We start from the raw sequence: 72,089 nt of genomic DNA on the forward strand, positions 1-72,089 counted from the left end.
AAGATGTTAAAAATTATATTACGAGAAAAGTTCGGAATGTTTCTGTTGCACAAGAATATAGCAGTAAAGAGAAATCAATGTAAAATTTGATTAAAAGAGAAGAAGAATGGTGTATTAATTCTGAAATGTAGATATACGTCACAATTCCCTGCCTTTGAGTTCAGAGAGAATAAACTCCACCCGTAACAGACTTAATCTTTTTTTCTGCCTCCCACTATACCTCACCTCCCACTATATTCTCCTGGTGTTCTAACAAACACTCCATCCTACTTCTATTGTGCACCCACACTCACTTTTCCATTTGATAGTCCCTGGCCCAATATGGGGCCTTTCTCACCCTCCTATTTCTAATTGGACTTGCTGCTTCTCGCCCCTCTTCGGCAGGTACATCAGCTGGGTTTTCAATTGGACCTTCCATTGAGTTAGTTTGCTGACCCGAATCAGAGTTCATGTTCGCATCAACTATCCCCTGTCCGACAGGGACCTTGTCCTCAAGGTCAACATCTGGGAACAATTGTTGGAGTTCATCCTTGTCTACCCAAGCTGACTCTTCGTGAGGAGACCCTGCCCAATCCACCAGCACCTGTTCGAAGGGCACTCCCCCCCGCATGACAATGCGACGTCCGAAAATCGCAGTTGGGAGGGGCTGGAAGGTCGTGGGCGTCGCTGCCAACGTCGGGATTCCCGTTGGGGGTTCCCCATGATATTCTTTCAACATAGAGACATGGAAGACCGGGTGGATAGTGCTCCCCTCCGGCAACTCCAATCGGTATGCGAGCTTCCCAATTCGCCGCTGCACACGGTAAGGGCCGACGAATCGCCATCCTAACTTCGGGTGCTCCTTGAGGAAGAGTGAAATCTGCTGGTACAGTTTAAGCTTCAATAAAACCCAATCACCCTCCTTGAACTCCTTATCTCTGCAATTTTTATCTGCTTGTTTTTTCATTCTTTGCTTTGCTTAATGCAGATAAAATCCCAATTCATCGTTAAGGATCTCTCGAGTGCGCAAAAACTGATCCACTTCCAGTACTGGAGAAGCCCCTGAGATATAACCCGGAGGAAGGTTCATTGGAAATCCGTGCAATGCTTCATGGGGTGTCATTTGGATTGCAGAATGAAAGGAACTATTGTAGCAGAATTCAGCCCAAGGCAGGAAGGCAACCCAACTATGTGGTCGCGAATGGGTGAATGCCCATAAATACTGCTCCAAGGAACGATTTGTGACTTCCGTTTGACCATCGCTCTGAGGATGATAAGCTGTACTATAGTGTAGTTTAGTTCCGCTATGCTCCAACAAGCTCCGCCAAAATCGGCTGAGAAAAATGGGATCGCGGTCTGAGACAATGACAGCAGGAAATCCATGTAGCTTGACCACGGAAGCAATGAAGACCTTAGCAACAGATGCAGCAGTAAAGCCAGGACGCAGAGCTTCAAAGTGGGCTATCTTGCTAAAGCAGTCCACTACCACCATGATGGCTGAATAGACGGCAGATTTAGGAAGATGAACAATGAAGTCCATGGAGAGCTCCATCCATGGTCCTTTTGGTGCCGGTAACGGTTGAAGAAGTCCTTGAGTCTTGGATGGGCAATATTTGGTTGTTTGACAAGTGTTGCACTCCCTGATGAATTTGTGAATGTCCCGGCGCATTCCTGGCCAGAAAAAGACACTGCCCAATGCTTTAAATGTCTTGAGTTCTCCCTGGTGGCCAGCCATAGGAGTAAGGTGGAACTCTTGGAGCAATTTAACCCATAGACCTTCAAAATCAGGGACCCAAATCCTCCCACAATAAACCAAAAGCCTTCTTGAAGGATGAAATCAGCAGGTAAGGTGCCCTGATTATATTGCGCAATTAGCAGCTGAGATTCTTGGTCCTCGCCAGTAGCACGTAGCAAGGTCGGAATCAATGAAGATTGAACTGTGGAGAAAGCCTGGAACTCTGCATCAGTGTTAAGAAGTTCCTCCTCATCCTGTCTTGAAAGAGCATCTGCGGCCAAGTTGGTCTTGCCAGAACGATACACCACCTCAAAATCATACCCCAACAACTTAGTGAGGTAAAATTGTTGGTCAGGGGTCAACACCACCTGGTTCATTAGTTCTCACAAACCCTGATGATCTGTGTTAATGCAAAAACGACGCCCCAATAAGTAATGCCACCACTTGGCCACAGCTTGAGTAATAGCGTAGAGCTCCCTCACATACGCGGAAGCCATCTTTAATCTACTATTTAATTTCTTACTAAAGTATGCAATTGGGTGACCTTGCTGTGACAAAACAGCACCTATTCCATGAGCAGAAGCATCAGTCTCAACTGTGAATGGTAACGAAAAATCTGGCAAGGTCAGGACAGGGGTATGAGTGAGAGCTTTTTTCAAGGTTTCGAAAGCAACTTCAGCCTCCCTTGTCCAAGCGAAACTGTTTTTCTTTAACAACTCTGTAAGGGGTGCTGCGAGGTGTGCATACTTAGCTACAAACCGCCTGTAGTACCCGGTAAGCCCCAGGAAGCCTCTGAGCTGCTTCAAGGTTGAGGGCCTGGGCCACTCCACAATTACTTTAATTTTGGAGGCATCAACTTGAACTCCTTCCCCATTCACTACATGACTAAGATACTCCACCTGCGGCTGGCAGAATGTGCACTTAGAGAGCTTGGCGAAAAATTCGTGTTGAAGTAAGACACCCAAGGCTGTCCGTAGGTGGTGGAGATGGTCCTCTCTTGTTCGGCTGTAAACAAGAATGTCATCAAAAAAGACAGCGATGAACTTCAGGAGGTAGGGGCCAAATACTCTATTCATTGTTGTTTGGAAGGTAGAGGGGGCATTTGTGAGATCGAAAGGCATGTCCAAGAATTCATAGTGTCCCAAGTGCGTACGAAACGCTGTCTTGTGTATATCTTCATCTCGCACCCTAATTTGGTGATAACCGGAGCGTAAGTCAATCTTGGAGAAATAAGCAGCACCATAAAGCTCATCTAGAATTTCATCAATGGTTGGAATAGGGAACTTATCTTTGATGGTGATGGCATTGAGAGCGCGATAGTCCACGCAAAAACGCTAGCTGCCGTCCTTCTTGCGCACCAATAACACTGGGCTAGAGAAGGCACTATGGCTTTCTCTGATCACTCCCGCTTGCAGCATTTTCTCAACCAACTTCTCAATCTCTTCCTTTTGGTAATGAGGGAAACGGTAGGGGCACACGTTAACCGGATTAGCTCCTGGCTGCAGATGTATTTGATGCTCAATGTCTCTTTGAAGAGGTAAATCTTCCGGCTCTTGGAACACCTCCTTAAATTCATGCAATAACAATTTTACATTCTCATCTTGCTCTGCCTGATTTGGTGCAAGTACAGGGGCAGGTTCAATCATCCGTAAGTGTAAGAAGGATGCGATGACATCTGCGGATACCATCTTATTAAGAGCCCGGGTGCCCACCACACCAGGATGAAACAACCTTTCTCCCTGCAGCTTGACCGTAAGTTCCCCAACCTTAAAGGACATAGTCAAATTCATATAATTTATAGTGACATCGCCCAATTGCATTAGCCACTGAGCCCCTAACACAATATCTGCTCCCTTGATATCTAGGATGAATGTCTCTAAGCGAAACCCATAGCCTTGCATGTGCAGTGGTACATCGCTACATTTTGAAGCACACCCAATGCACTCCCCCATTGCCTACATATACATTTAATTGATGCACCGGGGTCAAAGTTAATTGTAACTTCTTGGCAGTGGATTCCTTCATGAAATTATGGGTGCTTCCACCATCTATCAACACCATAACAGGCTGACCGCCACATGTTCCAGCTATTCTAATGGTCTCCGGATGATAAGTGCCAACCATAGCATTGAAGCTAATATCCACTGTCTCTCCTCCCTCTGGATCCGACAGCGCTGCGAAAGGATCAGTATCCTCACTCTCGTCTACCCCTGGTCGCTCCCTCGTCAATTCCTCCATCTCCTCTTCTCTGACCAGTAGTAGGAAGGTAGACTTGCACTTGTGCCCCATCGAATATCTCTCATCACAATAGTAACATAGGCCCTTATCTCATCTCTGTTTGATTTTTGCAGCCGAGAGACGCTTGTGGATTGGGGTGGTTGCTTTCTCCGTTGTGGTGCCGCTTCCCATGGCTGACGGAGTAATGCTTGGTGGGCGTATGGGCGCTGACTTTGGGGAACTGAGATGGCTGGTGGGGGCGCCTCCAAGGTTGCGGTACCCTTGTGGTCTCAAATTCACGGAGCAGGCCAAGTTCTTCTGCTCATGGAGTTTAGCCAATGAGATAGCATCAACATATGATCTAAGCTTGGCTAACATCAATTCGCATTTCAACGGTTCCGATAAACCGGCCACAAACAACGAGATCACCCACTCCTCGCTTAACCCCGTCACCTTGTTCGAGAGCTCCTCGAACTTATGCTGATATGCAGCCACCGTTGTTGTCTGTTTAAGCTCCTTCAAGGCCGCCTTGGGATCATGGAACAAGCTCTTGCCGAACCTGGTACAAAGAGCTTCCAAAAAACTCTCTCATGTGTGGTTAATGGCATTGTTCACACACCAACGATACCAAGTATAGGCAGCTCTAGTCAAATGAAATGAAAGCATTCTTACCCTCCACGCTTCAGGCACCGCATATAGCTCGAAGTACTCACGAGCTTGGAACGTCCACTCTTCTACACCTTCACCGTCAAACATAGGCATCTCCGTCTTCACTCTTTTCGGTTAGTAGCTTGATTGGGATTCACTCGTGAAGTCAGAAAAACTATTGTTGGTCCCCTGCTCTAGGACTGCCTGCTTCAGCTTCAGAGTCTCACGCAACATCTTCTCAATGTTTTTCATGGAGGACTCAACCGATCTGATCCGTTCTTGAGTGCCGGAGAGTTGCGACATCGTCTCTATATAGTTTCGCTGCAACGCGGCGATCTCAGATTGATTTTGCTTGCATACTTCTTCCAATCGGGAGAGGGAAGTTCCAGTGTCCATCGCAACACCTCTCAATGAAAGCACCAATATGTTGCACAAGAATATAGCAGTAAAGAGAAATCAATGTAAAATTTGATTAAAAGAGAAGAAGAATGGTGTATTAATTCTGAAATGTAGATATACGTCACAATTCCATGCCTTTGAGTTCAGGGAGAATAAACTCCACCCGTAACAGACTTAATCCTTTTTTCTGCCTCCCACTATACCTCACCTCCCACTATATTCTCCTGGTGTTCTAACTAACTCTCCATCCTACTTCTATTGTGCACCCACACTCACTTTCCCATTTGATAGTCCCTGGCCCAATATGGGGCCTTTCTCACCCTCCTATTTCTAATTGAACTTGCTGCTTCTCGCTCCTTTTCGGCAGGTACATCAGCTGGGTTTTCAATTGGACCTTCCATTGAGTTAGTTTGCTGACCTAAATCAGAGTTCATGTTCGCATCAGTTTCTGATCAAGATTATGTCAAAAAATGTAGGAAATATTTATTGATAGGAAAAAAGAAGAACCAAAATTTCTTTTGTGAGCTTAAACTTGAGACTAATCACTCAACAAAATTCTTTTTGAGCTGATGCAAGAAATTGGATTGCTTTTAAGTATTTTTGAGATGTTGTTTCATTTTATATCACTTATAATACAAATAAATAATTTGTTATGCTGGTCTAAAACAGTTTTGGTGTCAATTGAAAATAGTTTCTATACTTTTTGAAATACATTTTGGTGCAAATCTGATCTTTTTGTTGCTATGTGGTTGACTTTTGATATAGTTAGTTTTTTTATTCTTTTGTTAATATGAATCACCATGGTCATTGTACATTACTATTAGATGTATTTTTATGAAAAATAAGGATATTCAATCATTCAAATGATTATTTGAGTGTTGACTTCACTGCATGGGAAGAAATGCTTCAAAAGACATTCTTACCAAATCAATATGAGTCGACGAAAAGGGATATTGAGATTTGTATGCCAACAATAATTCATAGATGGTTTATTTGACATATTATGAAGAAGATTCTACAAAAATTAAATGGCTACAAGAGACATGAAGAAATTGAACAAGAGATGAGTGACGGAGGAAGAATGTCGGTAAAGAATTTTTCCATAAAATTGCGTTGTAAGTATAGATCTAAACCGACAATTAAACCTCAATCAATGTTTAATATGTTTGTCACTTAAGCAAACCCAATAAAATTAACCGAAGTATTTAAACCTCGGATCGTCTCTCAAAAGAATTGCAGGGAAGTGTAGTTTATTATTGGCTATGAGGTATATTTCGGGGTTTTTTGTAATAAGAAACAAGAAAGTAAAATAGCAAGAAAATAAACTAATAACTAAGGAAACTCTTAGCAAGAAAAGAGAATTAGAAGTCCTATTCTCATTATCGTCGTAAATTGTGATGGTAAATGTAAATTGCCTTCACTTAGTTAACCTATAACCAATGAAGGAAAGTCAAGTGCATACAATCAACTTGAGTTCATAAGTCCTAGTCAATTCATAGTAAGGGACCAGATTTAGTGAAGTTCAAACTCATCGGCAATCTTCAATTACCAATCAACAAGAGACTTTGACAATTCAAGAGTATCCAAATCATCAACCTAAGCCAAGAACACAAAATTCTATTTTAAAATTCGACCAAATATTTTATCAAACACTTGGAAGGTACAAAATAAAAACATGGAAAACTAACAAGAAATAGTAAAATCTACGACTAACAATTGTCAGGAATCAATAACCAACAATCAAAGAGAGAAGCTATAAACATGAAACACTTCAAATTGCATTAAAAGAGAATTAAATCTAACAAGAAGAGTTCATAAACTAAATTGGAAAAATAAAGAAATCAACAAGAGGAGATAAACTAAGATACTAGAACAATAAAAAGTAGAGGAGAAACTAAATTAAAGTAAGATGGAAACCTGACTTTGAGAAGAAATAAAACTAAAAGAAACCCTAAAACCTAGAGAGAGGAGAAAGCCTCTCTCCCTAGAATTCTACATCTAAATCCTAATCTAAAATGTGTGAATGAATGAATTATCCCCCTATCTAGCTCCACTCTGCAGCCTCTTGTCTTCTTTTCAGGCCTGAAACTGGGTCAAGAGTAGCCCAGAAATCGCCCCCAGCGAATTCCACTTATTGCAGCACGTGACGCTCGTCATACGTACGCGTCAGCCACGCGTACGTGTCATGTGGACGATGCTCCTGTCACGCGCACGCTTCAGTCACGCGTACGCGTCGCTACCAGCTTCTGAAATCCTTAATTTTTTTGTGTTCCTTCCACTTTTGCATACCTCTTTTCCATCCTCTAAGTCATTCCTGCCCTATAACCTCTACAAACACTTAACACACATATCATGGGATCGAATGGTAATAAGAGAGGATTAAAAATTAGCAATTTTAAGGCCTAAGAAGCATGTTTTCAATCATAGCATAAAATTAAGAAGGAAACTTAAAAACATGCAATTTACATGAATAAGTGGGGGAATAATTGACAAAATTCACTCAATTCAATCCAAAATATACCATAAAATAGTGGTTTATCAATGAGTCATGTTGTTTGGAACTCTCTTACAAAAGATATATTTGATAGAAATTGAAATGTTTTTCTTATGAAGTATGGTGTTGGAGACAATAAGTGACTTTCAGGTAATGGTGGCTTTATTAGAATTAATTCATATTGTTATTTTTAGTGTTTTTTCTTTGTAATAACGGTGCAAAACTGTATATCTTTTGGTGTTGTGGTTTCTGATTTACTCTTTTGATGCTTTTTTAGAACTTTTTGAAAATCTTCGTTTATGAATCCTAGTATATATTGATAAGCATTTTCGGACTAGAATAAGAAGAACACAAAAAAATGAGATCATGCATACTTTTTTTAACAAATTTATTATAAGAAATAGCTCATTGATTTGATTTGTAAAACAATATGATCATTGCGTAGCAAGTATTGAGCAAAAAGTGAGAGAATCTGATACTACATATTTTCATACTATTATGCTTTGTGCAACAAAATCATCAATAGAAGCTCAATTTCGGCCTGTGTATACTCAAGAGAAGTTCAGAGAAGTTCAAGCACAATTTAGAGAAAAGATGAATTGTACCACAAGATCGACGAAGTCCGCTCTAGATTTTATGTAAAATCCGTAAAATTAATAAGTAATTAGCCAATAAATTAATAATTAATTAGAAAAATTAAAAATATGAATTTTATAGTTTAATAAGATAGAACTAATTAAAATAAAAATTCTGACACTAATTTTAGAGAATTTAACCCAAAATTAGGCCGAACGGATCGAACTGGGCCCGTATTGGGTCCAAGGCCCAACTCAATCCATAAAACTAAATGAGCTTCAGCTCATTCCCTCCCCCTTCATTCACAACTCACGTTCCAAAACAGAAGGGAGGAAGAAGGAACATTCCAAAACCCTTGGTTCCACTTCAAATCACTATATCTTCTCACTCCGAGCTCTGATCGCCGCACCGTTTGCGGCCACGCGTTCGCGGCATTGAGCTTTACAAAGCCCGGTGACTAATTTTGGTAAAGAACCTCAATTTCATCCCAGATTTTCTTTTTCCCCTAATTTTTGAAAACCTTGAAGTTGGGTTTGTTGAAACTTGATATCTTGGTGTTTAGGCTCAACTTAAACTCGATGGATTAGCGGGTTTTGCTCATTTGAGGCACGGATATGGTAAGGTCTCTCTAAACCATGTGGATTCTTGGATTATTGTGTGTTAGACATTGAAAATTGGTATATAGATGTGGTAATGTGTAATTATGTTTTTGGAGCACCATTGAGGAGATGGAAACTTGATTTGGGTCATTGGATTGCTGAATTTGGTGGTGAAGCTTGATACTTTGCCTAATTGTGTTGCCTTAGGTTATACGAGTAAATCGGCCAATGTATGGTTTAGGTTTCTCATTTTTAATATATAATGTCTTGTGAAAATTTAGGGTAGGTAACCATAGGATATGTGTGAATGTATGAGTATGTTAATTATTTAGTACCTTTGATGATATGTGTTGATATGGATTGAGCATTTTTTATATTTATTGATTATGATGGAAATAGAATGATAAATGATGGTTTGATGATGATTGATAAGTTGGTAATATATATATATATATATATATATATATATATATATATATATATATATATATATATATATATATATATATATATATGATGGCATGTTGATGGTTGTGGGCATAATTGTGAAGTCTATGAAAGGGGATTTTGTGAAAGTAAGGTAAGGTGGGTGATAGAAAGGTATGATTTTTTGTTGATATGATATGGTGTGTTGTGGTACTGATTATATGTATAGGATGTTGAGGTTTGAGTTTTGATTTTGAATGAAAATAGAGGATAAAGGTTTTTGTGTAACTTTAATTTTTGGCCAAACTTTGGTGAGCCATAACTTGGCTTCCAGACTCCCAAATTTCTTCAAACTAGTTTCATATGAAAATGTGGTCTGTGAAGTTTACACCATTTGAAGAATGGATGAAAAATGTTTTAAAACAAAAAAGTTATGGCCGTCAAAAGTTCGAAGTGCAAAACTGAAAATTCTACAGCATTCAGCATTTTTGCCATTCTGCAAAACTTGCGTACGCGACCACTGCACGTGACGCGACCAACCTATTCGGGTTGGGCATCTCGCGTACGCGAGCAAAGTGCTGGTGTACGCGACAACCCTATTTTCAGCAAATGAAATTTTGTATTTTAAAACTTAATTTTGAACCTCTAAACCTCTAATTTTACTCTTTTAGCCCCTACACCTTAGTGGTATGTCTAGTAATAAGATGAAGTTAGGAAAATGTAATAACTTGGAGATGAAAAAAGAATTTTAAAAGGTAATATGTGGCTGGAGAAGATGGTACTTGATTTGATAAAGATGATAAAAGTGGTATATGAGACAATTAAGAGAGTAATGTAATAAGAGAACGATGAGATAATTGATTATGTTAATTAATTTAGAACGATGAGATGAGCTATGAATTATTGTTCAGAATGAAAATGATATTTATGAGATATAATTGATTATTATTGAGACATTTGTTGACCCCCTGTACGTAAGATGTGACCAGGCACTTTAACTCCCAGATTCTCCAATGGGCATGCATATATGAATATTATTGAGTTTAGGGTATTGTCTCTCCCACGTCAACTTGGAATTCTTCCCATGAAATATTATTGAGTTTGGGGTGTTATCTCCCCCATGTCAGCTTAGAATTCTTTCCATAAAATATTATTGAGTTTGGGGTGTTGTCTCACCCATGTCAGCTTGGGTTTCGTCCCATGGTTTATTTTTGAGCTTGGGGATGCGCGTACAGAGGGACTGTCCACGGTTAGCTACCAGGGCAAGTCAGGCTGGCTGTGTAACCGACAGTTGATATCAACAACCATAGGACAGGCATACATCATATGCATATTGTTTGAATTGCTTGCTTGTGCATTAATTGGGATTGTCTAAGTGATTTTAACATGCTAATTGTTATACTTGCTATTTGTATTACTTGTATTCTTCTTGTGTCTGCTATTGCCTGTTTGTTTGTCTATGTAAAGTCATCGGAGTTGGAAGAACGGAGAAAAGGCAGAGAAGTTAGGAATTTAGTTAATCTTATGACTTGGTTAAGTTAGAAATCCTTAGAAAATCACCTTGACTTATGGTTTCTACTTAAGTTCTTTAAGTTTTATAATCTGAATGTTGGAGTTCTAGGATTGCCTCTGGCATTCCCAGGACCTTATATCTTATGTACGTGGCACCTTTACGATACTGAGAACTCCCGGTTCTCATCCCATACGATATTGTTGTTTTTCATATGCAGGTCGAGAGGCACCTCACTAGGTGTCTGGAGTTCTGCAGTGAAGTGGATATTTTGGGACTTTACTTTTGATCTTTTTTTATATATGTATAGACTCTCTCATGTGCATACTTGTTTTACTTTTGTACCTCTCAGAGGTGTATGGAGAACTAGGACTTTATGTATGTATTTTGGGATTGTGGGTTATGTATATATATATATATATATATATATGTAAATATTCTCTGGCCAACCTTAGCTTCACAGGTTGGGTTAAAAGCTTGTTATTTTGTACTCTTGACCCTCTGTTCTTACTCTCTCTCTCTCTCTCTCTCTCTCTCTCTCTCTCTCTCTATATATATATATATATATATATATATATATATATGTTTATAAACTTTAGCTTTCTTCGTACGTAATCCTTAATCTTGAGTGTTGCGCTTTTAATTTTACGATTTTGTCTTACCTACTCTTCAAGGCTCCTATTATACTATCTTCTTTCGACTATTATATGTGTATATGTTTTATTTTAGAGGTTGTAATATCACACCACCTCGAATTTATGACTTAAGCGTAAAGCTCTGTGTGGTAGGATGTTACATTTTATAACATATAAAATTTTAGAACAGATTTCAAACTCCATATTCAATAAGTTTATGGTTATATACGACACAAAAACACATCTAAATTCATTTTAAATCTAGAAAAGTAATCAATATGGTTTAAATGACACTAAAAGTAGTACAACTATCTTGCATCAACTAATTACACTAAATCTAAGTCAATGAGACCTAGTGCACCTCATTTAACGCAAAATGGCACCGAAATTACTTGACGATAACGACAACAAATTCAGTTCAAAATAAGCACATAAACAAGATTCAATCATCCACGAAAACATATGTATATAAATTTTAAATTTAAAAAAGTCATTAATATGTCTTAAATGATACTAGAAGCACTACAACTATCTTTCATGAATTAACTACATCAAATCTAATTCAATGAGACCAAGTGTACCTCATTTAACTCAGAATGGCACTGAAATTACTTAATAATGATGCACACAAACTCAGTTCAAAATAAGCATACAAAGAAGACTCAATCATCCTCAAAAATACATAAATATAAATTTTAAATCCAGAAAAGTCATCAATGAGTTAAATAACACCAACCAAGCACAGTCATCACAAAATCAATACTATAAAGAGAACTATTGTTCGTACTTTTTACTTTATCGCGAGAACACAAACTAGAATGGAAATATGAGTATCTAGTATTTTGCGAGAGAGAATTCGAGAGAGAAAGGAAAAACTAGAATGGAAATGGACGACTTAGATTTTGATTACCTTCAATAATGCTTCAATAGTGTTACGATATTTTTTGTTGAAAATTTAAACTTAGACCCGAGAGATTTCACAAGTTTTTGCAAAGATTTTGAGAGATTTTTGAGAGAGGGGTGGTTTGAAATAAATTTCTTATTGAAGTTATAATGAGTTTATAAACCGTTTTTCATATAAGAGAGCACGGCATGCGAAACGTTAATGAAGAGTTGGTACATGTATAACATGCTCTCACTAGTAAAACTGGTTTTTATTAGACTTGGACCAATTTATTAAAATTGATTGTCAAAAAATTTGGATGTGTAGCATAACTGTTTCAGCTAGATGTAACATTGCTTAGCATATAAAGGATTATTGGCTGCTATATATTATAATCATCCTTTTATAATGAAAAAACAAGTTTACTCCTGAAAAAAAATAATAAAAATACAAAAAAATATATATCCGACGGCAACATCAATAGCAGAGCAAATCAATGCAGTGCAAGCTGCAACAACAGTAGTGACGCAGTTGAGGATCCCCCAACGGTGCCACTTTTCCTACTACTTCCTCTCTTCTCCTTCTTTGGTTAATGATGCAGAAGCTGCAGCAACAACACCAATAGCAATGAGGAGCCAAGATTAACACCGTCTCTCTTTCTCTGCAATCTACTTTTCTCTCTTTTTCTCCCTTCTCTAGATCCATAAGTCTCTTCGTCTTTCTCTAAAAAATTGTCTCTTTTTTCAATTAAATAAATTAATTGTGTTGTTATTGTTGCTTTGAATGTATTGGCTTTTCACGTATAATTCTTCTCTGCTTCACTGCTTTTGATCTCTTTTCCCTCTCTTTCTCTTTCTTCTTCAAGGGTGTGAATGAATGAAGGTGACGGTGCAGTAGCTACGAAGGAGCTCGCTCGTTTGCGGTAGAGCTCACTGACAATAATGGCAGCATGGTGGCTACGAAGGAGCTCTCTCTCTCTCTCACTGACAATAATAGGATGAAAGTTTGTAGGTAATCGGATGCATGTGGTGGTGGGTGAATTTCATGGAGGTAGATGATGATGATGAAAATGAATGGAGGAGGAGGATAATGATAGATTTTTTTTTTCTTTTTTGTCTCTGTTGATGATTTTCAACAATGATAGTTTTTTTTGAAAAAAGAAAATGATAAAAGATGATTTTAATGAAGGATAAATATGTTCAAAAATTTTTTCTTTAATAAAAGGATGATTTTAATACTAAATGTAATGTAGAAGATGATTTTAAACCAGAAAATAGGTTAGGAACGATTTTGATTTTGACCTCAAATTTTAAGGACGAAAAAAATATTTATTCCTTCTTCTTCTTCTTCTTCTTCTTCTTATTATTATTATTATTATTATTATTATTATTATTATTATTATTATTATTATTATTATTATTATTATTATTAGTTGTAGTTAACTATCAATAGTTGTAGTTAATTATTATTACTGATTTTTTTAAGTTTCACTACCAAAAAAACAGTTTATATTTTTTTTAGTTGATTGATTAGAAATAATTAAAACATATGATTTTTTTTAGTGTAGTTATAGTAGTAATACTAATACTAGTGTTAGTGTTAGTTAGTTAGTTGTTGTTAGTGTATATTATTAATTTAATAGCTGTGAGTATATATTTTTTAGTGATTTAGTTTTAAAAATGTAATTAAATATATCAGTGTTGATGTTATTAATTATTAGGATTTATATTTAGAAATTTATTTATTTTACATAAAATAAAATATTAGAATTTTTAATCATTATTAATTTATAACTTTTGTTATTTTAGTTTCGTTTGAAATATTTAATAATAAAATTGAATTATTTTTAGTATTTTAATCATTTATTAAAAATCAGAATTAATATTGATTAAAAATATTAATCACCAGTGAATCGGATATAATTATCATAGTTATCATTAATTGTTTGTATTTTTTAATTGTAAAATTTAAAAAAGACAAAAATAGAAAAACGTGATATAACACGTGTCAAAAATTATATTATAAAATATCTTTGATATTCTGTATATGTAACTAATTTTTGAGATTATTGTAGTGGTTAATAATTAATAAATATTTTTGGTAATTAATTATTAGAATTTAATAATAATATAATAATTATTAAATATATTTGTTACTGAGCTGGGTATTAATTTATATTATTAGAAATAATAGTTATTGACTGGTTTTAGTTATTGACGGTTAATTATCATTTTTATTTTTAGAGTTCAAGAAACACCAGACATTTACACCAAATAGACTCATATACTATTAGGGTGGAGGCAGAATTGAGAGAGAGTGGCTTTTATCACATATCTCAAATTAGGAAGATCATGTCTCACAGCACGACTATAGACGCACTGGTTGAAAGGTAATGTCCTGAGACACACACGTTTCATCTTCCACACGGTGAGTGCATGATTACTTTGGAGGACGTCGCCATGATTTTTGGACTCCAAACTGATGGCTTGCCAGTGACTGAATCAATTGATCACAACACAAGTGGGTTAGAGAACGAGTGCATAACCCAATTTGGTAGTGCTCATAGGCTGAACGGCCATAGAAGAAGCAGAATCAACAAGCTGACATGGTTCCGTGCCCTAAAGCGGCGCCAACATTTGACTGATCAAGTAAATAAGAAAATTTATGTGAAATGTCATACGGTGTGCCTATTTGTTACGACGTTATTTGGTGACAAGTCTGAAATCATTGTACACTGGAAGTATTTGTCGTTGCTTCATGACTTTTCTCAGATTCATAAGTTTAGTTAGAGTTCTGCTTGCCTTGCACACACGTATTGATCCTTATGTCGGACATCGAGGTATGATTGTAAGGACATGGATGGTCCTTTGGCATTGCTCCTTGTGTTGGCCTGGATACGGATGCCGTCAATAGGCCTTTGTCAGTGGATACCAACTTTCCACTCGCTCGCAAGTAAAATTTAACTAAGCTGTGGGTTTAGTTATTTTTGCTATAGTAATTACTGTCTAATATGAACATGATATGCCAGGTGGAATGATTATCAACCCACCATCAAACAATATAAAATTAGAAACCTCTGACGTCAACAGAAGGTTGGACGATCTTTCTCTGGATGGATACGTGTTTTGTCATTTAACTTTTTCTTATATTAAATTAAATTGATGATAACATATTTATAGCTTTGAGATTTAATTTGTTTTTACAGTTTGTGTGGGACGCATATAATCCTAACCGTCAGAGCCGTTTTGACCAATTTTAACTTTTAAATTTGTATAACATGCAAAATTAGAGGTGGCAAACAGATCGAAACCTGTCAACTCAGCCCGTGTAACTTGCCAAAAAAGGCGGGTCGAACTGAAAATTTGAAACTGCCATGATTAAAAAGTCCGTCTACCCCTCACTGCTTAATCTGCGGGCTTTGTCGGGTTTCGGCGGGGTGGAGCGGGCTTTCCCGGTGGGCCCGACATTTTTTTCCGTAATTGAAGATGATAATTGAAGATGTTTTAAGTTATAATTTAGATTATGTTATGTTTGATTGCTTAGAGACTTGAAAATGTTTAATTATATGTTTTGGACAATGTTTGTTTTATTTTTTACAATGTTGATTTTATTATTTTATTTCAAAAAACTTGGTTAATGATTATGTATATTACATATTTAGAATTATAAAGACTTTAATTTTATAAATTTAAAAATTATAAATTTGTTAAAATAATTATGAAATTATATATATTATTTAATATTAATAATTTATTAATTAAAAAAAGAGAGAAAATCGGAATCGTTAGACGAAGTGAGACAGGTCAGCCCGTCGTTTGCCACTCTTGTACAAAACATCATTGCCGTTGTCCATTTTTTATTTTTAAAAAAATCATTCACAAAATAGCATTGTCGGTTTCTAATTGTAAAATTTTAAAATAATTATTTTATTACAACGTTTTGTTTGCTGTGGGATTTTTTTCTAATATAGAATATGAAAAATATTTATTTTTCTAAAATCCATTTCTGAGCTTTATTTATCGAAATGCACATTTTTTTTTAATTTGGACAAGTTCGTCGCATCCCACAGCAAACTCTATAAAAACTAGTAAGTTAGCTGATTTTATAAAAATGATAGAGTTCGTCGTATCCTCCTCCGAACTTTTCACGTTTTTACTCAATATCATCGTCTCCAAAAGAGTATATAGATCTACAAATAGTATATAGGCTGCATTTGTTTCTAAGGACCGGATAAGACACGAAAAGAGACACAAAATTTTATGTTCTTGTATTCTGTTTGGTGATAAACTAGAACAAATTATGAAAATTTAATTTATTCTTATTTTTTTTCATTCAAAAAATTTGAGATGAAAAATATAACAATAAAAAATATAATTATAAAAAATTAACAAGAATAATAAAAAAAAATAAAAAATAAGTTTTGTCTCTTGTTAGTGTCTCCGTGTCCTTTCTGTCAGAATGGACACAAAATACGTCTCTGCACACATTGTCTCTGGTCATGTGTTCTTAGTGTCATCCTTAAAGTACACAAAAATACACGGACAATAAACATGACTTCTTGAGAATTTTTTTTTTAATTATAAATTAAGAAAACAAGTCATATTTAACAATGACAACTATTATTATCGTCTCCAAAAATACACAAGTACACCTTATATTTAACTATTTCCCAAAAATAACTATTATAGATCTATATACTTTTTTGGAGACGATGACATGGATTAAAAACGTATATTTTAAAAATTTGAGAGGAGAGTTCGGGAGAAGGTATGACGAAGTTGTCCAAATATTAAAAAAAATGTGTATTTTGATAAATAAAGCTCAAAAATGAATTTTGAAAAAATAAACATTTTTCATAATTTATGTTAGAAAAAAATCCGTTTGTTGTGACATATTAAAACTTTTTTCTATGACATTGTGTAACTCGCACCCAAAAAAAAAAAATAATAATAAAAAAAATCACTCATCTTCCTGCAATATTAAAAAAACTCGGCCGAAATAATATGATACGTGTTATTCAAAAACATTAGTATATATGGACTTTTTTTATAATCTCCATTATAGTATTTACCTAAAGTTTTTTCCCCAAATAACTAACAGTTGGGAGATGTGTAGTTGTGGATAGCCCCACAAGAGAAAAGCCCATAGGGGTGATAGTGGAGAGAGTGGAGATTGCCAGACTGGAAGTGGAAACCGTACAGGGAGTGGAGACTGGAGAGTGGAGAGGGACCGATTGGTAAATTAAATTCCTTTGTTCCCACTAATACATATATAGTTGTAAATTGGTCAAACCCGAATTGGTCTCGGCTGCTAAATCAAATTATCGTCCTCTGCACCTTTTCGCCTAAACTTTTATCTGTTCAGGTGCTCTCAGTCTCAGGTTCTTTCTTATGTGTGAAATTTCTGTATGTTATTTTTTTTTTGCTACTTTGTTTTTGTTTTCATTTTTTAGATTGTTGAAATTTCCAAAAAAAAAAAAAAAAAGAAAAGAAATCCGCACCCTAATGTTGACGCATTACGCATATAATTGTGTTAGCTGAGTAATTACATGAACCTTTGTTTGAGTGGTGAAAGTCTGGTAGTTCGAACCCTAATTTACGGTTCATAAATTGCCCAATGATGCACACATAGATTGTTGAGCGGCTACTCGTGTTCCTTCATAACCTGATCTGTACTTCTCTCTCTCTCTCTCTCTCTCTCTCTCTCTCTTGAATATGCTATGTTCTTTTTCTTTTACTTTTTCTCATTATTTTTCTTTTGTTTTTCTATCACTCTCTTGTCTTTCTCTCATGGCTCTGAAAACCAAACTGAACTTGTGAAAGCTGCAGAGACGGTTATGAATGGAATTCGGGTGTCTAAAGCCGCATATGATTCTCTACTAAGCTATGAGATCTGAGGGCTTTTTCTTCGTTTTCCCCTTTAGGATTATTATTACTGTTTCATACAAAAATTAGCGCACATAATTTTCTGTTGATTCTGTTTGTGTATGTTAATGTTGCCCAATGATGGAGAAATTAGACTATTGAGTAGCTACGTGGTTCTGTTTTCTAGCTGGACGTGCACCATTGACTCCACTCTCTCTCTCTCTCTTTCTCTCTCTTAATCCATCTCTGCGTATGTGTGGGTGTGTGTGTGTCTGGAGGGAGTGTTACCATATATAATAGCAATGAATAATCATAATAATCAATTAATTCAATGGTGCAAGAAGGCTGTTAATGAAGCCCGTTTCAAAAGCTACACTTGATTTCTATATAGCTATCAGATCTGAGGGCTATGCATATCTTTTTCCTTTAAGAAACGATAATTAGGATGTATGTTTATTGTCTAGTAGGGAGGGGCCAACTGGTGTCTTAAATGTTGCTATCGTTAGTTTAATCGGAAGGGTTCTGACAGTAGATAACCATGATACTGGCTACTATGCATTGTGCATGGATAATCTGTGAAGGACATATCTAATTTCATAATCAATTCATCCAACCCTGAAATCTCAGTTTTGTTGGCAAGTGGAGCTGCTTTATTTTTCTGCATTGCCCTTTGTGATTGCTGGCTTGGCTCTAGTTAAACTTTGGATTTCTTTATATTTCAATCTACAAGTTAAGGATTATACTTCAATCTTATCTTTCAATCATGCAGTGGAAATTTACCCTAATTTTCTCTAATTTCCCTAATCATATTATCTATATAAAAGCAACAATGATTTTTAAAGAAACTTTTTATTTTTATCTAACCTTTCTGGATGTACTTTCCTTTCTGTAAATTAGTATTGCTTGTGTCATTTGACATAGCTTGAGATTGAGTCTGGCGTACACGAGTGAGGTTGATCACTGTGCATACATTATGTTAAACAAAATTACAAAGATTTTGGTTGCATCCCCAACTATTACCTATTGGTGGTGGTGCTAAAGATCTTTCAAAGTTCATACTCTTGAAGAGGAGGACATTTACCATATCATGCAATTCCTATTCATTCAGGAAGAAACTCTTGCGGGCAATCTTGAAGAGAAGGGAATTTACAATTGGCGTGACTGTAATACAACTTTATTTTATTTGTAGTCTTGTCATGGATCATGGATGGTTAATAATTGCTTACCTTTTACCTTGGATTCCCTACACGATCATTTAGGACTCTATTCTTGCGCATACATTTCTAGTTTGGAAGGTTATTTACAAATTCAAGAGAAGACATGTGCAGTTATGCATTGCCATCAACATCAAAGAGGAGATATAAAAGGATTGAACCAGGGAAGAAGGCACCTATTCAAACAAAATTTGATTTGATATACATTGCTCTTATTCCTTGTTTATTGAGTGTGTTCTTGTTTCTCTTTAGTTTAGATTCAAGTTTACTTTGAAAGATTCAAAAGGCTAAGAGAGTAGTGCACAAAAAAATCATTTTAATTCTTTTGTTTAAGTATTTTGAGTTTGAAAAGTGTGTTGGTTTAGAGTGCACTTGGATCTCTTTAACTAGGTTGGGCTAGTACCTAGGTGAGTTGCTAAGCTTAGGATAGTTTGGATAAAGTGACAAAATTGTGTCTCTTGGAATTGGTGTTTGTAATCCAAATTGATTATAGTAAAAATTTTATCATTATTGTGGTGGAAACTGAAAGTAGGTCACATTGTATTTTGTGGTTGAACTAGAATATATCGTGGTTTCACTCTTCTCCTTCTCTATTCTTTGCAATTTCAATTCTGTTCTGTTCTACACTATTGAACGAGACAAAGTTATTCTGTTCTGTTCTCTCTTGTTTACATAAGCTTAAGGAGACAATCACCTAGTATCGAACCCAAAGTGCTTATCTCATTTGTTTATATATTTAAATTAACGAAAATTACTATCAAGTTGTCAATATTGCATCTGAATATTATTAGTTTATTACTTTTATTTGCTGATTTGCATATATGTAATTCGTTAAACTTGATATTGATTATTATTATTATGTTTAGAAGTATATATTGATGAGAGATATTTTTTAATAAAATAATGATCGGCTTAAAGTCAAATTGGGTAAGCTAATAAAAAAAAATATCATCAAGATTAAAAAATCTCATTTTTTGTCCAAAAAATGAAAAACATGTCTCATCAAAACCTCTAAAGAAAAAGCCTATTGAAAAAAAAATGTATTCTAGATAGAAAAGAGAATACATGAGCTTAAGAAAAAGCCTATTGAGATGATGACAAAAAAAAAAGCCTATTGAAAAAAAAATGTATTCTAGATAGAAAAGAGAATACATGAGCTTATATTGATTAAAGAGTTAATAATCAAATTAGTTTTTAAAATATAGGATATTCTTTATATTTATCTTTAAAATTTTTTTTAATTAAATTGGTCTTTTAAAAATTACAAAATAATCATATTTGTTTTTCAGTGACTTAATTAATAATTTTTGTCAAGAATTAATTACATAGAATATTAACTGATAACATATATAATACCTAACATATTCAATTGGACATCAACCAAATCTATTTATAAAAATCTATTAATTTAGTTGTTAGGTCATTACGAATATAGTTTATGTAATTGGAAAAAAAGAACCTAAATAAATTTTTATAAATATATCTAATCATCAAATATAATTAATTCATAATCTTTGAAAAACCAATTTGATTAAAAAAATATTTTAGGGACAAATTTAAAAAATATCTCACCTTTTAAAGACTAATTTAACTATTAATTCATTGATTAAATGAACATAAAACGTATCTCATGATAACCATCTACCTAATAGCACGTACTTCTCGTGTGAATTACTGTCTTATTTCCTATGAAGCACGGACACTTCGCTGAGTTGTCGTGTCCGCGTGTCGGACACATTTCGGACACGACACTCACCGACACTCGTCCGACACGCGTGTCTGCTGTGTCTAACCGTGTCTTAATAAAAAATAAAAAATTCTTTTCCAGACACACCTGGACACACCTAAATACCATCACGTGTCAGCGTGTCCAATCTTATTCTTAACATATATTCTTAAAATAAATTTAGATATAGTATATATTATTATTTATTAAAACAAAAAAATTTTTAAATACTTGATATAATTAAAATAAGACATTAAAAATAATTAAAAATTTTAATTTATATTTTAATATCAATAAAATATCAAGATATCATTACAATTTATCTAAAAAATACTTTATATTTTATATGTATGCGTGTCGACGTGTCCCGTATCACTGTCTGTGCATCATAGCTTATTTCATATCACCCCATTAGGGAATGGCAGTGTATCATACTTTTTTTTTTTGGGTCAAGGCAGTGTATCATACTTGTATATTAACCACAAAACCAAGTGGATCCCATAGTCATATCAAGTCATGAGGAGGTCTTGGATGCAATCAAAGTTCTTTCAAAAAGCAATTAGAGGCTCCGCCAACAAAGGCTCTTGGCCAACAAAAACAAGTGCTATATATCTTAATACACTGATATCTCAATTTTATTTCTTCTTTACATAAAATCACACTCTTATTCTACACCTGCTACTCTTTTCCTTAAACTTCATTTCCATTCATGATTAAATCTGTTTGGTTTTTTTTTTAATCCCATCCCTTTTTACAATGTCATTGAGGTTTGAATACAACACATCTCATTTTATGACTTAGAATAGTCAATGTGCTAAGTTCTCTTCCAAATGATTGGAAGAACTATGTTTGGGAAAGAAGCATGCGATTGTCAACAAGGCACACAATGTTAGAATTCATTTTCATGCACAACTTGTAAGATAATATATCATGTAAACACTAGCATGAAAATGATAAGCCTATCATCATCGCCATGAAAGAGAAATACATATGTGCCAAACTTAAAAAAGACAATTATCTAAACCATATTTAAGATTACAAGAATCAATTTTGCTTTTTCAAAAATTTTTCCTTAGAACAAAGAATGGCCTTACTACATGAAATGCAAGATACATGAAAATAGCACCATGGGCACAACCTTTAAGCTTGGAGTAGTAGCTAATATCACAAATTCGTCTCATTTTGTTGTATTCCACGCTCGACAAGTTGCAACATAAGGTTATCAGCCTCGACCAACTTTCCATCCGACATTAGTTTCTTGCTCACTTTCTGACACAACTTCAAATCAGGAACCAAATTACGGCTGAACATTCTAGAAGCCACTCGATTTGCTGATAGAGGAAGCCCTTTAGTCAGATAGCTTTCAATGAGAACATGGCATGTATTAGCATCAAGGTTTGATGCTGTTCTCAAAACCTTTCCTAGAAGTTTCTCAGCCTCCTCGGGTTTCCCAAAAGCACAAAGCTTCTCAATTACTTGATTGTATAATGTTTTTAATGGCTTCCTAACAAGCATTTTTTCCAATAGTTTCAACATATCATCCACTTGCTCCCATTTACAGTAATGGTGGATGACTGTCCTATATGTTACCGGAGTAGGATCCAAACCTTTGCACAGCATCTTCGTTATTAACTCAGCAGCCTCGTCCAATCTACCTGTCCTCCCCAATGCATCAAACAATGTTGTAAATGTGACAACATCAGGATGTTTGTTGATTAAGTACATGTCTTCTAGCACTGATAGAGCAGCTTCCAAGTCACCAATCTGACCAAAACCGTGAATTACAGTAGTAAAGTTTACTACATTGATGGCACAACCCTTATTCAGGCATTCTTCTAAAAATCTTTTAGCTTCAACCACTTCCTGATTTTGACACAGGGACTGTATTAGCAGGTTAATTTCAACTGGAGTTGGAAAAAATCCCTTTCCAACCATTTCCCTAACCAAATCACAAGCTGCGGACAAGTTTCCTTCCCTACGGAAACCATGCATCACAACACTATAACTTATGGCATTTGGCGTCCACCAATGCTCCTCACTTACATTCAGCATCTCCCTTGCTTCTAACGATTTCCCATTGTGGCACAGGCCATTTAACAAAGCTGTGTATGAAACGGTATTTGGCTTCCACCCATGTTTGTACATCTGCTGCAGCATCTTTTTCGCTTCATCTATCTTCCCTATGCGACAAAATCCATCAATAATAGCAGTATATGTCACAACATCAGGAATACAACCCTTCGAGTACATCTCGTTCACTAAACTCTTTGTCTCATCTATTTTGCCCTTCTTACTAAAGGAGTTAACTACTGCACTATACCCAACCTTATCAATGTGGAAGCCCTTGTCTTCTGCTTCTCTTAAGTAAGCCAAAGCATCATCTGCATGTCCATGCTTGGATAGCGCGTGAATAAGCGTATCATATGTAACCTGATCTGGAATTAATTCACTATTCACCACCATTTTCTCCATCAACAGCTTCACTTCTTCAATTCTTTTCTCCTTGCAGAGGAAAGTCATCGCAGTATAATAACTAATCTTGTCAGGGGAACATCCCTTGGAGGGCATTTCCGCAATAAGCTCCAATGCATCTTCAACCCGATTCAGATCACAGTAACCCTTGATCAAGCAGTTATAAGTGACAACATTAGGTTTGATTCCAACCAGCTCCATTCGATTCAAGAATCTCAGTGCCTTCTCCAATTTGCTGCCCTTAACTAAAACATAGATAGCAATGTTACATACAGATAAATTAGGTTCAACTCCAGCTTTCTGCATCACGGTCAAAACTTGCATGGCATGCCTCAACATGCCTGCTCGACTATAAGACACCATCACATAGCCAAAAGCTTCAGAGGAACATTTGATTCCACGGCGCATCATAAGCTTAAGAATCCGCTTAGCACCCTGGCACAATTTAGTCTTGCTAAGCACATCTAACAATGTATAGTAGACAATAGCATCGTGTTTGTAGCGCCACTGCCGATCAGCCCAATAGAAGAAATTCAAAGCAACTCGTTCATCTTCTTGAGAGCGTAAGACAGCACAAACATGTGGCGGCTTCAATCTTCTCAATAAGTACCTCAAATATCCTTCAAGTCTAGGGTTCCAAGCTGACCTATAAGTAATCAACCTACAAACTTCCTTAACCAAAGGGTGCCTGAATTCATGTTCATCAATTTCAACTCTACCAATACTCTCTCCATAAGCATGATTATCATTGCTATTAGAGGAGCTCATAAACTCAAGACCCTCATCATCACCATCACTAGAACCTTTTCCAGCACCATCACCATCTTCTTCCTCTTCATCATCACTCAGTGTATCAAGACTACCAAAATTGAAGTTCTGACCATCATCATTGGCAGTAACACGCAATTCCCCTGGAAACCTAAAACTATGATTTTCACGTTTACCCTGACCTTGAGCCCCAAAACCAGGAACAGAACTTTTTGCAGGCAATGATGAAGAGCACAGATTCAGATCAACACAACATAAAGAATAATCATAGAAATAGCTCAAGAATCTATATTGTAAACCCTTTCGCAATGGATTGAAGCTCAGTGCCATAAGGTGCAGGAAGGCAATGTTTTTCACAACATGAAGAATACAAAAGGAACTTTGATTCAATTATGAAGAAGTGCAAGTACCTGCATTTTTCAAATTGAAAAGGATTGGTTGGTGCGATTCACAATTAATGGAAGCTTTGGATGAAATAGAGAGAGGAATCGAAGATGGAATATGCGCCCTGCGACTGTGGTATTGTCTTTTAGCGCTGGGCTCACCGCTCATGATACACCTAAACAACATCATTGATTGCTGGGATTTTGAATTACATCCCTCTAAAATCAGCTGCAAATTTTAGAACAATAGTCACTTAGTATCTTAATAACATTTGAACAATAGTCACTTAGTCGGTACTCGGTACTACTACAATAGTATCTTAATTTAACACAATAAGAAAAGCAAACCATAAATTATGTCCAGGGAGTAATTTCAAAAAATCTAGGTATCTATCTATCTTCATGGGATGTTCTTGGGATGATGGTGTTTCTGATGAAGCCATCTTAAAATCCCATAAAAGAAAAGAATTCAATCAACTAAGTAACTAATAGCAAAACAAACCGGCATCATTACAGAAACAATGATCAACAATCAACAAAATTCATAATTCGTGAAACCAATTCATAAACCAATTCAACAATTAATAAAACCACTGCATATTCAACAATTAAACCCAAGGTTCTGAAAACCGAACCGATCATCGAACCACTCTAGTCACTGGTTTACTGGTCCAACCGGTTCAACCGTGGTCCAACCGAAAAAATCATTTTATAATAAAATAATAAATAAATTATAAATAAACACTTTAAAATATAATTATAGTAATATAAACTTTAAAATATCTCCTAAATTTAAAGAATGCATGAAATGTCATCAACTAAAATCTTAAGGTCTTAAAAAAAGTATAAACTCCAAATATGAAATGCCAACATAAATATCATCAATCATCATAAATCGATTTTTTACTTGTGCAGAAAAATAAAAAAATGCAGCATAAAGACTACTACTATCACTACTTTGATATAAATCAGCATCAATATCACCTAATAAATACACATTATCATTATGTTAAAAACAGGGCTGACAAGAATTGATGGAGTACTATATTGTTATACATAGAGCCCATCCAATAACAATTAATATTAGTAAGCACTAACTTACCAGTCTTACAATTTACAAAGACTAAAAGACATACATTCTAATTGGATGAAAGTGTTTCTCATTCCATAGCAATTACACTCATGAACAAAAACCACATCAGAAGAACAAAAAATGGAGTTATCTTACCCTAATAAGTCAGTACTTAGGCTCATACTTCTTAGCATTCTCAACAGTGTCATAAATCAAACCAAAACCAGTGGATTTGCCCCCTCAGAAATGGGTGCGGAACTTGAACACGAACGCAAATTCGGGGTCCTTAACATCATAGATTCTAGCAAGCTTCTCCTTAAGCTCATCCTTCATATTCCAAACAGAACAAATTAAAAACCCACCATAATTGTCCAACCAATAATTACCAGACAAAAATCAATTAAATCTAAAGTTTTCAGCTCACAAACGGTAATAATGTTCTCATAATTGTCCAGCCAATAATACTCAGAATTGAATTTAATTTATAATACCTGCTTCTTTTCTATTTCTTTGATTTTTGATTTTTGATTCCTGAGAAGCAAGAAATTAGGATTAGTTTCAAAATCCAACATTAAAACTAAAGGAAATAACATAAACTTGCAATCGATTTAGCAGGACATGGACAGCGACTCGCACAGACTTGAAAGCTCTGCTTTTTATATCTGCTTCCTATTGAATTACCGAAATCTACAATCGAAGAAAATATTATTAAACAGCAAGTTTATTTTTAACCTGTTGAATTACCCAAAAAATCACAAACACAATATAGAAATAGTACACAAACACAGCAGAGCATCCAGTGTTAATCAAGAATCAAATAATCATTCAACAAAAACACAAAACATTCAATAATCATTCAATAATTTCTGAACAGAGCAGGGAGGGTTTGGTGCAGAAAAAACTTTTTTCCCTCAATTTTTCGAAGTACTTTTTTCAACCCAGTAACAAGTAACAACAACAAAGTTCACAACTTAACTAATAATAATTATTCAACAAAGTTCACAGTTCACAGTTCAGTTCACAGCTCACAGAAAAATAAAAAAATCACAGTTCATAATTCACAATTCACACTTCACAACTTCACAACTTCACAGTAACCTTCGAGCGCGCTTGAACAGAACTTGACTAACAATAATTATCAAAAATTATTCAATTATAGTTAAAAAAAATTACCTGGAAGCTAGAAGCCTTGAACAGAGCACGCAAGAGGGAAAGAGGGAGACACTGAGACAAGGAGTACCTTGGAACGGGCTTTCGAACGGGAAAGTGGCTACGGTGGAACAGAGCTGACGCCGGCGGGACCGTGGCTGTGCGACGGAGGCTTCCACGTTCGCACGGTGGCTGCGCGATGGAGGGAAAGGAAGGTTGCGATGGCTGCTGCGCGATGGAGGGGAAGTGAGGAAGCAGGTGGTGGCTGTTCGAAGTTGGAAGTTCCGACGGAGGCGGTAGCAGGCGGTGGCTGGACGGAAGTGAGGGAGGAACAGGAGCTCGATGAGAGGAGCTCTGGACTGAGTGTGAGAGAGGCAGAGAGCGCGTTCTGGAGTCTGGGGTTTGGTTAGAATTGGACTGGAGTAGTGGAGTTTGTAAACGACGGCTTTTGCTTCCTAATTCAAAAAACCGGCCGGGTCACGGTCGACGGTTCAACAACGATTTTTAAAATTGATGGTTTTGATATTTGACCGAACTGTTTTTAATAATGATTTACGGTTCAACCGGTTTGACTGGTCAGTCCGAACCAATTTTTAGAACATTGATTAAACTATATTCATAATCAGCAAAACTCATGCATATTCATATTCATAAACCAATTCAGAAATCAATTCAACATTTCAATTCAACCACAGCCATATTTATTTCTAATCAGCTCATAAACCAATCAACAATAAAATTCACAGCAATAACATCAATGAATCAACCTGGGAAAAAACTATAAAAGAATTTAAATGCTCACCTGATGTTGCAGAGGCAGAAGATGGACGACGAGCAGCAGTTCAGGCAGCAACAACCACGGAAGAGAGACGAGGGAGGGACGGAGACGCGGCAAGGCGAGACGCGAGCACTCACCAGGAAGCACAGGTACAGGAAGAGAGGCAAGACGCAAAAAGTGGAGCACACCAGGCGTTGGGTGTTGTGATGGCAGAAGACGACAATACGCTGCATGGTTCCAGAAAGCACAGCTCTAGCACTCACCAGCGGAGGATCAGCGAGACGCTAGCAGCCGAGCACACAGCACAGACGGAGGAGAGAGGCGGGAGGCAACTCGTGAGCACACGATGCGGAGTATCCGGCGAGCAGCGCGGCGACAACGGCGAGCGTGCGCTGGCGGTGAACCGAGGTGAGCGGCCAGCGTTGTGCCTCTGTGTGTGGTGTGCCGTTGTCAAAAGAATTGGGGGTGAGGCAGTTTCAGAGCCAGCCTAGGGTTTTTTTTTTCCCTAAACGTCAAACTTTTGGGGGTTTTAATTAAAAAATTTTCGAACCGGTCCGAGTTTCTCAAACCAACCGATTCATCAATTTTTGCAAAATCTGACTGAATCAAACCTATTCTCACCAAATTCGTTCTTTATCCGGTCCAATGTCCAGACTGGACTGCCCAGGTCGATTCAATTTTTTTAACTATGCTAATAATCATCGTCGAACCACTCAATCATTGGGGTCGACCAGCATAGTCACCTCTCAATCATTGGGGTCGACCAGCATAGTCACCTGTCGGTCAGTCAAGGTCAACTAATCTGTCGCAGATTGAAGCTTTATTCAAGGGTTTACTCCCAGCCAATAGATTATTACATGTATAAGGCAAAATTCAAACCTCTAACACTTATTTAAAGAGTAAATAGACAAACTTACACATGAAAGAGTTTGGGGTGAACAAAAATATATATAAAAAATTATAAATATCAAAGTACACCCAAATATTATTTCCAATAGACAAAAATACCATGCACTCTTTCATATGTACTATTGTCCATTTACTTAGTTAAATGGACTAACAAACTAACCACTGAACCAACTCAAATTGGTTAATATAAAATTAATTTAACATGTAAATGCTAATTAATACCTGCTAAAGAACTTGCCATATTTGCAAATTGCAAGTGAATTCTGCCTGTTCTATACTTGTGCTCGCTGACACTATTTTTGTTGTTGAAATAGTATTTTATATAAAAAAATGTTAAAAAACTAATAAAATTTATTATTTTTTACCAACAATTATCCAATTATATTTTAAAATATTAGGCTAAAAATGTGTTATTGGATTACAAAACTAAAGAAATTAAAATACTGGCCAAAAACTTTTTTTGTTTAAAATTTCATTACTACATAAGTAATATAATAACCAAATTCTTACATAATGCATCGTCTAATATGAGGTCAACTCTTAGATCCAATTATTTTCAGTGATTTTGATTTGATTTCTACAAAATGACCCAGTAAAAAAATAATGCTGGATTCAACTCATCCCAACCCCAGCACGTACACCTCTACATCTCTATTCGGGTAAAATCAAGTTTCAGATTATGGTGCTTGCAAAACAGGACTCGAGTCGATTTTATTGCTGTTGCTGTTGCTGCTCGTATATCTGCATATAAGCTTCTTAAAGTGTAACCAAATGAGGAAGTGTTTCTGAGACGTGCAAATCCTGCATCTGGTACCTATTTTATTTTTTTTTTTTAAAAAGAAAAGAAATAAAATTAAGATATTAATTCCTATTATTGAAACAGAAATTCAGATTGATGAATTTGAGTTCTAAAGGATAAATAGACTGATGAATATTCTGTCTCTAGCCAAGAAACAAAACTTACCATAGTTCTTCTGATTTGCGTTGAACAAATACCCTGTAGAAAGCTTCACCAGGTTTGCCATCATGGACAACATTGGCGATTAAATCATATTTAGATCGCAATTTCTCATTTTCTTTCGGCGTTGGCAAGGGAATGTAGTCCTTCAACTCGTTCTTAACAGGAAAGTTGGCTGAAACGAGAATTCTTATTATGAACTTGGAATAAGCACGCTGGCATCAACTAGAACAAAATTACAGTAAGTAAATTCTTACCTAAAGTGGGATTTTTCTCCACAAAAAATTGTTCTTAGTAAATCTGACGCATGTGAATAATGATATATTTAGGCAATTTGGTAACCCGATACTGCATTCTTGCTATGTGAGGACGAACCACCTCTGTAACAGTATCCCCATCAAACTTCTATAGAATGTTAAAGAGAGGAACCTATATAGCAAACTTTGTTAGCATAAGAGACGGTGCTTGAGAACCCGGTCAATTAAAACAGGAGAACATAAGTTACATAACATAAACTGTAGCTGTATTACCGCATAAGCAAAATCTTTTTTAAGTAAGGGCTTGTTTGGGTGAGCTTTTGAAAAAAGATCTTTTTTTTTAGTTATCTTTTTTTAAAAGATCTTATAGAGAAGTAAAAGTAATTTTATGTTTAGATATCTCATGTAAAAAGGTCTTTTTATCTATCAATTATGTTTGGGTATAACAATATAAAAGTACTTTTTTGTTTATTTATTACACGAAAAACATCTTTTTTTTTAAGGAAAAAAGATCTTTTAAAAAAAAGATGTAAATTACAGCTTCTCAAAAAAGATCTTTTTTATTATTTTACTAGTGCTTTTACTTTTACTACTAGAAATTTACCAAACACGTTAAAAAATAAAAAAAGATATTTTTTCATTGAAAAAAGATCTTTTTCTAACAAAATAATAGCGCCCAAACATGCACTAAATATCATAAACTGCTTCTTTCATTTACTTTTTTTAAGGGAAAATTTTTCTGGTCTCCCTTGAATGGTGTAGTGAAATTCTTCGTTACCCCCTTCTTTGTCCAGGTTATGTTGACCTCGAAGGTTATTATTATTATATCTACAGGAGGTTTAGTGTTATATATATATATATATATATATATATATATATATATATATATAGGAGAGGTAAATGTTTGCTTTAGAAGGAAGGTTAAATTTCGCCAAACCTCAGGGGAGATGAGTGTAATTTGCACCTTGTTTTCAGAAAAAAATGTTAATAAGCAACAAGCTACAAGGTTTCACACTATCCTTCTAACAGTGTAACCACAACATTCCTTTCCCCATTCTTGTATATGTCTTCCAGCAACAGAGTTATGATTCAAACTACAACCACCTAAATGTAAATTATTTTCATGACAATATTTCAATGCACAAAGCAAAGTAAGCGAGTTAAGTGAAGCAGTACACGGGGTATTATATTTTTCTCCATCACATCTTTGAAAAGTGGAAGCGGTGGCAAATCCAATCCTAGCATTAGAAATGGCATCTTGGAAGTTTCTTCGACGAATGCATCTCTCTCTGTAGCACCATCTGAATTTTTCTCATTCTTGTTTAGGTCCTCACCGTTTTCTTTCTTATCGGTGATCCCTTAGTTAGGAATCTCTTTTACAACCTCAAGTTCACCCTATTTAAAAATGAAATGGCACTTCAATAGATATTTTTCTTTTTTTTTTAAAAAATATCTTTTCTTTGATATTTGAACTTAGGTAAATAGTTGCAGCTAGCAGCAACATTCAACCGAAAGATAAGAAAATAAGAGCAATAAGAAAGTACCTGAAAGCAATCGTAAATTATGCTGGTATTCTTCGAAGATTTAAGATCTGCATGTAGCGTATTAAGAAGCCACGACATGAACTCAACTGGATCAGATTGAGCTCCTATGCAAAACCGTTTCTTACTGGCTTTCATCACTGCCTGTAGAAACTCATGCGGGCTGAACTGTTGGCACAGATAAATACAGAGATAAGCATTAAATTATAAGTCATACGTAGGTAATGAGTATGACTAAAACAAACCTGTCCTTTAAAGTTTCATGAATGCCAGATCTTTCTCGTCAGTTCGCCAAATCGATGAACAAGTGGGGATTTGCAGTGTTGATAGTTCTCAGGTATAAGGAAAAAATTCCGCAAGGGGGTAACTCACATTAAGGACTGAATTGTTACATTCACAAAATCAGTCTCCTTAATATTATTGAGTCCGACCTGAAATCATTTCATAATGGATTAGATAAATCAAATGAACAATGCAAATTTTATTGTTATAATATATAAGCAAGACAAGGTATACCATTCCAGGAAGGTAACTAGAACCATCAAGTGCCCTAGACCACTGCTTATTTTTGTCAAGTAGCTCAACATCCTTTGGAGTAAACCTGCAGGCAGTGAACCATATAAATGCACTTAGATGAGTTCTAGTATTTAATCTTAACTAGAAATTGTTATCACTAGATGAAGAAAGATTGGTATCATATAGAATAATCACTAAAAATTTAGTTTTAATATAATTCTTAATATTAGATAATTGAGGTTTAATCTTTTACAGGAACTATGAGCATCACAGAACTATCATGTTACAAACAGGATGACACATCCATAGGCAGAAGAACCTAAGTACACGGCAATGTTCACTAAACAAAAAACTATGAAGTGTATACAATAAATAGAGAGTCCATAAAGACACAAATATAAAGGCCTAATAAATAACAATATGCATCTGATATTGGAATGTTTCATAGCATCAGTTTTGAACCTTTAGAATGGGAAACAAAAAACCTCCTCTTCCTTTTTTATTTTTTTCCCCGGCAGGCAATAGCCATTAGCCAATGACATCATAAGTAGAAATCTGTTCTCAAATAATTGTGCATTGCAAGAGAGCCAAAATAAAACATATTAGACTAACCTTGGATTAAGGACATTACGAATGTCGTCCAATGAAGGATCATTAATTTCATATCCATCGGGTAGACAGTAGACTTTCTCAGTTCGGAGATTGATATAAACATGGTGTCCTGCTTCAAGGCTGTGTGTATAGGCATGAGAATTTTTACCCCTGCCTTGGTAATACTACCCACAAACTAAGCACGCATACACATTTAAATTCAACAGAGAGACAGAACAGAACTTCTCAAAGTCAAAATCCAAAACCTGCACAACATCATCATAGCTCAGAATCTCAGATATGATATGCATACAAAAGAATGTCTGCATATACAAAAGAACAGGATAAGCTGAATACCTGTCTATTAACAGTATCAAGGTAAGGACAGTCCTTCCGAGACTCAATTTGTCGACTGCGTCTTCCACCATATAATGGTTCGTTGGAATCATCGTCATCACTATCACTAATTCACTATCACCCAGCTCTTCATATCCATTCCCATTTTTCTGGGACCCGTCATTCCTCCTCTCATTAGTAGAAGGCTTTCCCTTTCAATCATAATATTCCTCCTCATCGATGTCGGCATAATTATTGGCCAACCCAGACAGAAGGTTTGCAACCGAAGCAGCAGCAGAAGGAGGAGAAGACTCCTCATCCTTTCTCTGCCTTTTAGCCTCTGCATCAAGCTCTTCCTCCCCTAACCCCTTGTTAGTTTCCCTTTCCCTTTTAGAAGCCATGTTATGTTCACTTCACCAATCCCCCTACCTGAGAAAAACTAAATATATCTTTACTAAAACGGGAGAAAATGTAAGGCCTATGCTATCTAATGTAATGATTTTAGCATAATTCTACATCGATAATTTCTATTCTATGTGAAAATTTGTGTTATTGCATTCGAAAAATTCCAAATATTTCAGCAAAACGCAAGACTTTTAACAGCGGATGTGTGCGAGTGAATACCTAATCAATATGATTAGGGTTTTGGGGTGCTAGGAGCTTCACTGTAGATTTGAAAAGTACCAACTTCAGAACGGTCGATAGATTCGGATCGACGGTGGCAACACGGAAGAGAAGCTTCTGGAGGCGCCACTATGACGACGAACGGCGGAGGGCGGAGGGCGGAGGGCGGAGGTCGGAGGTCGGCGGGAGGTTGTGTTATAGACTTTCAGTGTCAATGGGTTAGATACGAAACGACGAGAAACATTTTGACTGTGGGTTGTCGTTTCTAAATGGGCTAAAGGCCCAAAATCAAAACAAGAGCCAGCGTTTTTGTTTAGTTTCCTAACAAATAAATGTTACTCCTCCTGCCCAAAAAAAAACCCCTAGGAAATTGAATACAAAAAAAAGAGTGAATTAAAATGATGTTAAAGGTCAGCGACAAATCCTTAAATATAGCTCCGATCTGTGAATAATTAGTTTTTGGCCTATCGGATTTGGAGAAACCGTAGAAAATAAAAAAAATTATGTAAAAACAAATTTGAATTGGTTTATTATCCACCTTAACAAATAATGAAAATTTAAATATCACCTCGTGCATATTTGACCCAGATGAAAGCAAGCAATCATTATTTCACTTTTGACAACCTCCATTCACACAAATATAGAGAAAGATTAAATAATTTTGGTGTATGAATTAATACCAAAATGACAAGTCCAAACACAAGTATCAAGCAAGTTCTTTCTGAATTTGTCACCAGAATAACGGGTCATCTTAGTGAATGGATCAACACTCTTAGTGAGTATAAACATCTGCAACTCATTAATGGAAGTGCTGCTTAGTTCTTGGGAATGTTACACAAAATTTTTTTAGGAGATATTACTATTATCCAAAAAAAAAATTTCAAGAATACTTTGAGATGAGATGCTGCCCTCTCAACAGAAAGGATCTAGAGGCTCACTACAAAAAGATGGAAGCTAAGTATTATTCTCTTGGAGGACAGAGTAACCCACTCCTTAAACAAGTATTTCTTACATCACTTCCAGAAGAACTCCAATCGAAGATTCAGAGAATGATGGCTACCCTCCGAAAGGAGATTCCTACAACGACTCTCGGAGAAATTTACCAGCTGGCTTTAGCAGCTCTTGATAAGCTTTGCGAACAGCAATACATTATCAAACAACTGATAAAAAATTTTCAAAAGTTCAAAGGAGCATGTAACAAATCCTATGTAAAGATCAAGTGTAAGGATGCTGATTCTTGTGATTGCCAAACAAAAAGAAGACACCACTTCAGGAGAACTCAACGACCAACCTTTGGCCAAAATCACTTTGGAAATAGAAAAAATTTCAGAACGAAGAAACCATGTTATTTCAGAAGAAAGAACTTCAGAGATAAAAAAATTCCAACAAATATTTTTTTTGTGGTCAGATTGGACATTTTGCAAAAACTTGCCCAAAAAAAGAGAGATAAAAATGCTTCAATTTCTACAAGATGCTGTCTCTTTACAAGTGATAAAGATCTTGAATCTATCCTTGAAGAGCAGTCAGAAAGGGATGAAAACACTCAATATGTCTTACATATTTCTCACTCTGAAGGAGAATGGTCTGAAGAAGATGATGATACCTACAGGCCAATCCATTGTATGACAACTCTAATGCCTCAACAATGGATAAAAGATAAGAAGCCAGGATATCTGGGGAGTCTGGGGCTCAAGCAGATTGATGATACTCCTCGGCCTCACTTCAGTCTTAGGGTAATGGCATCAAAATATGATGTGCCCATAAAGACTATTGCCTTGCTAGATACAGGATCCTGTGCCACGGTTGTCAAACCTAACTTGCTTCCTTCAGAAGCATGGATCCCTTTCAACAAAAAATTCACTACGACAAACAAAGAGACCTTCACAATTGATCTCATTTCTAAAAAAAAATATCAGATTAAAGATATTTTCAGGAACAACAACATGGCTAAGAGTCTTAGGAAGCTATCTTCTTAAGCAAGACGTACTCTTCGGGTTCGATGCATATTATCGAACACGAGGAATTTTCAAATGGCCAAATGGATTAAGGTACAAGACAGACTTCTTGCCATTCATCACAATTACTCGTGTCTTTGGAATCAGCAAAACTCCTTCAGAATATGAAAGTATTCAGAAAAGATTGCTAAGAACCTCTTGCAACAGCCATGACAAATTCGTCCACCCTCTTCCTCTATGGAAGAATCAAGAAATCTACATCCGATTACCTTTCAAAAAGAATGAAGATATCAATCCTACAAAAGCAACTCATTTAGGAATGAATCCTGAAGATTTAAAGCTAGCCATGGAAGAATGTGCTACATTGCTGAACCAAGGATTGATTGAACCCATAACATCCAATTGGGGGTGTCAAGCCTTCTATGTTGAAGAGAAATAAAAACAAATCCGAGAAAAAAAGAGATTGGTCATTGATTATAAACCTTTAAATACATTCTTGTAAGATGACAAATTCTCATTGCCCAGAATCAACGCCATCACCTCTCGTCTTAGCGATGCTAAGGTTTTTAGCAAGTTTGATCTTAAAGTTGGATTTTGGGAGCTTGGTATTCATCCTGAAGATAGATACAAAATAGGCTTTTGAATACCTGATGCACAATATTAATGGACTGTCATGCCATTTGGATTAAAGGTAGTCCCATCATTATTTCAGAAGTCCATGATCAGGATTTTTGAACCCATACTCCATTCAGCCCTCATCTACATAGATGACATTCTCTTATTTTCAAAAGATGGTCCAGCTCATCAAACTCTCATGGTCCAAATTGCTACCATTGTTGAAAAATATGGAATCATGCTATCTGCAAAAAAAAAAGTCACATTGGACAAGTCCAAATTAAATTTTTGGGAATAACCTTCCGAGACGGATTTTTCTAACCAAGAGATCACATTTCCAAAGAACTGTTAAATTTTTCTAATGACAACCTGTAGACAAAACAAGTCCAACAGTTCTTGAGAATTGTGAACTACATCTATAACTGTCTTCCAGATGTGACCAGCCACACAAGTCAGCTATCAAAGGTGAAAAAAACAATTCCACACTGGGGTCCTGAGCAAACAAAAACTGTCAAGCATTTAAAGAAAGTAGCTCAAAACCCTCCTCCATTAAAAATCCCTAGCAAAGGACAACGCATTCTGCAAACTGATGCTAGCAATAACGAATGGGGAGCTGTTCTACTTGAGGAGATTGATGGGACAAGACACTACTGTGCACATGCCAGTGGATAATTCAAAGAATTTGAAATGTATTACCATGCCACATACAAAGAGATTCATGCAGTCAAAAGAGGGATAGAGAAGTTCAATTTTCATTTGAGTCCTTACCACTTTATCGTGGAAATGGACAATACATTATTTCCATCAATATTGGATGCTAAAAGAAAGATACTTCCAGATTCACAACTCTTGAGATGGAAAGATTGCTTTTCACGCTATAAATTAACAGTTAAGCACATCAAGGAAAATCACAACACAATAGCCGATTATCTCTCTCGTCCTAATAAAGAACTCCCACCAAAAATCCTCCACCTCTTAACAATGAACACCATCCATACACCAACATTCCCTTTTCTGGACTGTCCTTAAGACCATCATTTTTATAAAAGACCAGCAGGCCCATTTTCTTTCTCGACTAAGCCAACAAATCCCACTGAAGTCAAAATCCTAGTCCGTCAATGTCTGTTTTATTAGTTACACAAACTTCTCCTTGTTACACAGATAACAGCCAACCTCGATATTTTGATATTGACTTTCTCTACTGCATCATTCCCATCATCAAAGGACCAATTCCAGAAGAAATGTTATGGTTCATATGGACACTTTTTGCCCAATATGACTGTACTATAATTGTTTCCGCTCTCACCATGTATCACCAACTGTGTGATAGACAATTATCAGGATCACTAATTGAGCAACCTCTGACTATGTTTACCTCTATCCCTTTCTGGAGAACAAAACTTTACAGTGCACTAAATACTCATGGAATATGGAATATCCCTCACAAAAAAAGTAGAAATTTTATTGCTCTTCTATCCTGAAAAAACAGTTTCATTACAAGCACGAAACCCTCTATACAAGGAGCAACATCAATATAGTAGGGTATTTAAAGATGTGGCCCACAGATAAAAAGAGTTGCCTCAACAATCTTGCCAAACATCTTACTTTTTGCAATAACCCTGATATCTATATGCTATCAGGAATTATTGAAGGACTTTTTCTCTCACAAAAAGAGGATGGTTCGAGTTCCTCCAGAACAATACAGGAAGAGTTAAGGCAATTTCAGACTGATTTTTTTATTGGATTCATCTCCTTTCCGACACCATCACTCGCTCAAGACTCAAACCCATGGGATAATCTACCACTATCTTAGAATACTTACAATTATGAATAAGAACCAGATGCAAGAATTTATCCACTTTTATCAAGGCCAACATACGTGGATGCAGGAATCGATGATGACACTGAAGAACCGACTGAAGAGCCGTTAGCTGCTTACGAATGACTTGGTGATTACTATTTTCACTAAGAAGGTGAGATCGTATTTTCTCCACATATGGAACACATAGATGACATTACGGAGCATGAGCCCATCATTAAGTTCAATAAGTAATTATGAGTGGGCAGTGGATGTGTAATAATGGAGTTGATAGGATCCTTATCCTTATCCTCCACGTGTTTGTATCTTAATAGTTTGTTTAAAATTGTTTGTCTTTATGTAATGATGTAGTTGGAGATAAGATTCCTTCTTATCTGCCATGTGTCCTGTTTCTATTGACTGTGTAGATTTCAGTCTTATCTGTAAGCTTTTAAATATAGAGGTGTCCATCCTTGTAAGAAATATCTCAGTTTTCGAATAAAAATCCATTATGAAATATTCATCATGAATACTTGCTAAATTTCTCTTCCTCTCTGAAATCTTGATTGTTTAATATGCCTATCTTTGCTTCTTAGTTTCACGTATGCTCTAAGCTTGCCTCTTATCTGAGGATCCTGTCTATCAGAAATGAAACTAATCAGATCCATGGAATTTTTTAGTGTTGAAAAGGAAAAGAGTATCAGATTTTCAGGTTGTTTTGTTAAAAGTTCCATTAACGACCTCTATGTTAAGAATATTATAGGTCTGTCGGTAAATAGTTACAAAACATCCATTAAATCTGGTCCTCTCTTTTATAAGTACACATGGATTTACCCATATGGTATCAGAGCCTTAAGGAATTAGGGTTTAATCACTTAGGGTTTGCCATAAACATAATCATTGCATGATCAAGATAGTTGACATTGAATATTAATCCGAAAATTTAAATATGTCTAACACCTTAACTATCTTTATCATATTATTTTCTTAACCAAGTTATAGAAGCTTGTCTTAAACCATAAACGACTTTAGCAAATTTAAAGACATAGTGAGAAAAAAACTTTATTTTCAAAATTGGGAGGTTGAGCTACATACATTTTTCTATCTATTAAACCATTAAGAAAACACACTTTACGTCCATTTGGTATAACTTGAATCTTTGAAACATTGCATAAGCAAGCAACATCCTTATTACCTCAATTCGAGAAATTAGAGGAAATGATCCATTAAAGTATACCCCTTCTTCTTGATCATATCCTTGTGCAACAAGCTTTGCTTTGTTTCTAACAATCTTGTTATCTTCTCCAAGTTTGTTTTTAAATATCCATTTGGTTTCAGTGACCTTCTTGCCATTCAAATCAGGAACCAAAGTCCAGACCTTATTTTTTTCGAATTCCTTTAGCTCATCTTCCATAGATTTAACCCAAGATGGATCCTCATGAGTCTCTTTAATATTTTGAATTTCAATTATTGATATAAAGGCAAAATTGCTTGACTTTATCCTTCTTGTAGATGATCTTGTTGTAATGTCTTATGATAAATTACCTATGATGAATTGATTAGGATAATTTTACAAGAATCTCCACTTTTTGGGTTTGAAAGCAATTAGAGCAAGTTCAGATGTTGGTTCTGTAGTTTTTGGATATTCTGCAGTCAAAGTACATATTGTAGAAATATGAGATAATTCTATTTTTTCTCCAGAATTTTTATTTACAGTAGCATCTACATAATTTGATTGCGTTTTAGGGACAACACTTTGTTTTGAGCCATTTTCAACCTTTGTGTCTTCCGTAATACAATCTATAGGAACACTAGAAATAGTATTAGTCTCACAAAATGTGTCATGTATGGTTTCCTCAACATTTTTGGAGTCTTTAAGGTAAATTTTATAGGCTTTGCTAGTTGTGGAATAACCAATGAATATCCCTTCATAGATCTTTGGATCCAAACATTCCAAGATTTTATTTTCTATTCAAAATAAAGTATTTACATCCAAAAATATGAAAGTAATTCGGATTAGGAAGGGTTCATTTTCATAGTTCATAAGAAATATTTTTTTAAAACTTATGAATGATGGTTCGGGTTAAAACATAACATTCAGTGCCTGCTTCTTCAGCCCAAAAAAAAACGTGAAATATCACTTTTACATAACATAGCTCTAGTTATTTTTTGAAGATTTACATTCATTCTTTCCACTATACCATTTTGTTGAGGTGTTCTTGGACAAGAAAAGTCATATGTATTGTCATTCTCATCACACAAAGATTCAAAAAGATGATTTTCAAACTCTTTTCCATGATCACATATAGAAATAATTTTTAATTTTTTTTATTTTGATCTTTTTTGCTGAATTTTTGAAAAACTTGAAAAGCACCACTCGTATGAACAAGAAAAATCACCCAACCATATCTAGAATAGTCTTCTACTATAACCATGCAAAAGCTTTTACTTCTAAGACTTTGAGTTCTAGTTAGCCCAAAGAGATGAATATGCAAAAGTTTTAAAGGATGTTTAATGGAGATGTCTTCCTTAGATTTAAAAGAGGTTTTAGTTTGTTTGCCCATTTGACTAGCATCACAATTGTCAAACTTGATATTAGAAAGATCTCTCACTAAATTTCTTTTAACTAGTTTAGAGATTTGGAACATGCTTGTATGTCCTAACCTCTTATGCCAAATTCATTTTTCAGAATTAATTGAAGAAAGGCATTTTGCATTTTGACTCTTTAATTCATCTAGAGTTAAATCATAAATATTGTCACACCTTGCAATCATCTTACATTTGATTTTTCTAAAGATTACCATATAACCGTTGTCACATAATTAACTCATGCTAATGAGGTTATGTGTTAATCCTTCAACAAAGAATACCTTGTCAATGCAAGATGAAAAATCCTTATTAACTTTTTCAATGGCTATGATTTTTTTTACCATCATCTCCAAAAGTACAAATCCACCATCATATTCAGTTAACTTGACGAAGAATGTGGATTTTCTAGTTATATGCTTTGAACATCTGCTATCAAGATATTACATGTCTTTACTTCTCTTAGATGCAAAGAAAATCTACAAAGCTTTCAAGAAGTTTTAGGTATCTAAACTAATTTGGGTCCTTTGATGTTAATTCTTCTTAGTTGCCCAAGAGCATTATAATCGCAGACAATATTATAAACATGATTAACAATTTTCTTTTTGTAAATAAAGCATTGAGGAGAATAGTGTCAGACTATATTGCAATTGGAACAATGTTACTCCTTGCTAGAATTTTAGAGTTGAAAGGAGAATTCTTGTTTTTGAAATGAGTGGCCCTTTGATTTTGGCACTTTCGGTTTTGGAAGAGGATACTTCAAAATTATTTTTCAAAACTAGTTTTCTTTCCTCCACAAAACCAAGACTAGATTTTATGAAAATAGGCTTTTGATTAGCAAAAATTTTGTCCGAATTTTCATAACTTTGAGTAAATTTTGCTAAACCAATGTTTAAGTTCTTAATCATCTCTTGCAATCTTCCATTTTCAGCAAGAACATCACTTGTAGCAGCAGTCGAATTTCTTATTTTTAAATCCTCTATTTAGTTTTCAAAAGCTCATTTTCTTGTTTCAAAACCCTAGAGAATTCGACTTTGCTTAATTGTTTCTTGAGCTTTGCATTCTACAATTTCAAGGCTTCATTTTCTTTTTCACATTTGCTATATTTTTTAAAAAATTTTGCTAAATTTTCTGTTAAATCATCAATAATAATATGTAATTGATCAGCTGAAAGTTTAGTATAATCTACCTAATCATAATAAGTTTGATCAGACATGAGACAAATATGGACTTCATGGTTAGAATCTTCATCCTCAATATCATTTTCGAGATCCTCACATGACGCCATAAGAACCTTCTTCTTCTTCTTTTATGGATAGTCAGATCAGTAATGGCCAGGTTCTCTGCAGTGGTGACAGATAACCTTGTTTTGATCTCTTTTGAAGTTACTCGAAGAATACCCTTTTTTCTTTTATTTTTGTTCCATCATCCTTCTAAATCTTTTAGAAATGAACATGAGCTCATCATCAGAGAGATCATCTTTTGATTCTTTATCTTTGGAGGAGATTCTAGATTTCAACGCAAGATCCTTTTTCTTTGGTTCATGACTAGTTGTTTCATATGTTAGCAGTTTTCCTCTCATCTCATCGTAGGAGATTTTTTTCATATTGTTTCCTTCAACAATTGCTATGTTCTTGGTTTCCCATTCTTTGGTGAGGCTTCTTAGAATATTTCTCACATATTCTTCTTCAGTGTGTTTCTTTCCCACAGCATCAAGATTATTGATGATTATGGAAAATCTTTCAAACATCCCATCTATGCATTCACCTTCCTTTCTAAGAATCATTTTGTACTCTTTTAAAAACTTGTTAACTCAAGTTTCTCGAACTTGTTCAGTTCCTTCATGAGTGAGAAACAGCTTGTGTCATATCTCCTTTGCAGTTTTGCATCTCGAGACTTTTCTACATTCCTCAAAGCTAATTGCAAAAATACATCAAATTAATAGCTTTGGCATTAAGCTCTATTTTCTTCTTATCTTCATCATTTCATTCAGTATCCTCTTTTGGAATAATATTTCTTTCCTTATTTAGTTTGGTATGAATGTTTGGTCCAGTGAGAATGATTTTTTAGATGTTGTAATTGATGGGTTGCATGAAGATTATCATATTTTCTTTCCAATAGGCATAGTTGGTACCATTAAAGTATGGTGACCTATTGTTGGATTGTTCTTTCGTTAGAGTGTACGCAACAATGCTGTTTGTCATGGATCGTTAACTCCAAGTTGTGAAGCTTGCCCTTTGAGTATAAGCCCTGATGTTAATTGTTACTGATCATAGTCATCTCACTATGTCACCTATCAAGTGCACCTATCAGGCTAACAGACAACCGTCTCTATCGGTTCACCTACACTAATGAGCTGAGAGTCTTGTTTCGGTGACACAATCATAAGCAAGAGTTCTCATTGGTTCTCTATCCAAATTAATAATATAGGTCAACTATGCTCTGATACCAATTGAAGGTTCCTAAGTGAGTTGAGAAGGGAGGTATAATCAAGGAATCACTTTTAAAATTTAATAAAATAAATTGTATAGAACACTAAATTTAGGAGATTATTTTTAATTTTGTCTTGTTCCGCAGTGCAGAATAGAACATAATTGAAGTTAAAGAGAATAGGAAAGGAGAAGAGTAAGACCACAATATATCCTGGTTCGGCAACGAAGTGCAATGTGACTTACGTCCAGTCTCCACTACAACAATGGTAAAATTTCAGTATAATCCATTTGGATTATAAACTCCAATTCTAAGAGATTCACACTCTTGTAACTTCACTTAATCCATCCCAAGTTTAGTAACTCATCTAGGTGCTAACCCAACCTAGTTAGGAGGAACCAAGTGAACTCTAAACTAGCACACTTTTCAAACTTAAAACACTCAAACAAAAGAATTAAAATGGCTTTTGTGTGCACTACTCTCTTAACCTTTTGAATCTCTCAAACTAAGCTTGAATCTAGACTAAAGAGAAACAAGAACACACTTAATAAACAAGGAATAAGAGCAATGTATTTTATACCAGATTTTGTTTAAATAAGTGCCTTCTTCCTTGGTTCAATCCTTCTTTTATAAAACTTGATATATCTTCTTCAATGTTGGAATACTTTTTCTTTTTCATCTACTAGTTGTTGCACACTTCCATGCTCTTAGCTGTTGGCTTTCAATAAAATTTTTTTCTTGTTTAGCTTGATTGTAGAGTGCAGCAGCTGTCCCTCAAGAACGTGATTATTGAAGCGTATATCTTGCTGTCTTGATTGTGTAGCATCTTTCCAAACTTTGCTTGAAATCTTCTTAATGATATGTCATTAATATTGTTTTGCACAATTCTATCTTGCTTGATTGGTCAACCTTGATTGATTCCTACATTGCTCATCATAATGTTTAGTTATAATAGGAAAACAATTATGTTTATTATCATAAGGCACCAAATCAAATCATGACTCAACAAGAATTAGTACAACTCTACTCTCTATAGCTTCTAAGTGAAGATGAAATAATATCTGCAACTTTCGATATCTTATTCTAAAAAATTCTTTATGATGGCCAAATATTCCAAACAATAGCGAAGAAACTCATGAATCACTTCTTGCAAAGTTCCTTCCTCATTGTCACGTATGTCCAACTTTCAAAATGTTCCCTTCTAGTACCTCAGATAGTCCAAGGATACCTAACATCACAAGTCTAAGTACACCACACATATCAAGAATACTCACAAACAACAAAAAAGTGGTAAAAAATTTTAGACATTCTTACTACACAATACACAAATTGTCATTAGAATCAATTACACTAAGCCTACTTAACCTATCTTTAATATTAGCTCTACTGACTAACACAAACCATGTAAAAATCTCAACTTGAGGTGAAACCAACTCCCTCCAAATAGTTTTTGTGAAACTATAGCTTGATTATCCTCTGGTATTTTTTCTTCCTACAAAACCTGTACAAGGGTTAATAGTAAAAAAACAATTTTTATAAAACTTTCACACAATTATGTCATCTCTTCCTCTTGTTAATTTGGTAGTTTAAAGAACTCCATGAAATTGACTCAGCAATTTTAATTTTCGTTAGTATAGATATTTCTTCCATTAGAAACTTCAAACCCACTCTAACGTATCCCAAAATCTACATTCTTTTATATGGTAGATCCTTTTTGGTTTGTTACCAAGAAAAGTCTTGGAAATAAAATCTTACACCACAATGCAACCAATTATCTTTTCAAAATATAATCATCCTCCTATCTCCTAACTCCATAGACAAACGATGAATCATCTTTTTTTTCACCTGATGCTCATTGATCTGAAGTTGATAGATGTTCTTCTATGAGCCACCTCTAGTAGAAAGCATCTAAATAGATAGCATCCGATTTGGATCTAGGTTATTACATTAGCAAGCAACCATTTTCAAAGCGAACAATCTTTCTTAGAAAATCTCCACCACCATTTAAACAAAAGGTCGTATTTCAAATAACTGCATCACCACCCCCAATCATCCAAGCTTGTTAGGTGCCTGAACTACTTTTCATTTAACTTGAGCAATCTCTAGTCTACCATCCTCTTTACCCCAGAAAAATATTCTCTATAAAGTAATTAACTTCTTTGCAATTGCCTTTGCCATTATATACAAGCTAAGATAATAAATTCGCAAGCTATTGAGAATAGATATTATAAGAACCAGTTTACCACCTTTATTTGTCAATCACTAGTTTTCATGTTTTCACCTATCGTGGATTCACCCCTAATTTATTCTAAGGTACTTCACAGGTAGTTCTGTCGCCTTGCTCCCTAATACACCACATATACGATGTACCCAGTCTAGCTCATAATTAACCAGAATAAAGCTAGACATTTCAAAGTTAATACTTAATCTAGACATCAACTCGAAACACCGAAGTTGCCTCCTATAGTATTGAACAGTCTCCTCCTCAGATAGAGATGGTAATGGGACAAGTTTTTGCTCTATCTGACCCTGCCCACCCTATAATAGCCCATATAGAATCCGCTCCCACGAGTACCCGCTCCATCCCTATCTGGCCCTATAATTATCATCACATACATAACATAAATTAAAATAAAAATTTAAGAATGATATAATATTATTAATTATTTTCCTAATTATTTTGCATATATTACATATATTATATATTAAAATTATATATTTTTTATATATATCGGGATGGATATTTTCTAAACCCAATCTTGCCCTACCAAAAATTTGTCCCAACCGGATATGGGCGGGATGGGTACCTGCAGGTTCGGATAGTGTTTGCATCCTTATACTCAAGAAACAAAATAATATAATGTCATCTACAAATTGAAGATAAGACAACTATATATTATCCCTTCCTACCAGTAATAGGGATGTGCGCGCCTTCCTAACTGCTTCTTCTATCATTCTGTTCAGAATATCAATAATAAGTACAAAAAGAAAAGAAAATAAGGATCCCCTTGTCTCAAACCTTTCTCCATCCTAAAGGACTTTGTTGGTGACTCATTTATTCATTAATGAAGCATCTACATATTCCTTAATCCACTCCTTCCATCCCTGACCAAAATCCATCTTTATTAAAATAATATCTATAAAATTCTATTTGACTCTGTTAGAGACTTTTTGAAAATACATCTTGATTATGGTAGAAATTTTCTTTCTAAATTTCAACCACTAAACAGTCTCACAAGTAATCAATATCTCATCAAGTCATCATGTATTTTTCTACCCTTTAATAAAGTACTTTGCATATCCTCAACTAAACATGGCATAACCCTCCTCAACCTCCTAGACAACACTTTAGATAGTCAACTATACTAATCAGTTGTAGGTCTTTGATCTCCTTCACCCCAAAGGTGCCAAAGCAATCCATATAATATTAAAATCTTTTGGTAACTTAGATGTCTCAAAGAAACTCATCACAACTGCAGTGAACTCACCTCCAATCTTTTTTCAATACTTCTTAATGAAGTTCATGTTGTAATCATCACTATCTGATGCCTTTGTTGACTTACAATCACATAATGTCTCCTTCACTTCTTCAATAGACGATATCACTTCTAGAGATATACACTCATCTTCATCAATTATATTAACTAGTCTATTATGAAACCAATTGTAGGAGAAATTTTCTGATGATATAAGCTCTTGTAAAAATTCCTAATCGCAATTTTAATCCTTATCTAATTTTGTATCACCCTCTCATTGATTACCAAAGCATTATTCCTATTATTTCTATATCTTGTTGAAGTAATGCTATGAAAATATCTAGTATTCTTATCTATTTTATTTTGCATGGTAAAATCGTGACATCTATTTTCAATGTATCTCCTTCTTGACATGTCACCTCTCACAACATCTCACTAGTGCATTTTTTCTTGCCTCTATCATTCTATCAAATATATAATCCATTACTAACCATATCATTAGTCTTCTTTATTTTATCCTCAAACTGCTTTATCCTCTTATCAATATTACCAGATTTCTCCTTTTGCCACCCATTCAGCAGAATCGTCAAAACCTTTAACTTATTGATAAAATTGAATGTCACCTAAACACTTTCATTCTTCTTTCACCATTTGCAAGAACCCCTAATGAATAAACCATAAATCAAGGCTTCTAAATAATGGTCTTGAAACCTCCTTCTTATATCTTCCACTACCATGAGACAATGACCAAACAAGTCTTCTAGGTCCTCCTTTCAACGATGTCTTTGAAAATTTTTTTAACTACTCTATGGTAACCATAATTCTGTTACAGCTACAAAATTGACCTCTAAATTATGTAAATTTACGATCATTGAACAGTAAATCCGCTAATTCCATATCTTATACACAACTCTTGAAATCTATAGAAAACCCCGATAAATTAATAACTCTTTTTCTTTCCTCCACCTGTTAAAATTTCATTAAAATCTTTCATATAACAAAAAAGCACTCAACACAATTTAGATATATAATTCAGCTCTTTTTACACCGCAAACTTATCTTCTCTCATATGAGCTCCATATTCCAAACAAAAAATACATTTAAAATTATAACAGTGTTATTAGATGTAATTTTTTTTTTCCTCCTACTTGAATATTCCCTTAACTTTCTTTTTCTTTTTCTTTTTCTTTTTCGTTCTTAGACTTTTAATTTGTACTTTTAGAAGTATAGTGTTTAAAGCATTTGCAAACTGCTTGTTGAATCTTTTATTCTTAGATTAAGGCATGTTTATCTCTTTTTTATTATTAGTAGTATACAAGCTCGTGGGATATGCACAGTTAACTTACATTTAATTATTTTAGTTAAATATTGACAATCATAAATAGGGTTTATAAACAATATCAATGCATTATAAATAGGGTTTAGTTTTCGCGGAGGAATGTAAATGAGATTTTTTTTTGTGAAAAAATTATTTTTAGAAAGGCAAAAGAAAATTTCTATTTTTGAGATATTTATTAAGGAAAATTATAGAAAAAAATTATTTAAAATTAAATATATTTTTTTCAACAAATAATTCTACTAATAGAATAATACATTACATCAATATATTTAGCGTCAAAATGTTATATTTTTTGTAGAATAATATAATGATAATGTCATAAAAATAATATAAAAATTCATCAATAATTTTTTTTTCATGACTTCATTAAAAAAAGCATTGACTAAGAGGCGAAGGTACTTTCTACCTACTAATCAAGAATTTAAGATTGGTTCGTTGCTTTTTAATATCTAGTTATGGGTTCATCTCCTCTTATATAATTCTATCTTTCTTGGCTTCAAGAAGGGTTGGTTACATGCGTTGAAGAATTGTAGATTGAGGTCCTTGACGACCCAAAACTAACTCCCCTCATTTTGGAGATTGCAATTTGCTTCTTTCTTTAACAAGAATTAACGAACAGTGTATAAATATGTACTTTTATGTTGGTGGGTCTGAATTCTGAAGGCTCTAAATAATTTTGTATTTTAATTTGTAGTAGTGTCCTTAATCTTTTTTGTTGGAGTTCAAAAAAGCATCAAGCATGACCCTACTGGCTGTATCCTCAATTCCTGGCATCAGGATACAATATGGCTTTGATTTTTTTCATTGGAATCTTGTTCTTAATAATATTTTCTCTCTTCTGATGATGCTGACTTGAGTGTATTATTTTCAAATCTCACGAAACTTTTGAGCCTTTGAGGTTCTCCATATGTCCAAAAATTTGATACTGAGATTTGAGAAAATTTCCTAGCAACATCACTGATGATCAAAAAAGCCTCAATTACTAATTAATCTCTTATAACTTCTCCAACCCGCCAGCATTTTCATTTTGGCAACAAGTAATTAGATTAGTTAAAGGAAATAAACTATTATTTTTACTAACAAATGTTCAAAACACCAACATAGCTACTTAAAAAAGAATTAGACTCAGTTTGATAAAATTTTTATTTTTTAAAAATAATTTATAAAATTAATATTTAAAAGATAATTTTTAATAAACATAAACAACAACGTTTAATAAAATAACTTTTAAAATTTAAAAATATTATAATAAATATTAATGTAATAATTAAATTTAAATATTAATTAATATATGAGATTATATTAAATTTTTTAATCTTAATAAGTTGTACAAGCCAACTTTTAAAAACAACTGCTCCCTTTAATTGCTTTTAAAAACACTTTTAACTTTTAAAAACTACAAATACAAACATATAAATGTTTTAATCAAATACAAAATGAAGTACTTACCACCTTTTCAAAAAATTTTATCAAATTAAACCTTAAACCTCATCTTATATCTTTAAATAGGAGTATTCATTGACAAAACTATACGAACATCATTTTTTATTGACAAAAAAATACGTTAAATTTTCAAATTACTTCTCTATTGTCGTTTTCAACTTGTTGTATTAACTTCTCCTAAGAATATCCAATAAATCAATCAATTTGAACCCATCTGTAAAACCATCTTTAATCTTAATTACCAAAGAGCTACTCTCCCTCTCTTTTCTTATTGTCACTCTTCTAAGACCTCCTTAAAAGAAGCAGAGCATATTTTGAAGAAAATAAAGGATATATGAAATAGAAGCAAAAGCGGATCTCATTAATTGATTAAAAAATATTTATTCGTGAAGCATTTTATGATATACATGATATCATATGATATTTTCATACATTACACGAGTTATTACAATGAATGTTAAAAAGACTATAAAGGATATGTTCAGATTACATAGAAAAAACAAATATGAATTACGATAAAAGTATTTTTTTAATTGTATTACCTTTACACAAGACAATGTATATTATTAAAAAAATATAAAATTGTATTTTATTGACTCATGTTAGTATGTAATTATCATAATTATGATTATTATTGTTTGAATTGTCAAATATTGTCAAATTTATTTTGAGATTATATTAGCTTTTTTAATAAATTGATTAATCTTATATATTATTTCTATTTCAAGACATATATATAACAATGTCGATTATTAGATAATAACATACATACATAACATGGACTATTACACTCGTACATGTATAATATTTACTATAAAATATTACTGGAAAGGTAGAGTCTATGATGGATATTATTATAGTGATTATAGTGATCATGTATTTGTAACACTTAAAAAATATTTTAAAATTAAGATTGCATTTTTTAGTATTTGGCGATATTTTTATTTTTTTAATTAAAAAATATTTTTAAGCCATAAAAAAAATATGATCTTAATTTTAGTAATATTTTTTAAAAGTTTGTTTAGGTGAAATTTTAAGAAAATATATTTTTTTAAGTAATTTTTTTAAAAAAATCTTTCAAAAAGTAAAAATAATTTTATGTTTAGACATCTCATGTAAAAATATTTTTTTATTTATCAACTATGTTTGGATATAACAATGTAAAAATATTTATATATTTATTTATTATGTTAAAATATCTTTTTTTTTAGTATAAAAGATCTTTTTAAAAAATTTTAAATTGCAGCTTCTAAAAAAGTTTTTTAATTAGTTTTACTTTTACTATTATAAATTTGCCAAACAAATTAAAAAAATAAATAAAACTTTTTTCAATAAAAAAATTTAATAACTTAATGATATTCAAATAAATTCTAAATATTATTAAAATTACATAATTATTATAGTCACTATAATAATAGTCACAATAACATACAACCTACTTAAAATATCTATTTAATAGTTTTACTAGAATTTTATTAACAAGTGTCATATACAAAAGTAGAATATTTTATTAAAAAGATAAGAATTTATAAACTTTAATAACAAAAATTTAATTTTAAAATACTGACAGTGTAAATTTTTTTATAAAATTATATAATTAAATATATAAATGTATATAACCTTTTAAGTAAATTAATTATTTTGTAAACAATTAATTGTTTGTCTAAAATTTTTTTATACTAATATGACATAAAAATTAAATTCTTATAAATCTACATGCTCTACAATGTCTTTTTATTTTTGTATCCTTAATTTTTTTTTTGGACCCCCTCCGAATAAGCAATAATCCTTTAATTTATGTTAATGTGACTGATGGGGAACCACAATGACAAGACAAAAGACAAGTTTTTATCATAATTCATGCATGAGTACGCAAAGAATCAAAGTGACCAATAACTGCCAAACATATCTCCCAAAGCTGTACCAGCACAACACAGACAGATACATGCATATTCTCATTGGTATTTAGTTGAACATTACATTCCGGACAAATTTTTTGAAATAAATTAAAAAAATATATTTTTTAAAATAATATTTTTCAAAAAAATTTTTTAAAGTTGGAGCAAGTTTGCTCGCTGTATCTATGAACTTATAAATTTTGTTAAAGTTTATCACTATATTAAACTAACAAGTACTTTTATGGGTGCGAGTGTGCGACGAATTTGTACATTTTCGTACAATTTGAATCATATTGGTATATTTTTTTATTTAATTCACATAATTTAAAAGTTTATATTATAAAATTTTTAAAATTTATATAGATATAATTTAAATTAATAATTTAATTTAATTTAATAAAAATAAATATAATCGTATTATTGTCTCATATGGTTGATTATGTTTATCTGGTCTAAAAAAATTAACGATTTAAAATTGATAATTTTAAATTAAAAAATTAATGTATTTGTATTATTTTTAAAATAAAAATCATAAATAAAAATATTCTTATTATTTTAAAATTTTTTAATTTAAATATACGTACTTGTATTTTTTTAAAATTTGTTAGTTTATTTAAATTAAAAATTAAAAATAATAAGAGTGTTTTTATTTATAATTTTTTAATTTAAAAATAATATCAGTACATTAATTTTTTATTTAAAATTATTGATTTTAAACGGTTAATTTTTTTTAAACTGAATAAATATAATTAATCATATAAGTACAATAATACAATTACGTTTATTTTTATCAAATTAAATTAAACTATTAATTTAAATTATATTTATTTAAATTTTAAATAAAATTTTATCATTTAAAATTTTAAATTATGTGAATTAAGTAAAAAAATAAAAATATACCAATACGATCCAAATTGTACGAAAATAGACATAAGTTCGTCGCACCAATAGAAGAATTTGTTAGTTTTAATGAAGTTCACCGATTCAGTGGGCAAACTTCAATAAAATCTCAACTTAAAAAAATAAATTTTAAAAAATAAAGATGAAAAATTATTTTGGTAAATAATTATTTTTTAAATTTATTTCAGAAAAAATTTCTTACTTTCTGCACTACACTATATCTAGTAATAGCTTCTATTGTTTAGACATGAAGAGGAAATTATAAATTTGAATAGACAAAACAAATTAAAAAAATTGAAAGACAAAGATGGGTTGTACAGGTCTAATGTAAAGGAATTTGGATTTTCTAAATTTTGAATTTTATTTTAGAAGATAAAGTATGATCTATCACCATTTATTTCATATGTGGGACCAAGAGAAAACACGAGAGAGAAAGCATTCAATAGTGAGAGATCTCACTTTATCCTCTAAAGTAAAACTCTAAATTTAGAGGATCCAAATTCAATGTAGAAGGTATTGGAAAAGTAGCAGAAATCTATTTCAAGAAATTGTTTGCTACATCAATCCTTAAGGACCCAGAGGAGGTGTTAGGAGGTCTAGCAAGTAAAGTTGATAACAGAATGAACCGCGTACTTATGATACTCATTTCTGATGAACAAGTTAAAAGAGCAGTTTTCTCTATGAATTCCTTCTCAGCATTGGATGAGGATGGCTTCATAGCAAAATTGTACTAGTATTATTGGGCAATTATCAAGAAGGAGGTCAATCAAGCAGGTATCAGCTTTTTCTCTGGAGGTAAAATGCTTTGATCCATGAACCACATGCAGATATGTTGGATTCCTAAAGTTACAGGTGTAGATTCTATGGCTCAAATACTACTTATTAGCTTGAGTATGGTGTTTTATAAGATAATTTCAAAAATATTGGTTCACATGATGCAGTTTTGTATGGATAAAATTATAAGTATGAATCAACGCTCTTTCATTAAAAGCAGGTTGATTAGTGATAATATCCTTATAGTGCATGAGTTTATGCATTACCTAAAGAACAAGAAATATAGTGATTATTATTTGGCGTTGAAGCTCGATATGAGCAGGGCCTATGACCGAGTTGTGTGAAACTTTTTTTGGGAGATGCTAAAGAGGTTGGGGTTTTGTCAAAAATAGATTGGCTGGAAATAGGAGCATGTGACTACGGTTTCCTATTCCTCATTTATGCAGAGGATTTATCTCTCTACTCCACAAGGGTGAACAGAGAGCTGAGTTTTCATGTCTAAGATTAAACTGGCGATATCCCACCATTAGCCATTTGTTTTTTGCGGATGACTCGATTTTGTTTGGAAAGGCCAATGCTCAAACTTATCAGAACTTACTTCAGCTACTACAGGAGTATAGTGAGATTAGTGGTAGATTACTAACCCGAACAAATCATCAGTCTTTTTTAGCTAGAATACTCCGGAGGAATTGAGACACGAGTTTACTGAGATCCTACAGGTTCTAATGTTGGCTCTCAGGATAAATACTTAAGCCTCCTTGCAACTGTGAACAGATAAAAAACAACCACCTTTATCTATATTGAAGACAAAAGGTAATGGAGAAACTTAATCAGTGGAAGCGATCATTATTGTTAGCGAGTGGGTGAGAAATTTTGGTTAAAGCGGTGGCTTCTTGATGCATCCGCATCTTTAGTAGTTTTTCCTTCTTAATTTCAGTCCATAAGGCATAAGCTAATAATTCTTGTTATTTTTAGTAATCAATTCATGGTTTAGTGCATATTACTTTTAGTGTGTGAATTTTTTTTGTTACAGGAGAATCTTGAAAGAAATTAAGCAAAGACAAGAAGGAAGAAGAGCAAGCAATAGCAACAAGCAATAGAAGGACTAAACAGAGAGCTCTCAGGGGACACCACATTGCCATGCGCCTCACACCTAGGCCCATACACCTCACGCCTCACCAATTCTTACCTCCAGGAGCTGCTCTCCTTGGATGCGCCTCATGCACAAGCTCATGCACGTCACATGTAGCTCCATGCGCCTCACGTAGCACCAAACAGAGGCCTCCAACTCCTTGTTCTTTGGGCTGCGCCTCACATGTGGCATACTGCACCTCACACATGCAACAATGAGCCACTCCTAGGCTTGTGATATCTTGTCAAATCTCTCACTAATCTCTAATCCTTTAAGGCACTTAAGTTAATGATTAAAGTTTGAGCACAAAGCTTATGATTTAAAGCATTGATGGACAATTATAAACAATTATCTGAAGCTTGACTTAGGATGGAAAACTATTGAATGAGCATTAATTAGTTGAGATTTGATTTTGTTTTAATTTGATTTATTGTTAATTCTAAATTAATGAGGTTTAGGGTTAGTATTTAAAGAATAGGGAGACACTTACATGTCTCTCTTCTTCTCTTCTCCCTGCCGTTTTTCAATTCAGAGTTTTTTTTTTCTTTGCACCATGAGCAACTAATCTCCTTTGCTAAGGTTAGGAGCTCTGTTCATCTTTCTATGGATTATTAATCTAAGTGTTTTACTTTATTTGAGGTTCATGCTTTGATCTGTTCATAACTGAGTTTTCGTTCTTTGATCATCCCTAAAGATTTAGAATTGTTGGAAAACGTTCTAAATTCATTTTGGATTCTAAATATTGTTTTGAAAAAAAATAATATTTGAATTAGTTTGAAAACTCTTTCTCACTACTTTTTTTTATTTAACTAGAAATAGTGTTTCAAAGAGTATGCGACACTTTGTGATTTTCAATTGCTCTAGTTTGAATAAGTGACATAAAATTTAGATTAGAAAACTTTTGGAAATCATTCTTTCTTGTAAGTTTCAATTGTTTAGGACTAGCTTGAATAAATGACATATAATTCAACCTAAGGACTATTCTTGAATCTTATTTGAAATTAAATCAGAATTATGCTTCATCTTTTTTCTTAAATAATTGACTAAGGAATTAGCGATTAATTAGGTTAAAGAGAAATTGAATTACCAAGGAATTGGAATTTGATTATTTATGATTTGTCGTGATTGATATTTGCATGCCTCAAATAAATGAACACAATGATTGTTTTCCTAGAGAGTGAAAATCACTGAAACCTTAACATTCTCAGGTCCGAATATATAAGGATAATTGAAAGAATAATAAGGAGAGACACCAGAAAAATACTATGAGTTCTTCAAATCAAAACATAATTTGGGTTAATCAATTAATGCCTTCTAACGGTACATGGAATGAAAATCTAATTCACAACAATTTTTCAGACACAATAGCTCAAATAATTCTGTAAACTCCTGTAACTCAAGGACCAAATAAACGTATACGGGAAAAAGAAAAAAGAGATTCTTACTCAGTCAATTCTAGTTATCAGATCAGCTTTCAATTTTTTCATCCTCCTCAGGAGTATCTTTCCAAAATCTTCCATCAGAAGGAGCTTTGGCATTCAATTTAGGACCTCAAATATCCAGCTAAGGTCAAATTCTTTTTTTGGAAAGCAGTTCATAATGACATACTTGTTAGAAAAAATCCAAATCAGAATTTCAGCAACACTCATTCACTACCCTAAATGTGAAATTGAGGAGGAAACAGTCTTGTATTATCTAATTAAATGCCCTCACTTAACTCAGGTTTAGTTTGAATTAGAAATTACTAATGCACTTGAAAACTTTGATGAGTTTTAAAAATGGTAGATCTCAAACACAAAGACAATGGGTGTTGATAATTATGGTAATTGCCGACAAAGTTTGACGGCAACAACATTATGGAAAATATGGTTAGTCTGAAACCTCAAAGTCTTTGATAACAAAGATACCTCAAGTTCAGAAATAATGCAAGCCGCTTCTAATGACATGGACGATGTTTTCAAGCTGTTTTGAGAGACTTGTCCCTGCTTCTTTATATCTCAACGTTTTTTTTTTAGATGTTACGTGTTAAGTGTGTGACATTAACAACTTTTTTTGTTTTGTTGTCTTTTTGAAGACTAACCATTTTATTACCAATTAATAAAACACTCTTATCTTTTTGTGAAAAAAAAATTAGAAATTTATTTATTTATTATTTATTTGTTTGGATATAAAAAAATAAAAAAGAAGGAAGATAGATGTTATAATGACACGTCTACCTTTATTCCAATACAATATATATGCACATACAATTTTCATTTATTTTTGCACTTATTTACAAGTTACATAAATAATTCTTATTAATTATTAAATAAAAAACTAAACATTAACATTGAAATATATGAACATATAGGGATGGTAACGGGTTTTCATAGGGGCGGGGACATGTCCCCCGCCCCGTCCCCAACAACGGATAACGGAAATCCCGTATGCGTCGGGGACCTGAGTCTCCGCGGATATCTGCATATTTTTGTAAAAACTAATAAAAATTAAAAAAATGAAAAAAAAATTAGAGAAAATTAAAGATAATCCTCAATTGTCATTACAAACATAATATCCTTAGTCTTTAAAGACTTAAATAGAAATAACAACAAACATAAACAACCAACCATATCCATAAACAACCAAACAAAGTTCATCACATCGTAAAAATATAATTCTACCATTTCAATCTTCCTTTCATCATGTAATGGTAGTGATAGTAGATTCCGAACTACTTGAATCCTACATCGACAAGAAAACAATTTAAAGTTAAAATCATATAATAACTCAATAAGTCAATAATATAAAAATATAGTGTGTTATATATAATTTAATAGTTTACTTACATCAACATCTCCTTCAATGTTGTGAATTGTATAGCACTCAAATCCTATGTTAGTTGTGGTGACAAGTTCATTCCAAAGCCAATCTTAATTACACATTAGAGCTTCTAATGTGTCCGGGCGCAACCTACTACGATGTGGCGTAACAAATCGACCACCAGGCAACGGTAGAGATAGGAATCGCCAAAAAATTCCTAGCAATAGCTTGCAAATTAGGAAATTTCGCTCCATTTGACTTCCACCATTTTAAGATATCAAAATCATGTTCAGTTTGTGGCACCGATCTCTCTTCAAGATAATAATCCAACTCACTCTTAGGGATGGCAACGGGTCCCCATGGAGTAGGGGCCTCGCCCCCACCCCCAATATCTGTCCCCGTCCCGGTCCCGTCCCCACGATGGGTAACCGGGATCCTGTATCTACCGGAGACCTAGGTCTCCGCGGATTTTTTTAAAAACTAATAAAAATTGAAAAAAATAAAAAAAATTAGAGAAAATTAAAGATAATCCTCAATTGTCATTACAAACATAATATCCATAGTCTTTAAAGACTTAAATAGCAATAACAACAAACATAATCATCCAAACATATCCATAAACAACCAACCATATCCATAAACAACCAAACAAAGTTCATCACATCGTTAAAACATAATTCCACAATTTCAATATTCCTTTCATCCCGTAATGATAGTGATGGTAGATTCCGACTTACTTGAATCCTACATCGACAAGAAAATAATTTAAAGTTAAAATATATAAAAACATAGTGTGTTATATATAATTTAATAGTTTACTTACATCAACATCTCCTTCAATGTTATGAATTGTGTAGCACTCAAATCCTATATTAGTTGTGGTGCCAAGTTCATTCCAAAGCCAATCTTGATTACATATTAGAGCCTCTAATGTGTCCGGGCGTAACCTACTACGATGTGGCGTAACAAATCAACCACCCGTACTAAATGAAGATTTAGAGGCAACGGTAGAGATAGGAATCGCCAAAAAATTCCTAGCAATAGCTTGCAAAGTAGGAAACTTCGCTCCATTTGACTTCCACCAATTTAAGATATCAAAATCATGTTCAGTTTATGGCACCGGTCTCTCTTCAAGATAACAATCCAACTCACTTTTTGTATCAATAAATGTGGATTCCTCACTTACATGCGCAGCAAAATCAGCTTGCCACTCTTCATGACTAAACTTCCTTCCCTTTGAACTTGAAGGAATTGATGGTGGTGGCGGCATATCTAATTGAGCAGCTTGGTCTCTCTCTCTTCCTTTTGTTTCATATTCTAAAACTAAATCTTGCACTACCCTTTTCACTTGACAAATTACAACACATGCCTCTGTCTCACCATATATTTTACGAAAAACGAAATTCAATAAATATGTCTTGTACCTAGGATCCAAAAGAGTCCCAATAGCCATAACTGTATTAATTACACCCCAATATTTTTCAAACTTAGTTATCATACTAGTAGCCATCGTTTCAATTATCTCATTTCCACAATTTTTTCACTCCATCAAAGCCAACTTAATCACACAAACCTTAGGAAAATAAAGATTTGATGTAGGATAAGTTGTTCCAGAAAATAATTCAGTCACATCAAAAACACCCCTGATCTTTGAAAAATCTCATCCACCATATCCCAATCCTTCTCACTAGGCAAAGATTTATATTGACTTTCACACAATGACAATCTTTCAAACACATCTCTATACATAATTGCAACTTCAAGCATAAAAAATGTTGAATTCCACCTAGTTTTACAATCAAGACAAAGATTTTTTGTGTTGGGTATTTTAAGTTGCGCACATATTTTCTTAAATTTTTCTTCTCTTTTACGTGTTGCACTCCAATAATGAACACTATCCTCACCCTTTCAATAGCATGTGAAATAAGTTGTAACCCATCCTTGACAATCAAATTTAATATATGCACACAACATCGCATGTGACATAATTTACCACCCAAGATAAAATTTCTATGTGACATTTTAGTTAAAATATTCTCAATCATAACGTCATTAGTACTGCAATTATCAACAGTCAAAGTGGATACCTTCCTATCAAGATTCCAATCCATCAAATAATCCACAAGAACCTCTGAAAGTATCTCGGCCGTGCGGGGAGCCAGCACATATATAAACCTGTAATGATAATTTGGTACAATTATAGACATTTCACACAAGAACATATCGCAATGGTATAAACAAGATAACTTTGTAATTATATAAACATTTGCAAGAACCTATAATGATAATATTATTACCTCACAAGGCGGCTTTGCAATTTCCAAGAATCATCAATGTAATGAGCCGTGATAGCTATATAACCTTTGTTTTGGTTGCTTGCTGTCCACATATCAGTCGTAATTGCAACTCAACTTTTATTACGTTCAAGGACATTCATTGTCTTCGATATCTCATTATTGTAGAGCTTCAAGATGTCACTCTTTAAAGTGTTGCGAGTAATCACCTTGAAGAGAGGTTGCAAATCATTGCAAAATCATCGAAACCAATTGTGGTCCACAATGGATAGCGGATACTCGTGAAGACAAACTATAACTGATAACTCTTTCTTTGCATTTTCTTGGTCGAAGGTATATGCACCAACCACAACTGTTTCCCCACTAGTTGTTAGAGTTGTCTTCATCATACATTGTCTTATATCTCTAGTAGTGCGGAGCTTGCAGCTTTTCAAGTGATCACGTAAGTGCGAAGTGCTTTGTTTTGGGTCACCAAGTAGCTTCGATTTGTAATAATTGCATTCATCCTTTAATTTTCCCTTGATTTCCACAATCTTGAAGTGATTCCACACTTCGGAGGTTAACTTCCTCTTTCGAACACCACTTGTAGAGTTTGTCGTTCCTTTATTAGTAGTTGCGGTATCCGTTGGGGGTTCTTGAGGTTGAGATTGAGGAGCCTCTTGTGTAGTTTGAATATTAGTGCCTATAGTTTCTTCCGATGGAGTACTCTTCTCAAGAGTATTACTCAATGCATCTAAAGAAGACATTCTATAAATCATGAATCAGAATCACATTAATACAAGATATAAATCATGAATAAAAAATTTAGAATCAAAATCTCATTAACCTAACTCAGAAATTCAGAATCTAATTATCCCAATTAGAAATTAGAATCAAAAATTCAGAAATTCAAAAATCAAAATCTAATTACCCTAATTCAAAAATTCAGAAATCTAAATTCAAAACCTAAAATTAACTCATACATATAAATTAAAAATAAGAAATTCAGAATCAGAATCTCATTAACCTAACTCAGAAATTCAAAATTTAATTACCCTAATTAGAAATCAGAACATAATTACCCTAATTGAGAAATTCAGAATCTAATTACCCTAATTAAAAATCAGAATCAGAAATTCAAATATCAGAATTAGAAATTCAAAAATTCTTGAACCAGATCAACCTAATTCAGGAACCATAGGACTAACTTACCTCGACGGAAAAAAGGGGCAGACTAGCAAAGACCAGCGATTTCGCGGACGAACGGTGAAAAGAAGAAGACAACGAACGACGACGAGTCTGCCGCGACTAGGAGAAGACGACTACCGGCGATGATGCGACGAGGAGAAGAAGACGACGTGGCCGCAACAGTGAGCTCAAGACCTGCAGTGAGCGACTGAGCTACTCAAGGGGTGGGAGGCGGCGGTCGGCGGTGTTCGGAAAGGAGACAAGAGAGGCTGATGGGTTTGAACTTTGAAGAGGAGTGGAGAGGAGAGGAGACAAGGCTGCGGCATTGAGGGACGCAGAGGGTGGGAGACGGAGGTCGGTGGTCGCCTATTCGAGAAGGAGACAAGAGGGGCTAATGGTTTCAACTTTGAGGAGGAGTAGAGAGGAGAGGAGACAAGACTCTCACTCTCTGTCTCTGAAGTAGAGAAGCATATGTGAGTATGTGATGGCTAGGGTTCTCCAATGCCTCACATATATATATATCAGGGGTATTTTTGTCTTTTCATATAAACAGGGATTTAACGAGTCTTCACGGGGCAGGGACCTCTACCCCCGCCCCATCCCGTTTATTATACAGGGCCCCATTCGCCGTCCCTGCGGGTAGAAATTACCCCCCACAACTACCCACGACGGGTAAATCCCCACGGGTACCCGCTCCACCGAAAATTTTTGCCATGCCTATAAATATAGGGGATATAAATTTTATTTTCAAACATCTTAGTACTTATTTTTACCGTAAAATTTTTTTATTAATTAATAAGTCCCTTACACGTTAAATCATCGGCTTTAGGTTAAAGAAATATTTCATTCTTATAAAAAATATAGAATTTAATCATTCTTATAATTTCTTTTTATGTTAATTCATATTATTCATTTTTCTCATTAAATAATAACGTAAAAATTATAATGTAACAAACAATTATTATGTTATCATTTAATATAGAATAAATTACTAATTGTAATTACAAAATATTTAGAACACTAATAAATTTATTTTTAAAAAATAAAACTGACATTATTTTCAAAAAGATAAACTCCGATGGATAATATTATTCTAACACTAAAAAAAGTACTCAAAAATTTCAAACTATTTTATTTAACCTAACCAAATTTAACTCTAAATTTTCAACGACACCTCTAATCTCATCCCATCTCATCCTACCTATAATCCCAATCCCATTAGAGAACTTAAGAAGAATAATTTAAAAATTTTAAAAAAATTTTAAGTATTTGAATATTATTGTTTATCAAAATTCATCTTTTATTAATATAATATTAATTTTATTTTTTTATGAATAAATTTATCAAATTCTACCTAAATATTTATAAGTACAACTAATTTTTTTTTAAACAAAGAAGCTCAACACAAACGTGGAGCGAACAATCAAGAAACAATGAAAGCAACACCTGTCGTAAACTCAATATAGTATCCAAAATAATAAATTATCACAGTGTTATCTTTGACATTACCATCAACAACCAAAGGGATCTTCACACCTCCACTCCCTGTAATTCAGAATCGACAAGTTGATGATGTCTTCAGCACATTTTGCTTTATTCTGAAACAACCTCCGGTTCCTTTCTAACTAGACGTTCCATACAATTGCGAAGAAGCTTATGAACCACTTTTTGCACTCCTCTTTCCTATTTGTAGAACCTATCCAGCTTTGAAAGTGTTCCTTCAGAGAACCCGGAAAGGACCATGGCCTGCCAAAATCAGATAACCAAGCGCACCACACCTGCCAAGAAAATTTACAGCCAAGGAACAACTGGTGGACATATTCAACATCCTTACTACATAACATACACACATTCTCATCCTGATTAACAATTTCGAATCGACACAACCTTTTCTTTGTGTTCACTCTGCCTATCAAAATAAACCAAGCAAATAGCTCAACTCTTGGAGGGACTAACCCCTTTCCAAATAGTCTTGGTGAAGCTATAGCTTGTTATGTCATCTGGAAGTGTTTTCGCCTACAACACCAGCACAAATGAGTTAGTAGAAAATACACCTTGTTTGTCAAACCTCCAGACAACTATATCCTCTCTTTTAATAGCTAGTTTAACCAGTCTCAGGATATCATGTAATTGTTTCACAAGTTCCAACTCCCAGTGGAATAGCTCACGCCTCTATTGGAAGTTCCAAATCCACTCAAACTCATCCCAGAACCCACAAACTCCTATGACAGATCCTTTTTGGGATAAAACCGAGAAGAGCCTTGGAAACCTATCCTTAAGAGGTCTACAACTGAGCCAAACATCTTTCCAGAAGTGATTTCTTCTGTCATCACCAATCTCCATAGACGAGCCAGTTGTCCTCTTGTCTCTTATATGTTACTCCTTAATCTGTAGCTGACATATGTCCTTCCATGGACCCCCTTTAGTAGGTAAAGTCTGGGAAGATAAAATCTTATTATGAGAGAGATTATTACACAAGCAAACCACCATCTTTCACAAAGGACACTTCTCTTTTGAGAATATCCACGACCACTTAAACAAGAGAGCAGTGTTTTGAATCATCGCATTTCCAACTCATAACCCCCTAGCTTTTTTTGGGGCCTAGACTATATCCCAACTAACCAACACCATCCCATTCCTTCCATCATCCTTGATCCACAAGAACCTTCTCTGTAACGAAATCAATTTCTCTGCAACCGCTTTTGGCATCTTGTATAAGCTTAAATAATATACTAGCAGGCTACTTAGTACTGCTTTTATGAGCACCAACTTTTCCGCTTTGTTGAGTATCTTAGATTTTCACAAGTTGAGCTTCTCCTCCACTTTGTCTATGATTGGCTTCCAAGTCTTAACCAACCTCGGATTGGCTCCTAAGGGGATTCCAAGGTATTGGACCAGGAGAGCCACCTCCTTATACCCCAACAGACTGCATACGTACTTTAAATCCACTGTTGGTCACAATTGATTGGGATCAAATTGGATTTATCAAAATTGATACTTAACCCCGACATGAGATCAAAATATCGCAAAAGCCTCTTATAATTCTTAATAGTCTCCTCGTCTGGCGAACAGAACAGCACAGTGTCATCAACAAACTAGAGGTGTGACAATTCTATATTGTCTCTCCCAACAAACAATGGGGATATGCGCCATTCTTAACTGCCTTACCAATCATTCTATGTAGAACATCAACTACAAATACAAACAAAAATGGAGATAGAGGGTCACCTTGTCTCAGTCCTCTTTCTATCTTGAATGGCTTCGTTGTCAAGCCATTTATCAACACCGACATAGAGGTTGTGCCGACACACTCCATAACCACTCCCTCCACCATCGTTTAAAACCCATCTTCTGCAGCACAATGTCAACAAATCTCCACTTGATCCTATCATATGCCTTTTGAAAATTGAGCTTGATTATTGCTGCTTTCTTCTTCCTCCTTTTAAGCCAATGTACCGTTTCACATGCAATAAGAATCCCATCATGTATTTTTCGCCCTTTGACAAATGCACTCTAGGTCTCTCCAACCAAACCTGGCATAACTGATCTCATCCTCTTGACCAGAACCTTTGAAATCACCTTATACACACAGGCAACCATACTAATTGGTCAAATGTCCTTTATCTCCTTATCTCCAATAAACTTTGGTGCCAACGCAACCCATGTGATGTTATAGTCCGTTGGTAATCTGGCAGTCTGAAAGAATCCCAACACAGCTGTCGTGAACTCAGCCCCAATCTCATCCCAGCACTTCTTGATGAAATTCATATTGTATCCGTCACTTCCTGGTGCCCTAGATGATTCACATTCCCATACTACCTCTCTAATCTCCTCAACTGACGGCAACACCTCTATAGCCACAACATCCTCTCCAGCTATCACCTCCACTAGACCATCCCTAAAGCCCACCGTAGGAGACTTTTCCTGATGAAATAAATTCTTGTAGAACTCTCGGATAGTGATTTTTATTCTTGCTTGATTTCTTACCAGCCCTCCATTAATGACCAAAGAATCAATCGTGTTATTCCTCCTTCTTGTTGAGGCTATATTGTGGAAGTACCTGGTGTTTCTGTCCATGTCCTTCACAAGTCAGGAACGTGACATCTGTTTCCAGTGCAATTCTTTTCTCACATACCACTTCTCACAGTAAGTCACTAACGCCTTTCTTCTAGCCTCCACTGTTCCATCATATATTCCATTACTTACCATGTCATCTATCTTCTTGATCTCTTCCTCAAACCTCATAATTTTCTTATCCATGTCACTGATGAGCGGATATTCTATACGCTTTTTGGGTTAATTTCATATAGTTTTTAGTATGTTTTAGTTAATTTTTAGTTTATTTTCATTAGTTCTTAGGAAAAATTCATATTTCTGGACTTTACTATGAGTTGTGTGTTTTTCTGTAATTTCAGGTATTTTTCTGGCTGAAATTGAGGGAGCTGAGCAAAAATCTTATTCAGGCTGAAAAAGGACTGCTGATGCTGTTGGATTCTGACCTCCCTGCACTCAAAGTGGATTTTCTGGAGTTACAGAACTTGAAATGGCATGCTTCCAATTGCGTTGGAAAGTAGACATCCAGGGCTTTCCATCAATATATAATAGTTCATACTTTGATCAAGGATAGACGACGTAAACTGGCGTTTAACGCTAGTTCTCTGCCCAATTCTGGCGTCCAGCGCCAGAAAAGGATTAAAAGTTGGAGTTCAACGCCAGAAATGGATCCAAACCTGGCGTCGAACGCCCAAAATGGCCTTATGCACGTGAATTGCTTAAGTCTCAGCCCCAGCACACACCAAGTGGGCCCCAGAAGTGGATCTCTACACCATCTATCATAGTTTACTCATTTTCTGTAAACCTAGGCTACTAGTTTAGTATTTAAACAACTTTTAGAGACTTATTTTGTATCTCATGACATTTTTAGATCTGAACTTTGTACTCTTTGACGGCATGAGTCTCTAAACTCCATTGTTGGGGGTGAGGAGCTCTGCTGTGTCTCGATGAATTAATGCAAGTATTCCTGTTTTCTATTCAAACATGTGTGTTCCTATCTAAGATATTCATTCGCACTTCAACATGAATGTGATGAACGTGACAATCATCATCATTCCCCCACGAATGCGTGCCTGACAACCACCTCCGTTCTACATCAGATTGAATGAATATCTCTTAGATTCCTTAATCAGAACCTCCGTGGTATAAGCTAGATTGATGGCGGCATTCATGAGAATCCGGAAAGTCTAAACCTTGTCTGTGGTATTCCGAGTAGGATTCAGGGATTGAATGACTGTGACGAGCTTCAAACTCGCGAGTGCTGGGCGTAGTGACAAACGCAAAAGGAGGGTGAATCCTATTCCAGCATGATCGAGAACCTCAGATGATTAGCCGTGCTGTGACAGAGCATTTGGACCATTTTCACAAGAGGAGGGGATGTAACCATTGACAATGGTGATGCCCCAACACACAGCTTGCCATAGAAGGACGTGCGTGCGTGAATCAGAGGACAGAGGAAAGCAGAGGTTCAGAAGACAAAGCATCTCCAAAACTCCAACATATTCTCCATTACTGCATAACAAGTAACTTTTAACCCATGCTCTCTTGTTCATTCGCAATTCAACTGATAAATATAATTGACTTCCTGACTAAGAATTGCAAGATAACCATAGATTGCTTCAAACCAACAATCTCCGTGGGATTCGACCCTTATTCACGTAAGGTATTACTTGGACGACCCAGTGCACTTGCTGGTTAGTGGTACGAGTTATGAAAAGTGTGATTCACAATTTGTGCACCAAGTTTTTGGCGCCGTTGCTGGGGATTGTTCGTGTTTGGACAACTAACGGTTTATTTTGTTGCTTAGATTAGGAAAATTTTCTTTTTTTGTTTAGAGTCTCTTATTATTGTCGTGTTAAAATTTTAGAATCCTTATTTTCTTTTTAAAATATTTTTCAAAAATAATTTCTCTATTAAATCCTGCGCCAAACTTTAAGTTTGGTGTTTTCTTGTTGATTTTTCTGTGTTTTTCAAAAATTTTAGTTTGGTCTTCTAAAAATTTTAAGTTTGGTGTTCTTCCTTCATGTTCTTGTGTTTTTGTGAGTCTTCAAAGTGTTCGTGAGTTTTCCTTGTGTCTTGATCTTAAAATTTTTAAGTTTGGTGTTCCTTGGTGTTTTTCCTCCAAAAATTTTCGAAAACAAGGAGCATTAGATCTAAAAATTTTTAAATCTTGTGCTATCTTATTGTTTTTCTCTCTCTTCTTAAAATTCAAAAATATGTTTTCTCTCTATTTTAAAGCATCTTTTTCGAAATCTATTTCTAAAATTTAGATTTTTATTTCAAAATTTAAAACCTTTTTCAAAAATCATCATATCCTTTTCAAAATCTCCTAACCACTTCCTCTCTCTCACTTTTTCAAAAATCTTTCACTCATTTTTATTTATTTTATTTTGATTTCGAAATAAATAAATAAATAAATAAATAAATAAAAATAATTTTTATATCATCTCCCTTTCTCCATCATGGACCTAAGCGGAAATGAACAGTCCAGGAGGACTCTGGGGTCATATTCTAACCCCTCTACTGCTTCATATGGGAGTAGCATCTGCATACCCTCCATTGGAGTCAGTAGCTTTGAGTTGAATCCTCAGCTCATTATCGTGGTGCAGCAAAATTGCCAGTATTCCGGTCTTCCACAGGAAGAACCTACAGAGTTTCTGGCCCAGTTTCTACAGATTGCTGACACAGTACATGATAAAGAAATAGATCAGGATGTCTACAGACTATTACTGTTTCCATTTGCTGTAAAAGATCAAGCTAAGAGGTGGTTGAATAACCAACCTAAGGCCAGCATAAGGACATGGAAACAGCTGACAAAAAAATTTCTGAATCAATACTTTCCCGCAAAACGGATGACACAGCTAAGGCTGGACATCCAAGGCTTTAAACAAGGAGATATTGAATCTCTTTATGATGTCTGGGAGAGATACAAAGAGATGCTACGAAAATGCCCTTCTGAAATGTTTTCAGAGTGGGTTCAGTTAGACATCTTCTATTATGGGCTTGCTAAAGGAGCTCAGATGTCTCTAGATTACTCAGCTGGCGGATCCATCCACATGAGAAAGACAATTGAAGAGGCTCAAGAGCTCATTGATACAGTTGCCAGGAATCAGCATCTGTACCTAAGCAGTGACCCTTCCATGAAAGAAGAGGTTAAAACAGCAACTGCTGAACTCAGTCCTGTGAAACAAGCTGCTGAATTCAATCAGCAATTGGACTTTCTAACAAAGCAGTTAGCCGAATTCAAAGATAAACTACAAGAGACAAGGATGGCTAATATACATATGGACGAACAGTTTAAGCAAACAAAGCAGCAGCTGTCAAGGCAAATAACAGAAGAATGCCAAGCAGTTCAACTAAGAAATGGGAAAACATTAAATACCCCACCTCAAGGTAGCAAAAAGCTAAGAAACGAGCAAACCACCCAAAATTCACCTGAGGACAGTAAGAGCCCAGGGAAAAGTAATTCTGGAATTAAAACGCCAAAAAATTGGTGGAAAGCTGGCGCTGAATGCCCAGGCCATGCTCAGGACTAGCGTTCAACACCAGAAACAAGGCAAGACTGGCGTTCAACACCAGAAATAGGCAAGAATCTGGCGTCGAACGCCCAAAATGGGCAAGACCTGGCGCTGAACGCCCAAAATGGGCACAGTTCTGGCATTCAGACGCCAGGAACAGACAATGAGTTGGCATCTCACGTCACTCCAGCTTCTAACTCTGGCACTCAATTGCCAGTGAGGGATCAGACACACACACGTGTTGATGACAACCCCTCTAAAAAGGCTTCTTCAACTACTTCTGTAGGCAATAAACCTACAGCAACTAAGGTTGAAGAATATAAAGCCAAGATACCTTATCCTCAAAAACTCCGGAAAGAGGAGCAGGATAAGCAATTTGCTCGCTTTGCAGATTACCTCAGGACTCTTGAAATAAAGATTCCATTTGCAGAAGCACTTGAGCAAATACCTTCTTATGCCAAGTTCATGAAAGAAATCTTGAGTCATAAAAAGGATTGGAGAGAAATAGAAAGAGTTCTCCTCATTGAAGAATGCAGTGCAGTCATTCTGAAAAGCTTTCCTGAGAAGCTCAAAGACCCTGGGAGTTTTCTGATACCATGCATATTAGAAGGTCAATGCACCAAGACAGCTTTATGCGATCTTGGGGCAAGCATCAACCTAATACCTGCATCCACTATCAGAAAGCTTGGCTTAACTGAAGAAGTTAAACCAACCAGGATATGTCTCCAACTTGCTGATGGCTCCACTAAATACCCATCAGGCGTGATTGAAGACATGATTGTCAGAGTTGGGCCATTCGCCTTTCCCACTGACTTTGTTGTGTTGGAAATGGAGGAGCACAAGAGTGCTACTCTCATTCTAGGAAGACCCTTCCTAGCAACTGGACGATCCCTCATTGACGTCCAACAGGGGGAAATAACCCTGAGAGTCAATGATGATGAGTTTAAGTTGAACACTGTCAAAGCCATGCAGCATCCTGACACATCAAAAGACTGCATGAAAGTTTATCTTATTGACTCTTTGGTAGAAGAGATCAACATGGCTGAGAGTCTTGAATCAGAGTTGGAAAACATCTTTAAAGATGTTCAGCCTGATTTAGAGGATTCAGAGGACATGAAAGAGCCTCTGAAAATTTTTCTGGAAGAAGAAAAACCTCCTAAACCCGAGCTCAAACCATTACCACCATCCTTGAAATATGCATTTCTGGGAGAAGGTGACACTTTTCCAGTGATCATAAGCTCTGCCTTAAATTCACAGGAAGAGGAAGCACTTATTCAAGTGCTAAGGACACACAAGACAGCTCTTGGGTGGTCCATAGGTGACCTTAAGGGCATAAGCCCAGCTAGATGCATGCACAAAATCTTATTGGAGGATAATGCCAAACCAGTGGTTCAACCACAGAGGCGGCTAAATCCAGCCATGAAGGAAGTGGTGCAGAAAGAGGTCACCAAATTACTAGAGGCTGGGATTATTTATCCTATTTCTAATAGCCCCTGGGTGAGCCCTGTCCAAGTCGTCCCAAAAAAGGGAGGCATGACAGTGATTCATAATGAAAAAAATGAACTGGTTCCTACAAGAACAGTTACAGGGTGGCGCATGTGTATTGACTACAGAAGGCTCAATACAGCCACCAGAAAGGATCATTTTCCTTTACCATTCATAGACCAGATGCTAGAAAGACTAGCAGGTCATGATTATTACTGCTTTTTGGACGGCTACTCAGGCTATAACCAGATTGCAGTAGATCCTCAGGATCAAGAGAAAACAGCATTCACATGTCCATCTGGAGTGTTTGCTTATAGAAGGATGCCATTTGGGCTGTGTAATGCGCCTGCAACCTTCCAGAGATGCATGCTCTCTATTTTCTCTGATATGGTGGAAAAATTTCTGGAAGTCTTCATGGATGACTTCTCAGTATATGGAGACTCATTCAGCTCCTGTCTTGATCACCTGAAACTTGTTTTGAAAAGATGCCAAGAGACCAACCTAGTTTTAAACTGGGAAAATGTCACTTCATGGTGATTGAAGGGATTGTTCTTGGGCATAAAATTTTAAACAAGGGAATAGAGGTGGATCAAGCAAAAATAGAGGTAATTGAAAAATTACCACCACCTGCCAATGTTAAGGCAATCAGAAGCTTTCTGGGGCACGCAGGATTCTATAGGAGGTTTATAAAGGATTTTTCAAAAATCGCAAAACATCTAAACAATCTGCTAGCTGCTGACACGCTATTTGTGTTTGACACAGAGTGCCTGCAGGCATTTGAAACGCTGAAAGCTAAGCTGGTCACAGCACCAGTCATTTCTGCACCAGACTGGACATTACCATTTGAGCTAATGTGTGATGCCAGTGATCACACCATTGGTGCAGTGTTGGGACAGAGGCATGATAAGCTTCTGCACGTCATTTATTACACCAGTCACGTTCTAAATGATGCCCAGAAAAATTACACAACCACAGAAAAAGAATTACTTGCAGTGGTTTACGCCATTGACAAGTTCAGATCATACTTAGTAGGATCAAAAGTGATTGTGTATACTGATCATACCGCTCTTAAATATCTACTCACAAAGCAGGATTCAAAACCCAGGCTCATCAGATGGGTGTTGCTTCTGCAAGAGTTTGATATAGAAATAAGAGACAGAAAAGGGACAGAGAACCAAGTGGCTGATCATCTATCCCGGATAGAGCCAGTAGAAGGGATGCCCCTCCCCTCTCTTGAGATCTCTAAGACTTTTCCAGATGAGCATTTATTTGCCATTCAGGAAACACCATGGTTTGCCGATATTGCAAACTATAAAGCTGCAAGGTTCATACCCAAGGAGTACAACAGGATACAAAAGAAAAAATTGATTACTGATGCAAAGTACTACTTGTGGGATGAACCTTATCTCTTTAAGAGATGTGCAGACGGAATAATCCGTAGGTGTGTGCCTAGAGAAGAAGCACAGAGGATCCTGTGGCATTGCCACAGATCTCAATATGGAGGCCATTTCGGAGGTGAGCGAACAGCCACCAAGGTCCTCCAATGTGGCTTCTATTGGCCCACACTCTATAAAGATTCTCGAGAGTTTGTACGTAACTGTGACAGTTGCCAAAGAGCTGGTAATCTGCCTCATGGTTACGCCATGCCTCAACAAAGAATCTTGGAAATTGAGTTGTTTGACGTATGGGGAATTGACTTCATGGGACCTTTCCCACCATCATACTCAAACACTTATATTCTGGTAGCAGTTGACTATGTATCAAAATGGGTTGAGGCCATTGCCACACCCACCAATGATACTAAAACAGTGCTGAAGTTCCTCCAGAAACATATCTTTAGCAGGTTTGGTGTCCCTAGAGTACTCATCAGTGATGGGGGCACTCACTTCTGCAATAAACAGCTTTACTCTGCCATGGTTCGGTATGGAATTCGCCATAAGGTGGCTACTCCATATCATCCACAAACTAATGGGCAAGCTGAAGTCTCTAACAGAGAATTAAAGAGAATCCTAGAATGGACAGTAAGTACCCGTAGAAAGGATTGGGCACGGAACTTGGATGATGCTCTGTGGGCTTACAGAATAGCATTCAAGACCCCTATAGGGACCTCTCCATACCAACTTGTGTATGGTAAGGCATGTCACCTGCCCGTGGAACTGGAACATAAGGCCTACTGGGCAACCAGATTCCTAAACTTTGATGCCAAATTAGCAGGAGAAGAACGATTGCTCCAGCTAAATGAGCTAGAGGAATTCAGATTCATAGCTTTCGAAAATGCCAAGCTTTATAAAGAGAAATAAAAAAAGTGGCATGACAAAAAGCTGTCATCTAGAATCTTTGAACCAGGACAGAAGGTTCTGTTGTTTAACTCTAGACTCAGGCTATTTCCCGGGAAACTGAAATCCCGGTGGAGAGGACCATACGTGATTACAAGTGTATCACCATATGATTATGTGGAGCTTCAAGATATTGATTCTGATAAGAAGTTCATTATCAATGGACAGAGAATCAAGCACTATCTTGAAGGCAACATTGAGCAAGAGTGCTCAAGGATGAAGCTAGATTAAAAGCTCAGCAAGGTCCAGCTAAAGACAATAAAGAAGCGCTTGCTGGGAGGGAACCCAGCCATGGGGCAACAATCCTCTAAGCATTTTGCCCTATTTTTATTTTTATTTGTTTATATAAAGTTCACTGACACTGAGGTGAGGAATCATTTATATAAGTCCACAGAGTTACAGAAGGATTCGGCACACAAAACAGAGAAAAAGAGCTCACTGGCAAGAAAACGCCAGTAATGGCAGCAGCTGGGCGTTGAACGCCCAGGAGAGCAGCATTTGGGCGTTGAACGCCCAAAACAGGCAGTGTTTGGGCGTTCAAACGCCAGGATGGCAGGGAGGAGGCAAAACTCATTTTTCTTCATATATTTTCATTCTAAATCTTGATTTTCATACTTCAATTCATGATTTCTTGCATAAACATGTTAAGAACCCTGATTTCTAAAATCCCTAATTTCTAAAAACCCTACCTTAAAAATATCAAATGTATTTTAATCCATAAGCACCAGGCCTCTTTGCAAATTCAATCCAACTCTTTTCAAATCCTTTTTTTTACAAATCTATCTTTTCAACTCATCAATACCTTTTTCAAAACCTCCACTTTATCTTTTTC

At 35.0% G+C, this 72,089-nt stretch overlaps 2 protein-coding genes and 1 pseudogene across 5 annotated transcripts; all 3 read right to left on the reverse strand.

The window, feature by feature from the left end:
• Window positions 1–2,097: 2,097 nt before the first annotated feature.
• Window positions 2,098–2,790, reverse strand: LOC140179332 (uncharacterized mitochondrial protein AtMg00860-like). The gene has a single exon (XM_072218087.1). It carries the CDS (start codon window positions 2,788–2,790, stop codon window positions 2,098–2,100), a length of 693 nt encoding a protein of 230 aa, XP_072074188.1.
• An 18,983-nt stretch (window positions 2,791–21,773) lies between these two features.
• On the reverse strand, window positions 21,774–27,178 carry LOC112750772 (uncharacterized). 4 transcript variants are annotated; one of them, XM_072216825.1, is made up of 5 exons: window positions 26,774–27,157; window positions 26,241–26,287; window positions 26,092–26,131; window positions 25,757–25,927; window positions 21,774–24,757 (listed from the first exon to the last, which is right to left on the reverse strand). In XM_072216825.1, the coding sequence occupies exon 5, from the start codon at window positions 24,473–24,475 to the stop codon at window positions 22,070–22,072; it is 2,406 nt and encodes an 801-aa protein (XP_072072926.1). In that variant the 5' UTR covers window positions 24,476–24,757; window positions 25,757–25,927; window positions 26,092–26,131; window positions 26,241–26,287; window positions 26,774–27,157; the 3' UTR covers window positions 21,774–22,069. The 4 variants fall into 4 exon arrangements, with proteins under 4 accessions (XP_072072926.1, XP_072072925.1, XP_025655403.1 ...); XM_072216824.1 differs by having other exon boundaries at window positions 26,237–26,287; XM_025799618.3 differs by lacking the exon at window positions 26,241–26,287 and having other exon boundaries at window positions 26,841–27,178.
• A 1,775-nt stretch (window positions 27,179–28,953) lies between these two features.
• Window positions 28,954–33,036, reverse strand: LOC112750774 (uncharacterized; annotated as a pseudogene).
• Window positions 33,037–72,089: the final 39,053 nt, after the last annotated feature.

Source organism: Arachis hypogaea, chromosome 15, assembly GCF_003086295.3.
Source record: "Arachis hypogaea cultivar Tifrunner chromosome 15, arahy.Tifrunner.gnm2.J5K5, whole genome shotgun sequence".
Taxonomy (NCBI): Eukaryota; Viridiplantae; Streptophyta; class Magnoliopsida; order Fabales; family Fabaceae; genus Arachis; species Arachis hypogaea.

Bases quoted from the DNA above. Each gene is read 5' to 3' on its own strand.
- LOC140179332 (XM_072218087.1), bottom strand. From the start codon at position 2,790: ATGAATAGAGTATTTGGCCCCTACCTCCTGAAGTTCATCGCTGTCTTT.
- LOC112750772 (XM_025799618.3), bottom strand. From the start codon at position 24,475: ATGGCACTGAGCTTCAATCCATTGCGAAAGGGTTTACAATATAGATTC.